Below are 60,948 nucleotides of genomic sequence, written 5' to 3' on the forward strand. Positions count from 1 at the left end.
AAACAAAGTCCAGGACTGGACTGCTTCACAGGGAATTCTACCAAACATATAAAGAAGAGATAATACCTATTCTTCTCAAACTATTCCACAAAATTGAAGAGGAGGGAACACTCCTAAATTCATTCTACAAGACCACCATTATCCTGATACCAAAACAAGACGAAGACACTAGAAAAAAAGAAAATTACAGGCCAATATCTCTGATGAATGTAGATGCAAAAATCTTAAACAAAAATATTAGCAAAACAAATTCAACAATGTATAAAAAGGATCAAACACCATGATCAAGTGAGATTTATTCCAGGGATGAAAGTAAGTTTCAGTACCTCCAAGTCAATGTGATACACCACGTTAACAAAAGGAAAGATAAAAATCACAGGATCATCTCAACAGAAAAAGCATTTGACAAAATTCAAAGTTGTAACCTTTTAAGACAGGAAATCAACACGACATTCTGCTTAATTTTCTCACTGAGGAGAGAAAAAGATGAGGGAAACCTCTGAGGATAGTCAGTCAAAGGAGCTATGAAAAGCCGCTTCATTGTACACTTAAAATGGGTGAATTTTATGGTATATAAATGATATCTCAATAAAGCTGCTTTTCAAAAAACCTATCCAGAAAGCCTTGGAGTGGAGGGCAGGGAGAAAGGAGCTATGAAGACAATGGTAGAGCTTAAGAAATATCTCTAGATTACCATTAAACTAACAATTTTAATGGAATTAAATTACATAATTTACTCTTTTTTTCAATTTTGAACTACTAAATAATAGTCATATTTTTTCCTTTCCTAGCAAACCTATTCACATTGGACAACTCCAAAACCCATTTTTCATAAATATCCAGTACCTGATTGAGTTGTCTCCTGATGATGTGCTGGAGCTGGCTCGTACCAGCTCACAAGAGGCAACTGGTAAATTTTCAGGAATTTTGGTAAGCAGTTGTTAAACACAGGCATTAAAAATTAAACTATCATTATATAAACTTCAAATTAAATAAAGTATATTAAAAACAAAAATGATAAATACTCCAAACTCACCCTGTCCTAATTATTTTACTACTTTCATTTTCTATGCTCTTAAGATTATTATTATTTTGTGGTTTTTTTGGCTGCATGTGGGATCTTAGTTCCCCATCCAGGGATCGAACCCATGACCCCTGCAGTGAAAGTGCAGAATCTTAACCACTGGACTGCCAGGGAAGTTCTATATTTCTATTAGACAGAAGAAAGCAGTCCTAAGATCAGGCACAAGACACGGATGTCCACTCTCACCACTATTATTCAACATAGTTTTGGAAGTCCTAGCCATGGCAATCAGAGAAGAAAAAGAAATAAAAGGAATACAAATTGGAAAGAACAAGTAAAACTGTCACTGTTTGCAGATGACATGATACTATACATAGAGAATCCTAAAGATGCCACCAGAAAACTACTAGAGCTAATCAATGAATTTGGTAAAGTTGCAGGATACAAAATTAATGCACAGAAATCTCTTGCATTCCTATACACTAATGATTAAAAATCTGAAAGAAATTAAGGAAACACTCCCATTTACCACTGCAATAAAAAGAATAAAATATCTAGGAATAAACCTACCTAGGGAGACAAAAGACCTGTCTGCAGAAAACTATAAGACACTGATGAAAGAAATTAAAGATGATACAAACAGATGCAGAGATATACCATGTTCTTGGATTGGAAGAATCAACATTGTGAAAATGACTCTACTACCCAAAGCAATCTACAGATTCAATGCAATCCCTATCAAATTACCAATGGCATTTTTTACAGAACTAGAACAAAAAATCTTAACATTTGTATGGAGACACAAAAGACCCCGAGTAGACAAAGCAGTCTTGAAGGAAATAAATGGAGCTGGAGGAATCAGACTCCGTGACTTCAGACTATAGTACAAAGCTACAGTAATCAAGACAATAAGGTACTGGCACAAAAACAGAAACATAGATCAATGCAACAAGATAGAAAGCCTAGAGATAAACCTACGCACCTATGGTCAACTAATCTATGACAAAGGAGGCAAGGATATACAATGGAGAAAAGACAGTCTCTTCAATAAGTAGTGCTGGGAAAACTGGACAGCTACATGGAGAAGAATGAAATTAGAACACTCCCTAACACCATACACAAAAATAAACTCAAAATGGATTCGAGACCTAAATGTAAGACCGGACACCATATAACTCTTAGAGGAAAACACAGGCAGAACACTCTGACATAAATCACAGCAAGATCGTTTTTGATCCACCTCATAGAGTAATGGAAATAAAAAACAAAAATAAACAAATGGGACCTAATGAAACTTCAAAGCTTTTGCACAGCAAAGGAAACCATAAACAAGACGAAAAGACGACCCTCAGAATGGGAGAAAATATTTGCAAATGAATCATTGGACAAAGGATTAATCTCCAAAATATATAAACAGCTCATGCAGCTCAATATTAAAAAACAAACAACCCAATCCAAAAATGGGCAGAAGACCTAAATAGACATTTTTCCAAAGAAGACATACAGATGGCCAAGAAGCACATGAAAGAATGCTCAACATCATTAATCATTAGAGAAATGCAAATCAAAACTACAATGAGATATCACCTCACACCAGTTAGAATGGGCATCATCAGAAAATCTACAAACAACAAATGTTGGAGAGGGTGTGGAGAAAAGGGAACCCTCTCGCACTGTTGGTGGGAATGTAAATTGATACAGCCACTATGGAGAACAGTATGGAGGTTCCTTAAAAAACTAAAAATAGGGCCTCCCTGGTGGCGCAGTGGTTGAGAGTCCGCCTGCCGATGCAGGGGATACGGGTTCGTGCCCCGGTCTGGGAGGATCCCATATGCCGCGGAGCGGCTGGGCCCGTGAGCCATGGCCGCTGGGCCTGCGCGTCCGGAGCCTGTGCTCCGCAACGGGAGAGGCCACAACAGTGAGAGGCCCGCATACCACAAAAAAAAGAAAAAAAAAAAAAAAAACTAAAAATAGAACTACCATACAACCCAGGAATCCCACTACTGGGCATATACCCAGAGAAAACCATAATCCAGAAAGACACATGCACCCCAATATTTATTGCAGCACTATTTACAATAGCCAGGTCATGGAAGCAACCTAAATGCCCATTGACAGACGAATGGATAAAGACGTGTTACATATATACAATGGAATATTACTCAGCCATAAAAAGGAACGAAATTGGGTCATTTGTAGAGATGTGGATGAATCTAGAGACTGTCATACAGAGTGAAGTAAGTCAGAAAGAGAAAAACAAATATCATATATTAACGCATAGATGTGGAACCTAGAAAAATGGTAGACATGAACCGGTTTGCAGGGCAGAAATTGAGACACAGATGTAGAGGACAAACGTATGGACACCAAGGGGGGAAAGCTGCGGGGTGGGTTGGGGGGGTGATGAATTGGGCAAAAAAAAAAAAAAAAAGAATGAGTTCATTTTGGTAACACAAACATTTGAAATATGGGTTTGAAGATCAGGTGATCAACAAATCATCATAAATTTGATGTTGTTTGTCATCAACACCAGGGCACTTTTTAATTTAATTAATTAGTTTATTTATTTTTTAAAAAAAGAAGAAAGCAGTCCTGTGAAAGAGTCAAAAGAGTCCCAAGAGAAACAGGAAGAAGGGAGAAGCTGTCTGCCACTGTTAGCTCCTCAGCTAGAGGTCCAGAGATACTGAAGTCCAGTTCCAGACCACTGCGATAAAGCTACTCACATGAATTTTTGGGTTTCTTAGTGAATATTAAAGTTATATTTTTACTATACTGTAGTCTATTAAGTGTGCAATAACATTATATCTAAAAAAAACAATGTGCATACCTTAGTTAAAAAATGCTTTACTGCTTAAAAAAATGCTAATCATCATCTAACAACGCAGGGTTGCCACAAACCTTGAATTTATTTAAAAAAAATACTCAACATCTGCAAGGTGCAATAAACAAGTGTGCCTGTAGTATTGCATCATTGTTGCTGTTATTGCTAATGGTGAACATATAGCCCCAGAGTCTGTATCACATAGGTTAAACACTGGGTGTTAGCAGTTGGCACCCTTCTAAGAGTTCACCTTAAAAATTCTTGAACACCATGACCCAAGAAAGCCCAGTCACAAAAGGCTCAGAACACCCAGAAGACATGTTTCTATTCTGTAGTTTTGGCCTTATTTTTCATTTCCCTTTCCAAAGATAGAAGGAGCGTTATGCAGCCCATAAGAATCTGCTGGACTCCTCCATTGGGGATAGCAATTGTTTATCCATCAGCTGTTCTCTTCTCTATGCTGAGAAAGATTGAGCTCCAGTATAATCTACCCAACTTCCACTTGTTTCTTTTACTAATCCAGTCATTCTAATGGATATAATAATGAATCACAGATTTGTGATATCATTGCTTAGCTATTTTTATTAGTTAACAATAAGTTTCTTTAAGTTTTCATCATATTGTAAATGTTCTGAAGTTTCCTTGAATTATAAATGTAATTATCGTACCAAACGGCCTCTTTCTCTAGGCTTCTCTTGAAACATCCTTTTGGTCTCTTCTGTATAACTTTCCCCTTTGGGGCCACTGGCCTTTGATCCCCTTTGTAAATCCCCAGGCTTTGAAGAATAGGCTGAGGTATATTCATTAATTTCTTCCCTTGTTTCTATCTATTTAACTCAACACTCAATTTCGTATCCAACTCCACCTGTTCCAGGAAGCCTCCCCTAATCACCCAGCTCTGCCTTAAGCTATTCTTGGGAAGCAAGTGATAAAGAGTTTTTTGGTCTTTGGTTGGTTTGGTTTGAGCTCGTAACCCAGAAATGGAGACTTTTCCTCTTTTGTAGCAGAGTTGCCTTTACTCTTGGTGGCTATGGAATTGAGTAGGCACCTACTTTTAAGGACAAATTCATTAATTTCCATAACTGATACGTGTCTAAGAAGATAAGAGAAGCAAAATTCCAGAATAGATAGATAAAATAGTTAATGAAATAAAAATGTTATAGATTGAATACAGCTTTCCATTAAGGCAGTCTATCATTAAGAAATTTTAATGCCCACATGTCTATATCTTTCCTATTTTCCTTTTTTATTTTTCCACTGAATGTCCATTGTGCAAGGCAGTTGGCAACATTGGCTATTTACTTTTCAAAGAAGGAGAAAGTGAGGCTAGAGAAGTGGGGGTAATTTCCCCAAAGTCAAAAAACTGATCAATAGCAGAGTTACGATTAGACTCTTGGTGTGTCTGATTCCAAAGCCCAGGTTCTTTGTAATATGAATAATTATATATATATATATATATATATATATATATATATATATATATATATATATATATTACAAATAAGATTATTTCTTCTAATAATTCCACCTGAATTTCCAAGATCTTCACATATTTTTTCTAGTGATACTACAAATAAGTAGGGAATATTAATTCTTTCAGACCTTGTTTCCTAGCTTATTATTTGAATTTTGGAATTTTACCACAGTATCTCTTTCTGGGTGTAATTTAGGGACTGTGACCCTTCACTGGGACCCCGAGCTTCTGTGCAGAGCCTGCCCTACCTGAAATGGACAGCAGAGGGCGCTGTTAGCTCTCCCTCACTGCAAGGCTGGTGGCTGCATGTTGCATGCTGCCCTTCCTTCCAGTTTCAAAAGCACATACATCAAAAAGAATATTTAAGGAGACAGGGAGGGAGAAGGAGGTGGAAGAGAATACTTGGACACTCCAGAGAGAAAGTGCTGTGATCACTGGGGCTTGGTGTGGGGAGCAGGGAAGCAGCATGTGTGAAAGCAAGTGTCTGCAAAGGCGGCAGTGGGATGTGCAGTGGGGATGGCTCCAGGCAGGATGCCTATTTTAGTCACATCTGCCTCTTACTCCCGAAGTTATTGTGGAAAAAGATGCTAAATCTATCTGAACCTCCGTTTTCTCATCTGTAAGACAGCAATAATATCTGCCCTGCCAATTTCATAGAATTGTAAGGATAAAATAAGATATTTAGTGGGTACAAAGGGCATGCAAAACCGGTAATGAAGGTAATATCTGGCATACATTGAGTGCTTATCCTGTGTCAGATAAGAGCTTTACATGTACGAACACACCTAAGATAATAACACGAGGTCCAGAGACATGGAGGATTTATGGACCGTCTGCTCTGCCAAGTCACCCAGACGAAAGCAGTGATGTACCATTTTTAGTAAAACAAAGAAGTAAAAATAACTGACTTTGGAGATGGCCCTGCCGTTAACTGCACGGATCTGTTACTTCCTATTTCTAAGTCTTACTTTCCTTTCAGTAAAACGGGAGTAACAATACCTACTGCAATTCACAGATTAGGAGAGGGAATCTAATTCCTTCCTCGTTTTTCCACATCTGCTTTTGGCTCCCAGTAGTTTCTTACACACTTATTGATAGAACTGAGAACACAACTCCAGTCTCTGGAGTGCAGCCTCAGGCACTACAGTCTCATCCTAGAGGGGACCACGGCCAGCCACTGATTCACAGTTCCTTGTGGGGTCTAACAGTTAGCACTAATTCCTCAGCATATTCGTTTCCCTGCTTACATGAATCCTCAAACATTGCACACACTCCAAACAAAAAACTTCTTTTTTTTTTTTTTTTTTTTTTTTTTGCGGTAGGCGGGCCTCTCACTGCTGTGGCCTCTCCCGTTGCGGAGCACAGGCTCTGGACGCGCGGGCTCAGCGGCCATGGCTCACGGGCCAAGCCGCTCCGCAGCATGTGGGATCTTCCCGGACCGGGGCACGAACCCGTGTCCCCTGCATTGGCAGGCGGACTCTCAACCACTGCGCCACCAGGGAAGCCCACAAAAAACTTCTTAACCAAGAAATTGTTTTAAAAGAAAAACTAATGATTAGGTTCAAAAAGTCTATATCCTTATACTGAGCATCATTCACAATTGTCTGAAAGTCTTGATTTCAAATAAGCTGCCTTACTGTTGATCCACTCTCATCTCCCAACTTGTCGTATTGGATGTTCTGATTTGGGGATTGAAAAATAAGGTCACACTTTTTTTTTTTTATAATTGGAAATCCCTCCCTTTGAAAAATTCTAAATTAATAAGTAGAAATCACTTTAAGATTAATTCGGTCTATGTCACTGTTAAGAAAAAAATAGCCAAAACTTGGAAATAAGGCAGAAGAACTGTGTGCCCTTTCAATGTCATACTGGAGCTTCATCTCATAGGCCTACTCAAAAAGTATCTAATTCTCTAGCAGACTTACCTTTGTTTGACTTGCTATTATTGATTGGGACCAAGGTTCTTTGAGGTTAGAAGATAACTTGCAGATTTTCATCAGGTAGAACTGTAAATAATTTCTCTACTATGGAAAAGTTAACCACAAAGCTGTGGTTTTATTGGCCAAAATGATACTAACCAGGTTTGCATCTAACCTGGTAGTCGACATTCTAAAAGTCATCATGTGCCTAAAAGTTCTTCAATTGCTCTTGACGCCAACTTTACTACTGATTCCCTTGTTAATGAGTTTAATAACTCTTTGATGTGTGTTCATTCCATATTTGTATAAAAATATAATTTTTAATTATTCCTAAATTATTCTTTGACATCCTCCTCCCTTCCCTACTCTCTACCGCTGCATCACTGAATGGTAAGATAAAATTCCTGATTGTATATCATGAGCCAGAAGTGGCTGCAAAATACAAATGGTCTTACTCTCTAACAACCGCCACACACACACACAAAAAAAAACAACTACTCTATACTGAAATGAAATGTATTATCCTTAGGACAAGCAATCTTCACAATCTAATAGATGTACAACAAGTAACTACTTTCTGAAGGTCAGCTTGTCCTGTTAGCTGAGGGTATATTCTTCAGATCTACATTCTAGTGTATATATTATGAGGCAGAGTTGCTTATGATGTCTTCGTCCATTCAACATTATTTGATTGAGTGCATACTACTTGCCAAATACTATTCTGGCTGCCAGCAATGCAGCAATTAGCAAAATAGACCAAGTCCATGCACCTATGGAACTTACATTCCAGTGGGAAAGCAGATGATAAATAAGTTACTATAAAGGAAGGATGTCAGATAAATATAATGAAGAAAATAAAGCAGACTACAAGAGATAGAAGATGTGGAATATGAGGAAGTAGCTGTTTTTTAAATGGTAGTCATGGGAGGTCTCACTTAGATGGTGACATTCAAATGGAAGCCTGAGGAGGTGAAAAAGAATTTTCCAGGGAAAAGGACAAGCAAGTGCCAAGATTCTGAAGGAGGAATGTGTACAGTGTGTTTGAGGAATGGCAAAGAGACCAATGTGGAGTGAATAGGAGGAAAGTAGTAGGAGATAAGATCAAAAATATGGCGGGAGCAAGGCTTCCCTGGTGGCACAGTGGTTAAGAATCTGCCTGCCAGTGCAAGGGACATGGGTTCGAGCCCTGGCCCGGGAAGATCCCACATGCCACGGAGTAACTAAGCCCACGAGCCACAACTACTGAGCCTGTGTGCCACAACTACTGAAGCCCACGCGCCTAGAGCCCGTGCTCCTCAGCAAGAGAAGCCACCGCAATGAGAAACCCGCGCACCACATCGAAGAAGGGTAGTCCCCGCTCATCGCAACTAGAGAAAGCCCGCGTGCAGCAACGCAGACCCAAGGCAGCCAAAAATTAAGTAAGTAAGTAATTAAAAAAATATATGGCAGGAACATAAAGACCTTAAAAGACACAGTAATGACTTTGGATTTTACAATGCTGATTGGAGGAGTTTGAGCAGAGGGGGAGCCTTGCCTTTTAAAAAATACTCTAGGTGCTGTGTTGAGAACAGACTGTAGAGGAGAAAAGTGGAAGCATGACGACCAGCTATGAGGTTATCAGCAACAACCTAGGTAACAGATGCTAGTTGTTTACTTCAGGTGGAGGAGGCACGACTAGGGATATATTTTGAAGGTACAGCCTACAGGATTTCCAAATGAATTAAAAGAAAAACACAGGAATCAAGAATAACTTGGCCAGAGAAACTGTTAGAACGGAACTGTTACTTGATAAGATGGGAACTATAGAAGAATAATTCGAGAGTAATATCAGGATTTAAAGTTTGGACTGATTTAGTTTAAGATGCCTATTAGACATACTAATAAGTATTTCTGGTAGACAGCTGAGTGTGAGTTTGTATTTATGTTCCAAGCTGGAACATAAATGTGAGTCTCATCTCAAATGTGGGAATTTAAAGCCAGGGGACCAGATTGAATAAGGAAATGAGTATAGATGGAGAAATCTAAGAAAGAGCTCTGAGGCATTCAAATGTTCAAAAGTGTGGCAGGTAAGAACGACAAAGAAATATGAGAAGAAGTAGTTAGTGAAATAAGAGAAAAAACATCCTGGAAGAAGGGGTTTTAAAAAGAAAGACATACAGGGATTCAAACAGATACTCGTGTACCAATCTTCATACCAGCATTTTCCACAATAACCAAGAGGTAAAGGCAACCCAAATGTCCATCAACTGATGAATGGATAACAAAATTTGGCATATACATAGAATGTAATATTATTTGCCTTAAAAACAAGGAAACTCTGATACATGCTACAACATGGGTGAAACTTGAAGACTTCATGCTAAGTGAAGTAAGCCAGGAACAAAAGGAAAAATATATGGTTCTACTTATATGAAGTACCTAAAATAGGCAAATTCATAGAAACAGAAAGTAAAATGATGGTTGTCAGGGAATAGGGGAGGGGGAAATGGGAAGTTATTATTTAATGGGTACGGAATTTTTGTTTGGGATGATGAAAAAGTTCTGGAAATGAATAGTGGTGATGGTTTTACATGTGAATGCTTTTAATGTAACTGAGTTATGCACATAAAATGTTTTTAAGATGGTAAGTTTTATGTTATGTATATTTTACCATAATTTGAAATATATATATACGTATATAAGCATGATCAACTTTGTCAAATGCTGCTAATTAGTTGAACATATCAGCTGTCTATTATGCATTAAAAACACCCCAAAACTTAGTGGCTTAATCATTTTCTGCTTATGATTCTGTAGGTCAATAATTTGGACTGGGCTCAGTAGGCAGTATTTTGGATTTTTTTCCTTTAGGTTTATTGAGAAATAATTAACATATAATACTGTGTAAGTTGAAAGCATACAATGTGTTGACTTGATGCACTTCTATATTGCAAAATGGTTACCACCATACTGTTAGCTAACATCTGCATCACGTCACATAATTACCATTTCTTTTTTGTAGTGAGAACATTTAAGATCTACTCTTTTAGCAACTTGCAAGCATATAATACAGTATTAACTATAATCATCATGTTGCACATTAGATTTCCAAAATTTATTCACCTTGGAAAGAAGTTTATACTCTTTGACCAGCATCTCCTCTTTTCCCCCATTCCTTAGTCCCTGGTAACCTTCACACCATCAGTTCAGTTTCTATTTCTTTAAGTTGGGCTTCTTCAAATTCCACATAAGTGATATTATGCAGTGTTTGTCTGATCCACCCATGTTGTTGCAAATGTCAGGATCTTCTTCTTTCTCATGGCTATATAAGATTCCATTATACGTATATCCATTCGTCCACTGATGGACAGTTAGGTTGTTTCCTTATCTGGGCTATTGTGAATAGTGCTACACTAAACATGGGTGTGCAGATATCTCTTCTAACTCCTGTTTTCATTTCCTTTGAATATATTCCTTTGAAGTGGGATTGCTGGGTCCTGTGGTAGTTCTATTTTAATTTTTTAAAGGAGCTTCCATACTGTTTTCCATAGAGGCCAAACCAACTTACATTCCTACCAACAGTGCACAAAGGTTCCCTTTTCTCCACATACTCACCAGCACTTGTTATTTTTTGTCTTTTTGATGATAGCCATTCTAATAGGTACGAGGGGATATCTCACTGTAGTTTTGATTTACATTTCCCTGATGATTAGTGACACTGAGCACTTTTTCAGGCACCTGTTGGCCATTTGTATGCCTTCTTTAGAAAAATGTCTGTCAGTTTCTCCACTTATCTTTAATCAGATTGTTTGGGGTTTTGTTGTTGTTGTTATTGAGTTGTATGAATTCTTTATATATCATGGATATTAACACCTTATTCGATATATGATTTGCAAATATTTTCTCCTGTTCTGCAGGTTGATTTTCATATTCTTTGTTTCTTTTGCCGTGCAGAAGCTTTTTTGTTTCATGTAGTCCCACTTGTTGATTTTTTTCTTTTATTACTTGTGGTTTTGGTGTCATATCAAAAAAAATTATTACCCAATCCAACATCAAGGAGTTTCTTCTTTAGATTTTCTTCTAGGAATTTTATAGTATCAGGTTTTATGTTTAAGTTTTTAATTCATTTTGAGTTAATTTTTGCGAGTGGTGCAAGATCGGGATCGAATTTCATTGCTCTGCATGTGGTTATCCAGTTTTTCCAGCATCATTTATTGAAGAGACTATACCTTCTCCATTAAGTATTCTTGGCTCCTTTGTCAAATATTAGTTGACCATATACATGAGGGTTTATTTCTGGGCTCTCTGTTGTGTTCCATTGGTCTATTTGTCTATTTTTATGCCAGTACAATATTTTGTAAATTACTATAGCTTTGTAATACAGTTTGAAATGAAGATGCGTGATGCCTCTGGCTTTGTTCTTCTTTCTCATGAATGCCTTGGCTAGTCTAGTTTCTGTGGTTCCATACAAACTTTAGGATTGTGTTTTCTATTTCTGTGAAAAATGCCATTGGAATTTTGAGAGGGATTGCATTAAATCTATAGATCACTTTAGGTAGTATGGACATTTTAACAATATTAATTCTTCTGATCCACGAACACGGGATATCTTTCCATCTGTTTGTGTCTTCTTCAATTTTTTTCATTAGGCCATGTAGTTTTCATTGTACAGATCTTTCAGCTCCTTTTTAAAATTATTCCTAAGTATTTTATTGTTGATTCAATCGTGAATGAGATCGTTTACTTCATTTTTTTTTCCAAATGTTTTGTTATTAGTGTATAGAAACGCAACGGATTTCTGGATGTTAATTTTATATCCTGCAACTTCCCTGAATTCATTCATTAGTTCCAACAGTTTTTTGGCTGAGTCTTTAGGATTTTCTTCATAGAAAATCATATCATCTGTAAACAAAGACAGTTTTACTTCTTACTTTCTTATTTGCATGTCTTTTATGTCTTTGTCTTGCCTAATTGCTCTAGCTAAGACTTCCAGTACTATGTTGAATAAGAGTGGTAAGAATGGGTACCCTTGTTCCTAATCTTAGAGGAGAAGCTTTCAACTTTTCAGCACTGAGTATAATGTTAGCTGTGAGTTTGTTATATAGAGCCTTTGTTGTGTTGAGGTATGTTCCCTCTTTACCTAATTTTTTGAAAGTTTTAATCATGTTGTATTTTTTCAAATGCTTTTTCCTCATCTATTGAGATAATCATAAGATTTTTATCTTTCGTTCTATTAACGTGGTCTATCACGTTATTAATTTGCCTATGTTGAACCATTCTTGCATCCCAGGGATAAATCCTACTTGCTTATGGTGTATAATCCTTTTAATGTGTTGTTGAATTCAGTTTGCTAATATTTTGTTGAGAATTTTTGCATCAGGTGTATTAGAGTAATTCTGGTCTCATAAAATGGGTTTGGAAGTGTTCCCTCCTCTTCAATCTTTTGGAAGAGTTTGAGAAGAATTGGTATTAATTTTTCTTTAAATGTTTGGTAGAATTCACTAATGAACCTAACTGGTACTGGGATTTTCTGTGTTGGGAGGGTTTTCATTACTTATTCAATGTCCTTATTCATTATCGGTTTATTAAGATTTTGTATTTCTTCCTGATTCAGTCTTGGTAGGTTATGTGTTTCTAGGAATTTATCCATTTCTTCTAGGTTATCCAGTGTGTTGGCATGTAATTATCCATAAGCGTCTCTTATGATGCTTTATATCTCTGTATTATTAGTTGCAATGTCTCCTCCTTCATTTCTGATTTTATGTATTTTGGGGTTTAATCTGTCTCTGTACCTGCTCCAGTCTTCTTGCTCCCTCTTGTGGCAGGATTCTTAAGCTGTTATGTCTTCTCTGGTTCCTACCAGTCACTAGGCTAGCTAGTGGAAACCTCTCTTTTGTTTTCCAGAAGATGGCGCTATAGCTCAAGTTTATGGTTTCTCCTTGCCCACAGATAATGGCTTGTTTTCTGAATGCTCCCAGTCTACCGGGGCTCTCTATCGATGCCTCGTGTGGAAGTGCACACCAGGTGTCTGTGCAGAGTTGGGGAAGGTGTGGGTTTAGCACTTGGGGCCTTGGAGGTGCCCACGGATCTGATAGATTCCTGGGTTCGGTACTCCCAGAGGCTTGTGGGCGGACTTCCTGCTGAGTGCCATCAGCAGGAATGAAGTCCCTTCTCTGCTTCTTTCCCAATATCCTCTCTCCCCCCTGTCATGGAGGTCCCACCTCGAGGGGTGGGGGACCTGGGAAAGTTTCTCTTACCCCCACCTCCACTGCAATCAAACTCTTTTTTTTTTTCTAGAATAGTGTGCTGGAATCTCTCCTTGGGAAAGCTGGACTTTTGCAAATTCTCCTTCATGCGTGGATATCTACCCAGGGCAGCACTCTCCAGGTTTTTTCTTGACTGTGCTGAGAGAGGTCTGGGCAGGTTTGCTGGCTCCCCGTTTCCACAGCCCATACCAAGGTCTGTCTGCCTATTACTGAATGCACCAGGGACAAGACTTCTCTCAGATTCCTTGGCATATGGTGCTAGATCCCACAACACCTACAGAGGCCCTTATGTTCATGGATGGATACCTATTTCATTGTTTAAAAGGGGGAGATACAAAGGAGAACTGTCTTACACTACCGTGATGCAGACACCACTCCTAGGCGGCACTTCTAATGGTCTTGCTTAGGGACACTTAAGCAGCTGCAGTCAGACAGCAGGTTGGCTGGGAGCTGACTCTTTCCCGAGGGCCTCATTGATAGATCTGGTGGTCAGTTTGGACTGCCACATCTCGATTCTCCTCCACATCACCTCTCCAGCAGGAGAGCACAGACTTGTTTCCTTGGCAACTGGGCTCCAAGAGAGCCAGTATCAATGCACAAATGCTTATCAAGCCTCTGCTTGCTTCAGACTTGCTGATGACTCATTGGTCGACACAAGCCCCATGGCCAAGTCCAGAGTTGATGTGGAAGGATACCACATGGGGGTGGAACCTGAGACACATGACCTTTTGGGGACAGTAATGTAACAAGGTACCATAGTCTAGTAAGACGCAGATTGAGAACTGGGGAGGGAAATACCAACTCCAGCCCTGTCTTCCTGTCTCACTTAAGGAAGAAGGAGGGGGAAGCTGAAAAGTACTTGTGAAGGTCAGAGCCCAGACACAGGCTCATTGGAAGACTGAGACTTAATCACAGCAGCATGGACTTAACTGATGACCTTGACCAGTTCTGTTGTAGAAGAGTACTGGGGAGGAGAGAAAACAAGGTTGGAGAGTGTTCAGGAGGAAGGTGGGAGGTAGACAAAGAAGATAGTGAGATTAGACAACTCAGAGGGGTTTAGGGTAAAAGAAAGCAAAAAAAAAAAAAGGTATATGGAGGGAGACATGAGGTAAAGAGAGGGTTTTTTCCTTTTAATGAGAAATATTGTAACATGCTTTTATGCTGATAGAAAAGACCAATAGATGATTCATGGGACTACTGTTTCTCCATAACCTCTGTAGGACAACTAGTAACATCTGCTTAAAAGTTTTTCAAGGCAAAAATTATTCAGTACTTTACCATGCTTGAGGTTTAGAAATTTAAGGATTCCACCCAGCATGGGCTGAAACGGATCTAAAATTATTTTCATAAAGAAAAGTCTGGCTTTGCCCGCAGGTACCTTCCTATCCAGGTCACTTAATTTTTGTAATTTTGTCACTGAATGTCAACTCTGCCCCACCCTGCCCTTCCCCGCTGTTGTGGACATGGAGTCTTCCTGTGGGCAATATAAAACACCAGCGTTTCGGTTTCTCATTTGCAAATTGTCTCTCTTCAAGCTTCTAGCAAAAGCTAGGCTGGTAGCAATGCTATTCAGACAAGACTGACCCAGAAATTAGCTTCCATCTACTCCTCCAAAATCTCTAAATTCACTCCTTACATCAAGAATTGGACACCTAAGGGATAAATAGTAAATGTCATCCATTTATCACCTTACTGACTCACCTTTACTGAGTTACATTTCTATGTTATTCCCTCAACTTTTCCTAAGAAGCAACCATATTCAGCACTTACGTGTGTCATGAGAATTCCAAACAATTTCTATTCTTTTCCATGAGAAAAAGTTTTCTTTTTTTCTAATAAGAAAAGCAGTTTCTCTCTTGACATGTAAAGGGCTTGGAAGTGGTCATTCCTGTCCTCCCAAGAAGAAAAGCTGAACAAACTGAAAATCAACAACCCTTCTTAGATCTGTGAGAAAATTGAGGTCATAAGGCAAGTCGCCACACTGAAAATTAGAGAGACAGGTGAATACAGAGAATCACAGCTTCTGGGAGCAGGAGTCCACCGCTGGAGCCAGTATGGGTAGAAACACTTGCTAGAGTCTAAGTGTGGACCAGCTATAAGTTAAAAATTCCAGGGGCTGAGTCTTAGTGGAGCCCTTAACATTCATAAGTTTTACCTTCAGGAGCCCCATCTGGTCCTCAGAGTAAAGATCAGAGAAAATTCCCCTCATGTTTCTGGCAAGGGAAGAGGACAAGTAGGTTTTTTGAAACAAGTCCATAGTGTCTGTTCTTTTTTGTTCTGTTTTCGTTTTTGTTTTTTTGATTTTTTTTAAATTTTATTTTATTTATTTATTTTATAAGCAGGTTCTTATTAGTTATCTATTTTATATGTATTAGTGTATATATGTCAGTCCCAATCTCCCAATTCATCACACTACCGCCCGCCCCACCCACCACTTTCCTCCTTTGGTGTTCATACGTTTGTTCTCTACATCTGTGTCTCTATTTCTGCCTTGCAAACCGGTTCATCTGTACCATTTTTCTAGATTCCACATATATGCGTTAATATGCAATATTTGTTTTTCTCTTTCTGACTTACTTCACTCTGTATGACATTCTCTAGGTCCATCCACTTCTCTACAAATGACCCAATTTCATTCCTTTTATGGCTGAGTAATATTCCATTGTATATATGTACCACATCTTCTTTATCCATTCATCTGTCAATGGGCATGTAGGTTGCTTCCATGACCTGGCTATTGTAAATAGTGGTGAAATGTAGTGGGGTGCATGTGTCTTTTTGAATTATAGTTTTCTCTGGGTATATGCCCAGTAGTGGGATTGCTGGGTCATATGTTAATTCTATTTTTAGTTTTTTAAGGAACCTCCATACTGTTCTCCACAGTGGCTGTATCAATTTACATTCCCACCAAGAGTGCAAGAGGGTTCCCTTTTCTCCACACCCTCTCCAGCATTTGTTGCTTGTAGATTTTTTGATGATGCACATTCTAACCGGTGTGAGGTGATACTTCATTGTAGTTTTGACTTGCATTTCTCTAATAATTAGTGATGTTGAGCATCTTTTCATGTGCCTCTTGGCAATCTGTATGTCTTCTTTGGAGACATGTCTATTTAGGTCTTCTGCCCATTTTTTGATTGGGTTGTTTGTTTTTTTAATATTGGGCTGCATGAACCGTTTATATATTTTGGAGATTACTCCTTTGTCCATTGATTCATTTGCAAATATTTTCTCCCATTCTGAGGGTTGTCTTTTGGTCTTGTTTATGGTTTCCTTCGCTGTGCAAAAGCTTTTAAGTTTCATTAGGTCCAATTTGTTTATTTTTGTTTTTATTTCCATTTGTCTAGGAGATGAGTCAAAAAGGATCTTGCTGTGCTTTATGTCAAAGAGTGTTCTTCCTATGTTTTCCTCTAAGTTTTATAGTGTCTGGTCTTACATTTAGGGCTCGAATCCATTTTGAGTTTATTTTTGTGTATAGTGTTAGGGAGTGTTCTAATTTCATTCTTTTACATGTAGCTGTCCAGTTTTCCCAGCACCACTTATTGAAGAGGCTGTCTTTTCTCCATTGTATCTCCTTGACTACTTTGTCATACATTAGTTGACCATATGTGTGTGGGTTTATCTCTGGGATTTCTATCCTGTTCCATTGATCTATGTTTCTGTTTTTGTGCCAGTACCATACTGTCTTGATTACTGTAGCTTTGTAGTATAGTTTGATATCGGGGACCCTGATTCCTCCAGCCCCGTTTTTCTTTCTCAAGATTGCTTTGGCTATTCAGGGTCTTTTGTGTTTACATACAAATTGTAAAAATTTTTGTTCTAATTCTGTAAAGAAAGCAATCTATAGATTCAATGCAATCCCTATTCTGTTCTTTTTAACAAAATCCTGCCCTCAAGGGAAACTATTTTACCAGAGGCTAAACAACTTGGGGTTTTACCAGAGCCCAACTGACCTGGGGGAAGGGAAATATCCAGCTCCATCCCCCTCTTCCCGTCTCACTTAAAGGTGAAGGGGTGGGAAGCAGAGAAGCACCTGAGAAAGTCAGAGCCCAGGAACTCGGTCTCATGAAAAGACTGAGACCTAATCAGAGGATTATGGAATGCTTCTCCTCCCTGCCATGTCTTTATACCACATCATTTGGGCTCCTAATAACAGGAAGTCAGAAGAAAAGCAAATAAAGATAGCAATTTGTACTAAATTATTATGCGTTATTGGTCCCAATTCTTTATACTCCTGTGGTATTTTACACCCACACCCTTTTTTTTTCTGGACATATTTTATTCTATTATACGATTGTTCTACAATTATTTCATACTCCTAAGATCCATAGGATTCTAATTAAAATTCTTATGAAATTTATATTATTATTTATAATATTTATATTTATATAAATATATAAATTTATATATATAAATAAATATATAAATTTATATTATTATTTATAATAATGTTAGAAAATTTTTTAAATTACATACAATTCCACTGTTCTATCATATGAATCATTTTCATTTCTCTATGCTTTCTTCCATTCTTTGTACATATGCAGACATAATTGCTATGGCCTCAAGGTAGGCAGGGCGTATGTTTCTCTGCCCCTTGACTTTGGGCTTGGCCACATGACTTGCTTTGGCCAACAGGATATGCGTAAATAAGCGAAGACTTGAAATGTGCTTTCTTACAGATGCTCTTGCCTTCCTGTGTGCCTGTAATCCACCATGAGAAGAGTTTTCTTCTAGTAGCTGCCGTCCCTTCAATCTGGAACCTAAAGCAAACACACGTGAGCACACCTGAGCCCAGCCCACAAGCTGGAAACATGTGCAGCCAACCCACTGCCTAAGCACAGCTACCCAGGTGAGTCCAGCTGAGATCAGCTAAACAATAGTTGACATGCAGGCCCATGAACATAAAAATAAATGCTTGTTTTTGTAAGACACTGAGTTTGGGAATATATGTAACACAGTAGAAGCTGACTAAAACAGAAAGTTTGTGAGTAGAAGTGAGCTGCTGCTATAATAAAAGTGTAAAAAAATTGGGCTGGGAAGCAGGTGGCCCAGAAACTTATAAACTGGAAAATGATGACATGTTTTATATAGTGGTAAAATATTTGATAAAACTGTCACCTGTAGTTACTTGAAAGGCAAGTAACTAATGAAATGAGGACAAAGTTTTAAGGCAGACTGTTGGCTGTGGAGTAGCTGTCACTAGTTACATTTGATAAAGTACTAGAGTAAAGACAGCTATGAAATGAGCTGAGAAAAAACTGGCCAGATTTCAAGCAGAGATTAGAGGGAATATAGAGATCACAGAAATTGCAGAGTAGGGAAAACGAAACTATTTCCCATCAAATCACAGGAGTGGCTATTAAAATACAGACTCGAGAAAAAGACCAAATCAAAAGTATGGCTCTTTTTAAGACCTTGGAAAGGACTAAAGTATCACAGAGCAGATCCTTCCAACTACACAAAAGGACCACTAGAAATATCAAAAAGCTTCGCCCAGAAGCCTGAAGTGCCCCACATTTCCTTAACTGTGTCTAGAGAGAGAGAGCTTATCCCCCAAAGAGTGGTAGGTGTGTCTTTGGACACATGATGCAGATTGTAATCAAATACTTAGAAAATTCACAAAGTTTTTAGGAGGACTGTGTTTGCAAAAGGCGCCTCACAAACCCAGAGTATAAAAAACAAAAAAACAACCCCAAGGGTGTTCACAATGAATAAGGATCTGTGAGCCTCTATATTTTACAGGCAGGGAGCAGGTTGAGAAGGCCACTCTGCCACCAAGATGGGCAGGTTCCCCTATGGCCTCTTCAGAAGAGGCTAAGGAGAATGATGGAAAGTGAAGGACCTCCCAGAGTGTGGAGCCATAGCGGTAAAGGACATGAACTTCGGAGTCGCTCCCAGAAGCAGACCCAGGGCCTAACCAAGAGACATTCCCAACGCCCCAGGACAGTGAAACCTGACAACACTTGCCTATTGGGCTTTCAGAATTGCTATAAATATGACTGCTCAGCCTCTTTCAAATCAAAGTGTTCATTGTGGTTATCCTGTCCCTGTGCTCTCATTCTATACAGGGTGTGCAGAGCTGGGGAGGAGGATAACTTGCCTTCTTAGATCACTGGTCTCCTGATCAAGCAGACCTGATGTAGTCATGAAAATCTGGACTTTGAGCCGATGCTGTGATTAGATGAGACCTGGGGGTGGGGACGGATCTTGGAATGGGTGTGAGTATATTTTGCACAAGGGAGGGTCATGAATAATTTTGCAGATTGAATTATTGTTTCCAATTATTTATCCCTTGTGGTAGTATTATACAGTGACATCTACTATGGACTGATTTGCCCCCTAAAAATTCACATATTGAAGCCTTGCCCCTCAACATGACTTTATTTGGACATGGGGTCTTTGGGAAGTAATTACGTTTAAATGAGTTTGTAAGAGTGGGTCCCTAATCCAATAGGACTGGTGGCCTTATAGGAAGAGGAAGAGAGAAAGAATTCTCACTCTCTTTCCACATGCAGCACTGAAGAAAGTGCATGGGAACACACAGTGAGATGGCTGTCTCCTACAAGCCAAGAGAAGAGGCCTCAGAACGAAACCTACCTTGCCAGCACCTTGATCTTGGACTTCCCAGACTCCAGAACTGTGAGGAATAAATGTCTGTTGTTTAAGCCACCCAATCTATGGCATTTTGTTAAGGTAGCCCGGGCAGACTGAGACAACACTCTTACCATGGCCTCATGGTGGGGAGAGAGTATTTCTCCAGCTCTTGACTTTGGGCCTAGCCATGTGACTTGCTTTGACCAACAGTATGTTAGTGGTTATAATATGAGCAGAGGATTGACATGTACTTACACAGTGGGGCTCGCCTCTTATGCTCAAGTGATCAGCCTGATCCCATCTCCCAAAACCTAGTGGTTTATATAAAAAAGTATTTATTTTCATGTTCACTGGTCTTTAGGCCAACTATGGATCAGATGATCTAGGCTGGGCTCCACTGGCAGCTCTGCTTCAAGCAGTGAATTGGTTGGGCTTGGTTCCAGGCTGTGGGTTGAGTTAAGGTCAGATCCACATGTGGTCCAGAGACCAGGCTCAAGGAGCAGCTCTACCCAGGGAAAACTCTTCATAGCCAACCATTGGAGTATCAGAGGCAAGCCCCACTGTGCAAGCACAGGTCATTTCTCTGCTCACATGTGTCCACTAACATCCCATTGTGCAGCAAAAGCTGACAGCTACATTATTTGAATTTTGAGACTACATTTTCTCAGTCAATGTTGTTGAGGACAGTATTATATCATTCAGTTTCCCTTATACAAGACACATGAGAAACTGACCTAGCATTCACTGCTAGGGAAGAATTTGTTTTCTGCCAAAGAAGTAGTTTGCTTTTTCCTTTCCAGTAAAAAGACGCTTCTGAATGTAGAAAGAAGAGAAAACTAAATACACACAAAAATATATGTGGGAAAATACTTTGAGGATTATGGTATTACTAAGATCTCAGGAAAATCCTGGACTACAGTAGATCATAAGTAATCTCAAAGGACAAGAAACTTGAAACCATGCCCTATGAGGAAATATTGAAGAAAACAGAAACATTTAGGGGAGATTTGAAGGAAGAAAACAGAAGTTTTTAAATATCGACAAGGCTGTTATGTTAGATTTGTTTTATGTCACCTCAGAGGCTGAGACTAGGAGCAATAAATGAATATTATAGAAGAGAATGAGAGAGGGTTGTAAACATAACATATAAACTGAGAGATAAGAAGAACCAGCATGAATGGGCTGTACTGAGCTCAGCTCCACTGGTGTAAAGGAAACTAGCTATTGAACTGTGTCATCTCTGAGGATAAAGGTAAAGTAGGAGATTTGCCATAGCCTTATCTGCAAGTTAAAGATAAGTAGCTTCCCTATTTAAAGAAGCCCTAGCCAGTCTGACATGTGAAGAGCTTGGAAGTCATCCCTCCTATCCTCACAAAAAGAAAAAAAAAAAAGCTGAACAAACTGAAAATCAACAAGTCTTAGATACATCAGGGAATTGAGGTTACAGGACAAACTGCCACCCCGAAAACTGGAGAGACAGACAAATATGGAGTATTATAGTTTATTAGGAGCAGAAGCTGCAGCTGGAGCCTTGCAGGAACATGTAAAGGGCAATTGACTAATTATTGGTGACTGGGCCTGGACTAGCTTAAGAGATAAACTTGCCTGGGGGCCCTCACACTTTCCTGAGTTTAATGTCCAGGAGCCTCACCAGGTTCTCAGGGTAAATATGGGAGAAAAATCCCTTCATACATCCAGAAGGGGAAGGGGAAAATTAACCATTTTAAAATAAGCCCAGCGTGCTCTGTTCTCCTTAACAAAAGCCTGCTTTTAAGGAAAACTTATTTTACCAGAACTTAACCAACTCGGGTTTTACCAGAGCCTAACTGACCTGGTGGAAGGGAAAAACCCAAGTCCAACTTCCTCATCGTGTCTCAGTTAATGGGGAAGGAGGAAAAAACTGAGAAGTACTTGTGAAGGTCATAGCTCAGGAACACAGTGAGCTATCCAAAGAGATGCATGTCACTTTAGGGCTTAAAAAAAAGGGGGGGTGTACATTCTCCATTTTCTCTTTCCTCTTCACTCTGATGGATGAAGAAAATCACAAGGCCTGAGGGTGTGGCAGAGCCACAAGATGGAAGGAACCTGGGTCTCTAAATCACAGCATGGAGGAGAGTCACCTGTGGACCAGGAACACCCACAGAGGACTGTTACATAAATGAAAGATAAATTTCTATTGTTTGAGCCTTTATACATTTGGGAGTCTGTTTGTAGTCTGTACAGTATGCTCCCCTTATCCATGGTTTCACTTTCCACAGTTTTAGTTACCCATAGTCTACCATGGTCTGAAAATATTAAATGGAAAATTCCAGAAATAACTCATAAGTTTTAAATTGTGCACTGAGTAGCATGATGAATTCTTGCACCATCCCCCTCCATCTTGCCCGGGACAGTGAATCATCCCTTTGTCCAGCATATCCTGCCCATTAGTCACTTAGCAGCCATTTCAGTGATCAGACTGATTGTCTCAGTATCTCAACGCTTGTGTCAAGTGGTACTTATTTTACTTAATAATGGCTCCAAAGTGCAAGAGTAGTGATGCTGGTAATTTGGATATGCCAAAGAGAAATCACAAAGTGCTTCGTTTAAGTGAAAAGGTGAAAGTTCTCAACTCAGTAAGGAAAGTGAAAAAATCATATGCTGAGGTTGCTAAGATATGGTAAGAATGAATCTTCTATTCATGAAATTGCAAAGAAGGACAAAACCCATGCTAGTTTTGCTGCTGCACCTCAAACTGCAAAAATTATGATCACAGCGTATGATAAGTGCTCAGTTAAGATGGAAAAGGTATTAAATTTGTGGGTGGAAGACATGAACAGAAAATGATTCAGTACTAACTGTGGTTTCAAGCAGCCACTGGGGGTCTTAGATCATGTCCCCTGCAAACAAGGGGGGACTACTGTACTACACTCAGTATTACAATTCTCTTTGCTTTTTTTCTAGAGAAACCTCTACCTGTTCCTTAATCCTCTGAGTTTCTCTAACAACACACTGCCTCTCCAGGAACCTTCTAACCCTTCCAAGAACTGTCCGGAGCAGGGTTTCCCTTACCATTTTATCAAGATCTCCCAGGAACAGTTTCAGGCTTTACTGGGAATATGAACGTAGAGGTCATATCTTGATCTTCCTCTGAAGTGCCAGAATCCCAGGGAAGAGAAAGATACAGCCAGCAGGTACATGCCCTCCCCGCATTTGGTTCTTTATTTCTCCACTCGCAATCTTGGATTCCCTTGTCCACATATCTGAGGATTTCCACCATGAAATGGCAACTCTCCTTTGCCCTGTCTCAGAGCATCCCCATGAGGGCCAGTGATGGGAGCTCTAAGTCCAAGGTTGCCTGTTGTCACGGTCTCAATTAGCTTTCACCACAAAAATGCTACCTAACCAGCCACCTGAGGACTCAATAGCTTAAAACAAAACAGTGACCTCTTCTCATGTTCACAGGATGGCTGTGCAGCACAGGTCTCATTCTGGAGCCCAGGCTGGAGGGGCAGTGACTAACTAGGCATGATTTTGTCATGGCAGAGGACAAAAGCTACCAGAGATATAAGTGAGAATATGTGAGACCTTCTATGACCCATGTTCAGGACTCACATGTAGTCACTTCCACCTACATTCAATCGGCCAAAGCATGTCACATGGCCATGCCAAGTGAAGGGGCATTGAAGTACATTCTGTACAACTGAGACCTCAGCAAGCTGTGCTATGTAACAGCAAGGTGTACTACCACAGAAACACAAAGAAGCAAGACCATTAATTCAATCTACCACAGTCCCTGAGAGATGGAGCAATGGGGGCCAGTAGCTATGCTGTCTGAGGGCCATGGAGCCTGTACGGAAGGTCAGAAATGTGTATTAACCAGCAGACATTACAGTTCAAGAGGTATTTTGTGGGACTTGGGCTCTTTGGAATCCCTATGGTTTGTGTATTGCAAAAATTCAACAGAAGGAAAGATGAAGTCAGACCAATCACATCATTAAAGAACTATCATGTTGATTCCATAGGTGTTCTGTTCATAATCATTAACCACTTACTAACAGATATCCATCCTACCAAAGCCATGCACCATTTCAAAGACTAGCTTCCGTCACTCCCCATTCAGACTAAGCCAAAGTCTTACGGAGAAAGGAATCACTGAATGATAGAGCTGAGGGGAAGCTCAGACAATAACTAGCTCAACCCCCTCTCTCTGAAGATGAGGAAACTCAGGCAGAGACAAGTGATGTGACTTAGCCACAAACATGAATGTCTGCAGTGTATTGTGCTGACCCCAGCACTTTGTTCCTATGAATAAGTCGTGTTAGCAGTTGTGGACTTCTACAGTAATTGAGATCATGGAGCAGTGGGTTCAAAGTCAAGAATTCAGGTGGGACACTGTTGGTTGGCCTCTTCCCAGGGAAAACCTAATCAAAGCTGCATGAGAACAGTGGGGCTCTCAGAGCCTAAAACCCTAGCATAATATTCCTCTTTGGTTATCTCACAACCTGTATCAAGACTTTTTTTGTAAGGTGAGCTCTCAGCAGTGCCCCTAGTACTCTTCTCCTTCCCGACTCCCTCCTCACCTTTCCATTGGAAGCAGCCATTTTCTCAGAAAAGATGGGAATGTCAATCAATTTGAGCTAAGATGTCACACTTGCTCTAAAAACGTTAACTTTATACACAAAAAGAATTGTGCGTAAAAATAAACAAAAAATCCTAATATCTACCTCTCTCCCAATATTTGAATCGACTGTTCTCCATCGATTAGACCTCTTTGGTCTTGGTCTTTGGTTGTCCACCATAATTACACGTCAAAGATGCGACTGTCATACTATATTTTATATATTGAGAGCTCCACAATTCCACTGTAGCCTCTCCATGGCAGAGAGAAATCAAAGTCACATATAAATATATACAGGAATGGCGACAAAAACTTGGAGAAATCTTTCCCTGCAGGCACTCAGGTCTCAGGGACAGTCTGAAAATTTTGACAAAATTCTCTCCTTGACCAAATTTTAGTCAGGCTCCTCTGAACCCTCTTTTCCACTAGGCCTCTACATGGGACACATACACACCGGCTCCAGTCCTCAGCCCTCCCAGCAGTTTTAGCAAGAATCCTGCTAAATCAGTTTAGAGAGAACCCTCCCACCCTGGCTATCCGATCAACCTGGCTTGCCATCAGCAAGCATCCCGTTAAATCGGTTTAGCAAGAGTCCCTCTACCCTTCTTGTCTCCTCTTAGAATTCCATCCACTGACCTCCTCACTCCGAGGCGGGTGATAATTCCCCGCCTCGTCTTTGCTGTATTCACAGTTGAGCCGGAGAGCTCAGCTCTATTGCAATAGTCTTGCCAGCTATCTCAATCATCCCGAATAAAGTCCTACTTTTCCGCTTTAACAATTGTCAGAATAATTTCTTCTTTAATGAGTTCCCAACAAAAAAACCAAACCCGGGATTTTTTCTGGAATGAGAAGAGATTCAGGGCTTCTCCGCTCACTTTTGTTGTATTTGTCCACAGAGCTGCACGCAAATTCTTTGAACATTTTGGAGAAGATCCTTCTATACAGTTACTTCCTCCATGGCATTACACACTTGGGATTTAACACGCAACAACTACAAAAATCAGGAAGTTCCTTCAACATGTATATTACGTACGAAGTTCTGAACATGTGCCTGCCAGAATATGCATATGCATGCTTCCCGAAAGATCCTAGACCCCTCCTCACTCCCCCAAAGCCCCCCGCTGCTCTACTCTTCATAACACATTCCTTGAAGCATGCCTTAGAGTGCCTCGAGCGCTCGTCCAAGCAAGTGCAAAGCAGTGGTTCGTGCAAATAAGCGCATGAACGTGTGCACCCAGGCTACATTCAGTTCAAACATAAATCCGGGCTCTTCCTGCCTCATCTATGCCGAGGTCGCACATGGTGCACAGGAAACTGCACCAGGGGGAGCCGAGAGGGCAGAGAGCACTACTACTCAGGCCAGCGAGGCGGAGCCGGGCGGAGGGTCGGGAGCTCAGCCAAGAGGAGCGCGCGGCGCGGACCGGCCGGAAGCCACGCCGGGAGGAGGGTCGGGAGCTGGCGCGGGCGCCGTCCCCCGGCGCCGCCGCGGCCCGCTGACATCAGCCGCGCTCCTCCCCTCGCCTCCCAACACCCTCAGCTCCCGGCCGGACCCTCCCTCCTCCCACCACGTGTCCTCCCCGCTCCCTCCCGAGGGGCCGCGCGCACGGGAAGCCGGAGAGACGGAAAGGATGGCGCTGTGACAGCCGGGCCGGAGCCCTCGGCGTCTCCACCGCGGCCCCGGCCCACGCCTCGGCTCTCGGCCCGGCGGTGAGTGCGCGCGGACGTGCGGGTCGGGGGCCGGGGGCGGCACGGCCCCTCCCTCGGGCCCCCGGCGGTTCGGCCGCGGCGGGGGCGGGGGGTCCCGAGGCTGCAGCTGCAACTGCCGCCGCCACTGCCTTTGTTGCGGGCCCGCCGGGGAAGGCAGGCGGCGCCGGCCCCGACCGCTCGGCAGGTGCGCTGGGGCCGGGAGCGGGCCAGGCGGGGAGATGGGCCGGGCCGGGCGCGGGCAGGGGGGCGGCAGGAGCGCTCCCGGCGCGGGGCCGCGGAGAAAGGGAAATGGGACAAGATGGCTGGAGAAACCGGAGCGCGCCCGGGGGCGCGGCAGCGGCGGCGGGCGGGGCGCCGGGCCGGTGGGCGGTGGCGGGGCAGAGGATACCTCTTCGCTTGCACCTTCACCGCGGGGCGGCGCCCCCATCCCCCCATCTCCCTCCCGGGAGCCGGCGGGGGAGGCCGCGGCCAAGTTCGGGCCCCAGCTCCAGGGATCTGAAGCCTGTTCCACCCGCCCCAGACCTATCCTGCCGCATTCGCCCGTCCTTTTTGAAAATATCGAAGAAGCAGACTTTGAACTCCGGAAGGATCTTTTCTTCGGAAGCCCGGGAGGATGCGGCCCACAAGATGCGCGCTCACTCCACACCTAGGAATTGCCCGCGCCCCTAGAGGGCAGGAGCGCGGCCCTTTGTACTGGCCTAGGAGCTGGGCGAGAGAATTTGCAGAAGAGAGAGAATTTGCGGCCCAGAGGCAGCGAGTCTTCCCGGTGGCGGTGGGCCCCAGAGCCTGGCCCCAGCTGATTTCTGCACCTTCTTGGGTGTCCAGGCATTACCCCTCACTAAGGATCACCGACTCCTGGGCTTGGAAAGTCGCGTAAGGCAGAAGACTCTTATTTTCTGACCTGGCTCATGGACAGAACCTTTGAGTCTGGAAAATCCAGGTACTCTGGGCCACCCAACCTCCTGATGCTGAACTGGCCCTGTAGGAACAACCCAGTTGAGCGAGTGCTCCGTCTGTGTTCAAATGCCTTCATTGAAAGGAAGCCAACACCGCTGTCTTGCTGCCAATTCCATGTTTGGGTGGCACTGGCTGTGAGAAAGTTCTGCCATTTGATGCACTCTTTGAAAACCTCTTCCCGGAATGTTTACTCAGCGGCCTGTTCTGCCTTTGGGTCTCTACAGAACCAGTCTGGTCTCTCTTACACAGATAGCTTTTTAAATATTTGAAGGCAGCCAGGTATGCTATCTGCCTGCAGCCCTCTTCTTATCATAATTAAATATGTCACCTTCCAGCTTCCTGGTGCTTTCCCTGAAACCCTTCCTCCCCAGGCCTGGCCCTGTCCCCTTCCATTGTTCCAGCTGAACTGTGCTTGGGGCTAAAAAGGTTTGTGTAGCTTGAGCTGCCCCCATCACAGGCTTTAAAGAGTTCACACTAGCACCTGATTTTTCTGAACTGAATCTTGCTTGCAGAGATGGAGTCCACAGCCTACCCTCTCAATTTGACCCTGAAAGAAGAGGAAGAAGAGGAAGAGATTCAGAGCCGGGAACTGGAGGATGGCCCCACAGATATGCAGAAAGTCCGAATCTGCTCCGAGGGCGGATGGGTAAGTAAGAAGGTGTGGGGTCCACACACAGCTGTGAGGGGCGGGCCTGGGAGCCAGACTTGTATTAAGTCTCTTCCTCAAGCAGACATAGGAAGTAAAAATAGCCTAGCCCAGCCCGGTGTGTTTGCATTCCTGAGAAAACAGTTCTGTGGCTTTAAAAGGCACAGTGAAGAATGGAACTGGTTATGGGAACGGTCCCTTCAGGCACGCAGCTTCAGGCACGCCATCAGGATCGGAAGTCCAAGAGGCCACGACTGTGTCTCTCCCCTGTACCCGTGGATTCCCTGTATCCTGCTCAGTGCCAGGCACCTTGTAGACACCAACTAAATCTCTGCCGGCCTGTGTGAAAGAAAAATTGTTCTGGCATTTGTTAAGATGATAAGGAAGACCATTCAGGACGATTGAGATAGGTTTCAAGACTGTCACCGTAGGGGAGAGAGATCGGGCTCAGCAAGTGGGGATTTATAGCCAAGGAGCGGAGCGGAGGGCTCAGTGGTTGGAAAATTACTAAGAGGAGACATTCACCGTGGGGGGCTCTTTCTAACCTGACTTAGCAGGATTCTTGCTAAAACGGGTCTGGGCAGACGGAGAACCAGAGGCGGGTGTGTATGTGTCCAAGAAGCCTAGTGAAGAAGAGGGCTCCGAGGAGCCTGACCAAAGTCTGGGTGAGGAGAGAGTATCACCTACTGCTGGTTGAAGGGAGCCGTTTAAACCATTTAAGTAAGTCTTGGGCACTGAACTGACGTGAGGAGAGCTTTATGAGACGAGGCCAGTGGACACAGGCGAGAGCTGCATTTCCAGGGTCCTGGATGGAGGGACTGGGATAGTAGGCAGCAGTGAATAGGGGGCGTATCCAAACAGCATAGTGTGATAGAATGAGAGTAAACTTACAGAAGGGTAAATGCAACAGATATTTATAGTCATTGTTACGTACATTACTCACAGTACTTACTGGACTTCACGATAATTGGGCATGAATGGTAAACATTTTAAAGAAGCAACAAAATGATATTCCTTTTCTCTGCTTAGTTTTCCACTGTGTATGAATGTCATCGGTATACATATCCTTTGTTTCCAGTGAGAGATCTGTATTCATAGAATCATGGTCCTTCCAAACTATCCAATCCCGCTCCGCTCCCACTGCATGGGGTGCAGCAAGATTATCTATTTTGCCCCTAGGATACACATGTATGCTGACATTTGTTCTTAAAAACACCTCTTGAGCTGGAACCTTAAAAGTAGTGCATTTTGTTGTATGTGTGTTATACTTCAATGAAAAAAATTTTAAGCAGTACAACACCAGGCTCTGGGTTTGCTCATCTAGCTATGGAGGCTGGATTGCATTTGTCTCTTCGGCCCACCCTGGCCTCCTCCCCAGTTCAGATCCATGAAGCTGGGGAGATTTGGGAGAGCAGGCATCAGTCCTGTCTAGCCCTGAGCAAGAACTCATGGCTTTGAGGCTGCATTGGCCAACCGAGAACACCTAGACAGAATGGAGAAGTGCGCAAATCAGGTGCAGTAGAAGCGCACATATGAGTGTCTTGGGACAACACAGAGAGGAGCGAGGTGAAGCCCATGCTTGGCTGGGAAAGAAGGAGGTAACCAGAGGAGCTGGAGGAGGGGGACTGGCATGAGTGGCCCCCAGGCAGTCTGCCATCCATCCGCAGCTACTGAGCACAGTGCTGGGTGTTATTAAGGCAAAATCCCGAGTCTCGCGGGGGTACTAGTCTTGTAAGGAAGATAGGGAAGTAAATCTAATTAACTGCACAGTATTTGGAGTTCTGTGGGGGAAGTCAGCTCAGGATGGGCCCTCCTGCAGGCTGGAGAACCAGAGAAGGCAGGCAGGGACCTGGTCTGGAGCAGTAGGCAATTTTGCCCCCAGTCCCATCCCTCCCAGGGACGTCTGGCTGGAGACGTTTTTAGTTGTCATGACTCGGGATGGGGCTTGGGGAGTGGGAGATCCTACAGGCGTCTCCTGGGTAGAGGCCAGGGATGCTGCTACCCATCGGTGATGCACAGGACAGCTCCCACAACGAAGAATTATCTGGCCAAAAATGTCAGCAGTGCTGAGGTGGGAAAAACCCTGCCCTAGAGCATTAAAACTAGGGGAAGAGGGCTTCCCTGGTGGCGCAGTGGTTGAGAGTCCGCCTGCCGATGCAGAGGACACATGTTCGTGCCCCGGTCTGGGAGGATCCCACATGCTGCGGAGCGGCTGGGCCCGTGAGCCATGGCTGCTGAGCCTGCGTGTCCGGAGCCTGTGCTCCGCAACGGGCGAGGCCTCAACAGTGAGAGGCCCGCGTACTGCAAAAAAAAAAAAAAAAAAAAAACTAGGGGAAGAAAAGAATCAAATATATATTTTGGTTGTTGGGGATTGTGCTAGAGTGATCAATAAAAGCTTTTCAAACCAAAGAATCATGCTGTATATTAGGGTAATATTTCATGGGAGAACTGGAGTAGCAATCCAATTTCAAGTAGAAAAAAAGGGAAAGTGTACTTTGAACCAAGGCTTGGCCATAGGTGGAACCAGCCAAGGGAAGGCAGGGTCTTGCCCTCCAGGCAGCCAGAAGCAAAAGCACTGGAGAGGAAAGCTTGTGTGTGCAGAGTCCGGAGCAGCTCCTGCAGCTGGAGCCTGCAGTGGAGTCAGGCAGTGGAGGGGATGGGCGAGAGAAGCGGAGGAGGCCAGGGGACCGAGCCAGCCCTGCGGGGGAGTGTGCTGCGCCCATGAGTCTGAGCTCTCTCCCTAGTAGCTCTAAGGAAGAAGTCCTCGGCTCGTCTTTCTAAGGGACCCTACGGTTTGCTGCCGCCACCAGGCAGAGGCCACTTGGCCTAAGTGGCCTGCCGAGAAAGCACGGGCTTGGGAGTCAGACTTGCTAACTCTGTGACCTTGGGCAAGATACTTATCAGCTCTGTTTCCTCACCCATAGAACTGGGGTGGTGATCCCCGTATCCCTGTACTATTTAAAGGATTCAATAAGATAACACATTTAACCACGTAGGAGGGAGTGCCCTACACAGTGCCTGGCATACAGCGGGCACTCTGTCAGTGCACCGGTCCCAGCCCTCTAAGTGCTGTCTTCGCTGGGTGGTCATGCAGCTTTGTCAGCGAGCCTGGGCAGCGTGTAAGTACTTTAGGACGGTTACCCTTGGAGATAAGCGTTGGAATGCCAGCTCGTGGGAGCGAGGGAGGCAGCGCACACAAGCTGAAGGAGGAACACCTGTCTGATGAGTCCTTGACCTTCTGAGGGAAGAGAGGAAGGCGGGATCGAGGGCCTCTACCTGTGAGGCCAAGCAAGGGTGTCCAGGGGTTGGATGCCGGCTGCTGATTTCTGAGTTTGGCCCAGGGCTGGCCCTGTTTACCTTCTGCTGTGCTTGGCTAGATAAAAGGCCTCTGTGGAGAGAGGGGAGGCCTGCACAGCAGGGCCTGGCTGAAGGCTTGCTCAATTCTCACAGAAGGTTGCTGTGAGGAGAATTCCTAAGCCACTGCACTGCGCGCCTCTGGAGCATAATGTGGGCTTGTCTGAGGATCCTCCGGGGCTCAGTCATAAATGGGAGGAGATGAATCCAGCCTCAGCCTCCAGCTGCCTTCTCACCACTCCAGGGCTGCTGATATTTTTACCAGGCCCAGGACGTGTTACCTTCTACAAGGATCGATAATGGGTAGCCCCTCTGAAATGACAGGCATAGCCAGTCCTGTGTCCTGTTTTATCAGCAAAGGGAAAGGGACTATAAATAGGTATGGCCTAGATCTGGAATTTCCTAGGGAGAGAAAAGGCCAAAGGGAGAGTTGTTTAAAAGCCTGGGAAGTGGGATGGGGTGGGATGGAAAATTCCTGGCTGCCTGGCTTTCCAGATTGATGAAGTCTGAGTGGAGCCTAGAGACCAATCTGTACCTCCTGGTATTTTACACTAGGGATTTTTGTCCATTCTTACTCCAAAGAGTAAGTTCAGTTCTGTGACAGATAAATTTTAACGATTATTTGAAACTATTCCAAGTGGAATAAGAGAAGGGAAGTCCAGAGGTTATTTGCTTAAATCTTTGACTCAAGAACACATTTTTAAGGGATTACTACCTGCAGGAAGTGTTCTAGGCTTAGGGAAACAAAACGGACTAAGCCCGGGTTCTGCCCTCAGTGAGCCAATATTCTAGGGGAAGAAGCAGACAGGTAAACCAAGAGGACTCTGCAGTGTGATAAGTGCCACCAGAGCCTTGAGCCCAGGGCGTCACAGGGCACACAGCCTGGGTTGGGACCAGTTTCCCGGGGAACAGGATGTCTGGGCTGAGTCTTGGAAGGTGGGTGGGTGTCAGCCAGGCCAAGAATGGGGAGGACCTCCGAGGCAGCGGAGCACCGTGTGCGGAGACACGGAGGGTGTGAGGATGGTTTGTTCAGGGAACTGCAGCAGCTGAGTACCGCCGAGCGTGTGCGGGGTGGGAGCGGAGGCCTGCCAGCTGGTTACCTGGGAGGCCCCCCTGCCCTCTGTGAGGGCGGGAGCCGTGAAGTCAGACAGTGCTGTGTCCCACTCTCAACCCTGCCGTTATTGGCTGTGTGACTTTGGGCCAGAAACGGGGCTGCTCTGCGCCCGTTTCCTCCTTAATTAAATGGGGCTGTGGGGGGAATAAGGGAAGCAGTGACGGGGCCTTTCCTAGGAGGTTCTCCCTGTGTGGAAGGGGCTGTGAGGGTGGGGGGGGATGGGGTGGGCTTCGTGAGTAAGGAAGAAGGGCCGGGAGATCTAGGTGATGGATGGCCGGGTGCCTGAAGAAGCTGCAGGCGATGCAGACGCTGAACTTTTCTAAGCAGATGGAAGACAGTACTCTGACCCCCCCAGGCCCTAGATTCAGCTATGGGGAGTAGCCGTGAAAGCAGCAGCCCAGATCCCTTACCATTGAATATGATGAACTTGGGAGTAGGATTTTTAATGACTGAAGGAAAACACATAGTAAAAAGAAAAGCAGAGAGTTGAACAAGAGGGGGTCGGTCTGGGTGGCTTGGCTGCGTTTGGCTGCTCAGGCACCCCCGTCCCACTGGCCCATGGGGGCGGGGAGGTAGGTGAGCCGGGAGCGGGCTGTAGAGCGCTCTTCTCTGGCCTTAGGGCTTCCTGCTGCGGGTCTAGGCATCGAAGCAAAGCAGTCTGCTCTGGTATCTCGTTACATAAATTGAAGCTCTAATGAGCCCTTCCGTCCTCCTCGTGCTCTTGTGGATCGGAAAAGACCGGCTGAGGCCCCTTCTCTCACTGGCCCCTGCCTGACAGCGTTGGGTTCTGAGTCAAAAACGGGGGCTAGTGCCCTGCAAATGGAGACTAGTGCCCAGGAGGCCCCCAGCACCCTCCTGGGCTGAGGATCTGTGCCCAAGGGAGAGAGCAGGGTTGTTCTGGCGGGGCAGCTGTCTCGGGGTGTTTCCTTGAGCGTGGTTGGTTCTGGCTCTGGATGGGGACTGAGCCGTGATCAGCTCTCCCTGCTGTATGTGAGGATCCAGTGTCTCCCAACCTGTACGGGTGACTTTTCTTCTCAAGGTGCTGCTCTCCTTATCTGTGGATGCCGGGGGAGGAAAGCACTCAGCAGGGCACGGGAGACCTTGTTTTTGTCTTGGTTTTGCTTCTCGGAGGAGCCGTGTGACTGAGGACAGACGTTTCCCTGGGCCCAAGCCCTTGCCTGTGAGGAGGGTGTGTGATCTGTGTCTGCACGTGCCTACTAGTCGTTGAGAAAGGCCTGTTCACTGTTGCAGGTGCCGGCCCTATTCGATGAGGTGGCCATATATTTTTCCGATGAGGAGTGGGAAGTTTTGACGGAGCAACAGAAGGCCCTCTACCGGGAGGTCATGAGGATGAATTACGAGACTGTCCTGTCCCTGGGTAAGGCTTTGTTTTCCTTTGTCTCCTAGGAGCTCTGAGCCCAGAGAATTGTTTCCACGTCTCTCTTCTCTGGTGTATCCAACATCCCTCTCTCCTGAACTTGGAGTCTGTCCCCACAATGCCTGTGCCCATTTAATTTCCTGTTTTTGATTTAGGCAGGATATAAATATTGTGTCCTTCTACGCAGCAGCTTGTGTCAGCGCTCAGAACCATCCTCATTCAATCCAGGCATTCTCATCAAACAAAGAAAAAACAAGACATAATCTAAGAAATGTCCCCATGGGTCTGGGCCTGTGCTTCATATGTTCCTTAGGAGGGAAGGCAGGGCCTCATTGTTACCCTGTCAGCCTTAGAAGCTTGGGGACATAGCCTCAAAAGAATCCTTTCTCCCTTCCCAGCATTGATATCCATATTATTGGAATGTAACCATATTATTAGAAGGTAACCCTTTGGAGGGATTTCCCCATTTGCTCCTGTGGGTACCAGAGTGCCCGTTAGATCCATGGCTGCACCCACCCACTTCCCTGCTAAATGCAGTTCCTTTTTGTGGTTGCTAGTACATGAGCAGAGATTCATAAATTCCCTTGGACAGACCTATTTCCCATCATATTTTTTCTTTAAGTATCCCTGAGCCCTTTCCCCCCACCTTTCATAAATCTGCATATTGAGAAGACTGGTGGGGTGGGAGTGGAGGGGAGGGTGCTTAAGTATTATAAAGTACTTATTGTGGCAGTGTTCCAAGACAGTAACACACAGCTCTTACCTGTTTTATTTCCTATAAACAGAATTCCCATTCCCTAAGCCTGACATGATCACTCGGTTGGAAAGGGAGGAGGAGTCTCAGAATTCTGACGAATGGCAGTTCCAGGGAGGAACCTTTGCAGGTACTATGATTAACCCAATTCCACATCCATCCAATGGGAGAATAATGAAGATGAATTTTAAATTTCCAGGTACATTCTGTGGGGTATTTAAGAGTAAGGCAAGGTTGTGAGGCAGAAAGATTATGGGCTTTGGAGTTTCAGAATCTCATTTCCTATGCTGTGTGACCTTAGGCGACTTCATCCACCTCTCTGAGCCTCCATTTCTTCACCCGTCGACTGTCAGTAATAAGTCTCAACATGCACCTTTGTATGCAGGTGAACCAAATTGAAGTTTGTATGGCTTTGGTCCAGCGCACATCCTGGGTGCCTGGGTGGCACACCACACACCTCTGAAAACTAAGGAAAATAGTGTGACGAAGCATGCATCCAGGGTTATTTACTTGGCTTTCTGTCTCCTTAATCTTGGATAGAAAAAGCAATAGTAGCTGTAGTACATACTTGAGCAAATATGTCTAAAGAAGCACTCGGTCTTTTATCAAGAAACACAGTTAGAGGGCAGGAGTTGGATAAATACAGCTTCCCAACAGCCAGAGTGGTTTGATTTGCCTTCTCTCTATAAGTAATAGTTTAAAATGCTGTATTTCATTGATTCCAAGACACGTTTTTCCCTCATCACTTTAACATCTCTGCAGTTGAGAATGCCTCTTAAAATTGATGGCATGTTAGTTTCACTAGTAACTTTTTTTTTTCTTAATGGCATATAATGGTGCATCTTGCAATTGATGGCATCTTAGTTTTGGTGAGATATGGTAATTTCCGTGAGTCTTCAATTTCCGTGAGTATTCAACTTCTGTGGCCACCTCCTAAACAAACGTACAGTGAAACCCAGTTCTGACATTGGTATGCAAGAACCATACTTCTGCCTTATAAGCTTAACTTTGCTAAGTGTGGTATTGCTATAGATTTTCTTGGTTTAAGGGATATGATTCAGCCCATGATGATACAAATTCTGTAATATCATGTGGTAATGTGGGTTATAATTGGCTTCTCGTCCAGGTAAAGATTATTTTGACCCAGGCATGGCCCACACAGTTAGTATGTGATCCAGGCTTGTTGCCTGTATTCAGTTTCCAGCTCTGCCACTTCCTAGCTCAGCTACCTTGATGCGTTACTTAATTTCTCTAGACTTACCTGCAAAGAAGAAATAAACAGTTATTGTGAGAATTAGATGTGGTAATCCATGGGAATTGGCACGGGGGTAACGACTTCGTAAGTGTTATCTGTTATTAGAGCTACTGCTTTTAGTGAATTTGAGATTAAGGTATTCTTGGTATTTCGACCAAAAAAAGAAAAAAAAAATCAGGGAATGAGCCAGAAATCATTTTACTTACGGGCACTATCTTTGCCCCTCCCTGTTTGTTTGCCAGAAAATGAAGACTCTGACGTGAAGCCCCCAGATTGGGTGGGCCCGATGAACACGCCCTCCCAGTTTCCGCAGCCTCAGCACCTGGACAGCTATGGCCTCCGTCTGCCTCGGGACATCACAGAATTGCCCGAGTGGGGTGAGGGGTACCCCTTTTACATGGCCGTGGGCTTCCCCGGGTACGACCTCTCGGCAGACGACCTGGCCGGGAAGTTTCAGTTCAGCCGGGGCATGCGCCGCAGTTACGACGCAGGGTTCAAGTTAATGGTGGTGGAGTACGCCGAGAGCACCAACAACTGCCAGGCGGCCAAGCAGTTCGGGGTGCTGGAAAAAAACGTCCGCGACTGGCGCAAGGTGAAGCCGCAGCTGCAGAACGCCCACGCCATGCGGCGCGCCTTCCGGGGCCCCAAAAACGGGCGCTTCGCCCTGGTGGACCAGCGCGTGGCCGAGTACGTTCGATACATGCAGGCTAAAGGGGACCCCATCACCAGGGAGGCCATGCAGCTGAAAGCTCTGGAGATTGCCCAGGAGATGAACATTCCGGAGAAAGGGTTCAAGGCCAGCTTGGGCTGGTGTCGAAGAATGATGCGAAGGTATGACTTGTCTCTGCGGCATAAGGTGCCAGTGCCCCAGCAGCTGCCGGAAGACCTGACCGAGAAGCTCGTCACCTACCAGCGGAGCGTCCTGGCTCTGCGCCGGGCACACGACTACCAGGTGGCTCAGATGGGAAATGCTGACGAGACGCCCATTTGCTTGGAGGTGCCCTCGAGGGTGACTGTGGACAACCAGGGTGAAAAGCCCGTCTTGGTCAAGACGCCAGGCAGGGAGAAACTGAAAATCACAGCCATGCTTGGTGTCTTGGCAGATGGGAGGAAGTTACCTCCGTACATCATTCTGAGGGGCACATACATCCCCCCCGGGAAGTTCCCCAGTGGCATGGAAATCCGTTGTCACCGGTACGGATGGATGACGGAGGACTTGATGCAGGACTGGTTGGAAGTGGTGTGGAGGCGGAGAACCGGTGCAGTGCCCAAGCAGCGAGGGATGCTGATCCTCAATGGCTTCCGGGGCCATGCCACTGATTCGGTGAAGAGCTCCATGGAAAGCATGCACACCGACATGGTCATCATCCCGGGGGGCCTGACCTCGCAGCTACAGGTGCTGGATGTGGTGGTCTACAAACCCCTGAATGACAGTGTCCGGGCCCAGTATTCCAACTGGCTCCTGGCGGGGAACCTGGCACTGAGCCCCACGGGGAACGCCAAGAAGCCACCCCTCGGCCTCTTTCTGGAGTGGGTCATGGTGGCATGGAATAGCATCTCAAGCGAATCCATCGTCCAGGGGTTCAAGAAGTGCCACATCTCCAGCAACTTGGAGGACGAGGATGACGTCCTGTGGGAAATCGAGAGCGAGCTGCCAGGAGGAGGGGAACCGCCCAAAGAGTGCGACACTGAGAGCCTGACAGAGAGCAACTGAGGGAAAGCCAAGGTAAGCAGTTGGGAGGAGCCGCCAGTGCCCACCCTGAGGGACGTGTTGGGTTCCACAGACACCTTGCCTCTTGCCATTATTTTCCTCTGTTTCCGAGAACTCTTCGAGCCCACAGCGCAGTGCTGTAGGTAACGGGCCATCCGCATTTTCTCCTTTATGTGAAACTTTGGTTGCTTGGCTTATTTCGTGGGTACTTTGTATAATGCATGAAGTGAACAAGGAGTGAGCTCCCAGAACATTTGATCTGAGGGCCGTAATTATCGCTGAAATTATTTGGGCCTGAAAGCGCGTAGTCTGACATGGCTCCGATAGGAACAAGTTTTGTCTGCAAAAGCAAAATTTTTCTTCCCCTTATAAATCGTGCTGAACATTTAGGGCCAGTGTGTGTACCTGATTCACTTGGAGCGGCCGTGCTCGCCTTGGCTAGCCTATAGGGCTGGGACGGAAGGACGCATGTGCCTTCGGACTGTGTCGCCTGGGCCTCGGGTCTCCGTCCTGGGGTGGTCTGTAGTAGCCCAGTGGGGAAGGAAAGAAATAGCTTATGCCTGCTTCTCCCTGGGAGTTCAAAAGTGTGTTTTAAACCACCATCTCATTCTCATGACATTCACATGGAGTGAACAATTATAATAATTTCACAGACGTTTGAAGGGTGATAATTTTTAAATTGAAACTGCACCAGAAAATAAAAAAAAAATAAAAATAAAAAAACAATGCTTATCTCGGACTACAGCGAGTAAAGTCTAAGGACTGAGGACGACAGGCCCGAGAATTCTCAGTTGAGTATAGGAGGGCAACAGCTTTAAAAGGAAGTGGGGGGCTTCCCTGGTGGCGCAGTGGTTGAGAGTCCGCCTGCCGATGCAGGGGACATGGGTTCGTGCCCCGGTCCAGGAAGATCCCACATGCCGCGGAGCAGCTGGGCCCATGAGCCACGGCCGCTGAGCCTGCGCGTCCGGAGCCTGTGCTCCGCAACGGGAGAGGCCACAGCAGTGAGAGACCCGCGTACCGCAAAAAAAAAAAAAAAAAGGAAGTGGGGAGTGGGGGCTACCAGATATCACTAGTGGAGTGAGCCTCCCCACCCGGACCCCTTGAGCGAGGGTGAACGACCACCTACAGTGGGCAACATACAGAGAGAACAGACATTTCATTTTACCTTCTTGTTCTCATTTCCCTAATTGTCAGTTCATTTGTGCCTCCAGACAGTGTTTAATATGAAGAGAGCACTCCTTTCACAGAGGACTTAAAAGTACCTTGACGGTTTCTTTTTCTTTCCTTTAAAGTATAATTAGGTATTTCCACCCTACTTGCTTCTTTCTCCAGATGAAATGCTAAGAGAAATCTTCTGTTACACCGCCCCCCTTCAGGCTGTGTAAGTTGAAGAGTGACTTATGTCTCCTTCCCTGCCCCCAAATCAAACTGTACACCTAACATTGAATCGCAGTGTTATTCTGAGACCCCTAGAGTTACAGAGCCAAGGAGAAGTTGTTACTGTTACAGTCGAAATCACCAAAATTGCTTTTTTCCCCTCATGTTCCCTTATTCTTTCACTCCGTGAATTCAGCCTCCCTTTTCTGCTAATCATTACACTGCCTCCACTGGATATCAGACTTTGAATTATAGTGACTTTTTACCCTTTTTACCTTCCCGCCCCCCACCTTGTTAGATAACATTTTTGTGCATTTTTAATTTTCTAAGCTATTTGCTACCCAAAGGACTGGATCAAAAAACCGCCAGAGGGCTTCCCTGGTGGCGCAGTGGTTTAGAGTCCACCTGCCGATGCAGGGGACACAGGTTCGTGCCCCGGTCTGGGAAGATCCCACATGCCACGGAGCAGCTGGGCCCGTGAGCCATGGCCGCTGAGCCTGCGCGTCCGGAGCCTGTGCTCCGCAACGGGAGAGGCCGCAACAGTGAGAGGCCCGCGTACCGCAAAAAACAAACAAAAACGCCAGAAGAGGAAAGGGAAAAAAACAATGCCGGGCTACAGCTATGTACGTAGGCATTTATGTCCGATCCCAACCATGAGCTTTGGCTCATCTTGCCAGCCACAGTTCTCTGTACAGCTGCCCTGTTTTTGAGCTCAGGAAGTGCCAGAAGTAGACAGGGATTCTCATCGAACAAGACATTTTGGAGGCGACATGGGCATAAAACGGCCTCTTCTCATCTGTTTGGAAATCTGACTAATGGAATAAATATGTTCTTGAAAAGTTATACAATGTCTAAAATCCAAGGGTTAACTCACACTTAGGTTCCCTCTGTTTTCCAGCAAATGAACTGTCTTTGGAGCAGTTGAGGAAAATCCTCAAGATTTCCTTGCAGCATGGATACACAGGGAGCAGCAGGAAAAGGCCACGGGGCTCAGACAGCCCAGGTCTGGACAGCAGCCTGAGCATCCCGTCTTGGGACACCGCCCACCCTCGCCCCATGTCCATGAGGTGTCAGAGAAGTCTAGGACCCTTCACTTCATCAGAGACATGATTAGAAAAGAAACTGCTTCTGCCTCATTTCTTGTTTTAGAGTTTACTCCATGTGTCCATCAAAAGAAACCTGTAGATAGGAATGAACAAAGGTATTTCCTGGAGAAGAGGCCATTTGTTCAGCACCAATAAGAGACTCATCCTACAGGCCCAACTCCACTGGTATTCTTTCTGTGGAGAAAACCTCAAGTCAATGTTTTTTCTTCTGCCTTTAAAAATGCTTCCATCAGTAGAACCTGTCCCCACACAGGTCAAGCCTGCAGAGAAGGCTTTGTAGAAATGGTCATTTATGTACACCTGCTACTTACACATTTCCTCTTTTGGAAAAATGAGATGCTAATAACAACAACAAAATTCAGACATACTGGCCTGGTGCCAGCAGATGGCTTTTCTGTAGACAAACTAGGTTAGTGTGGAAGATACAGATTAAAATAAACTATGCCGTTCCATTTATCTTCCCAATCTGGTTGGCAGCTAGACTTTTCTAGGGTCTCATTTAATGGCCCTGTTTTTCATTATTATTATATTTAATGATAGGGTAGCATTTAGTACACAAGCTCTTCTGTTTCTCAGGCTGCCTGCAGAAGTCACCATAAATTATCTGCTGTCTACATGGTACAAAGCCCATTGACTCATCTGATTCTTGTTTTGTTAATTCCTTTAATATTTTTATGGCAAGGGTGGTGAGAGGGCACCATGGGCCTTTAGCCACAGCTGTTTGAAGACTTCTTCTATCCTGCAGAAATAGGTGGGAGGTCTTTGAATTTTTACACTAAAGTAATTTGCATTCCCACATAAGTTGAGTGTTACGAAAACATTCCTTCAAAGCTACCTGTGCTACGAAAAATATGCCAGAACCTCATAGACAAAGCCATTGTTAGAAATGTCATTCCAATGTCAGATCTGGTTAACAGGCTACCATAACCACTTTTCCTTCCTGTAGACCCAGCTCGTTTGTATATTATACTGTTCTTGGCATTCTGAAACACCTATTTCTACTCAGGTACTCATTTTCCTATTAGTGATTCACCTTCCTCATTTTTTAAAACCAGTTTTCCTCCAAGAGGGGAAATTTCACTTAACTTCTGGTATCTGAATAACTTTCAGTGTTTGAATCATTTCCCCATTTGCTTTTACCTGTACTGTATTCTTTGTCATCTCAAACGGCATCTAAATCCAGCTACTCTTCATTCCAGAAGTTTTCATTCCCTCCAATTACACTTAATTTACCCTCCAGTGTCCTGGTTCCTGGCCCTTTCCTCTTTATGTCCTATTTTACTTGCTTTGGGAGCTTAAAGGATTTTATAAGACCTAATTTTTGGTTCCTGCATTGGAGCCATAGTTGTCTTGCAGGGAAGAGTAGAAAATGGGTTCAACTCCTGTTTCATTCCACCAACACCTCTTTGAGTCTCATCGTCAGCTGACAGATGATGCCTTACAGGTTGCTTAGCACTGGAACTTCCCTAGAGGAATGGCTCTACTATCAGGGTTTTTCTGGGCTCGTTCTTCCACTGACTTTATTATGATCTATGCCTAACAGAGCCCCAGTACAACTATTTTGCAGAATGGCTATTACCCTAGAGTTACTATAGCACATATTGAGACATAGTTGTACTCCCCAGTAGATAGGAACTGACTCCAACAATAAACTTTGATAATAAAGACAATAGGCTCTGGTGGTTTTATTATCTGCTAGCCTTGTGAAAAGTCACATTTCAAACTCTTCATTTACACTTTATTCTCCACTCATTATGGTACCAATATATTACACCCTTGAAATAAAGAAGTCCGTTTGTGGGATGGCAGCGTAAGTAATGTCGCTGTCTTTCTTTAAAGACAAATGTTACGTGTGGTTTTAAACTGGCTTTTAAAGGTGGGGGAAAGGGCCCTGGCAAAAATAGCTTTTTCCCTCAGTCATGTTTTGGATGCCCTCAGGAAAAATCACACGAAGGAAATTCATAAAGGGATATTAATTTTAAAAGGATGGAAACATGCTAGCAGCTTGATGAACAGAAAACTTGCGTCCTGTTTTCATAAATTCCTCTAAAAATGAAAGTATGATGAACCTATATGCCCTTTTATGGTGTGCTTTTAGTCTTGACAATTTACCATGCCCGTAGATTCAATTAAATATTAATCTACTCTCCAAGAATAATCTAGACATTTTTCCTTTTTTAAGCCGTGAGAATTAAATGCTGAACCAATCTGTTGGCCACAGCATCTAAGTCTGACCCCTAAAACCAAGCTTCCTTACCATTATTCAAACTGGAGGCATTCTGGTCTAAGTCAAAAGACATGATGCAACAGGTATTTATCTACGGTCAAAGTGAGCAATCATTTAGAAGACACTTCGTGAAATTCGATCAGGAACGTCGTGATCACTTCAGGCAATGGGAGAAGTGTTAGAGAAATTGTGTGCTTGGTTGATCCCAGCAACGGGTGACAAAGGGGATAAGAACGTGCGCTAAGCCAGCACCCTGGTACCTGGTAGAAAATAAGGCGGGCCTTATCAAACCTGGTTTTGCACAATGATATACCCACAGCTAAAAGACAATTACTGAAATCCCTACAGGAAAACTAAGCTCTATTCTAAGCCTGAAATTATCTGGTTTCTAGTAGCTTTTTTCCTCTTTGAAATAGTTATTTTTCTAAATGATGCTTGATAATAAGCACTCATGATTTCTTGAGAACCTAATTATAGAAGAGACTGCACTCAGGATCCCACAGTTGACCACGGTGCTACAGCTGGAGGCCACCTTTGGTGGAACAAGGCATTTGAACTCGGGCTCTCTTGAAAAATCCTAAGTATCACTCTAATCTACCTGCCTGCCTTGCCCTCAACCTAATCTCTCCACTGTACAAAATGATGCTTGAGGGAAACTGGCATGCAAAGTAGATCTTGGAGTGTAGGCCCCAAACTTGGGAGGCGAAAAGAGTCCTCTGGTGTCCTGTGGTCCCACCAGAGGAGGCAACTAGGGATTTAGGCCAGGTCCTATAGAGTAGTGAGGAATTTTTCTGTTTGGAGGTCCCTCTGCTATACAGATTTCTAGGGAACCTGCCACTGCAATGGGCAGCAGGGCATGTCTGAGGCTTCTAGCTGCCTCTCCGTCTATGGAACACATGAAATTTAACACATACTTAGCATTAAGGCTCAGATACATGGATAGGCCAAACCAAAACCACTATATGCAGTTAGATACCAGTTCAATTTCTTAGAAACCTTAAAAATTCTTGAGTTATCTAAAACTCTAAAGGACTTTCCAGACTTGTGCCAAGAACTGAAACTAGGCTGTTTATTTTTTCTTTTTAGTCTTAACCTACATATCCCAGGAGGAAGAAATGACATGCCTTAATTGGAACCTGCTTTTAATCTCTCTCATCTAGTACATTCTTTTGAAAAGTCTCTGCTAAGATCTCATAAAGCAAGGTTCTTCATATTTCTGTAGAAGGCAGTATTCCTTATGTTTACTTTAATAAACAAACAAAAAGTTTTCTCCCAAAAGGTTTATTTGTCGCATTTAAAGTACAAAACCAAATACACAGATCCAGATATTGAACCATATATACATACCTATACATATATTATTCAGACCTACTTAAACCGCTCTGTACATTCTAATGAATCCACCAATAACACCTCTTGAATAAAAAGCAAGATATCTCTAAAGAAACAAACAGTTATTAGTAACACTGCCATTTGAAAGTATAGAAAAAGATATTTCATAGGAATAGGAGAATTACCAAGTATAAATCCAATATGTTCACATGGACTTCTTAAAACAGTCTATAGGAATAATTAATAGATGAACCTGCCAATCGAAGTCTTTGGGCATAACAACTCTATAAAAGAGACTTGAGTTATGAGAAGATATTTTATAAGGTTAATTACACTCTAAGAGATTGTTTTGATTTGGTTTTTAATTTAAAGAAAGGACTTTATTTTGTCTAATAGCACAGCATTTCTAAGTCTTATTTTCTATGGAGTCGGAATGAATCTTTAGGCAACTACGTATACCTGTTAAAAATTAAACTGGTCACTATATATATATATATATATATATATATATATATAAACTGGTCACTAAAAATGATAACCGATTTTTAACACTGTGTTAAAAGCACAGTTCTTTCTTCAGGAGGAAAGCAGAAATTTTAGACTTGCCAGATACAGAATACGTGATGTCTCTAAACACACAGATGTCCTGCTGATCGTGGGGACTAAGTTATAACAGTTTCTTTGTTCTAGAATGTCACCTACCTCACATGCAGACCACAGGATACTAGGCCTCAGATGCCTGAACAGCACCATTCCAGGCACAGAACTTTCTCAGTGCCTATTCCCTTAACTGGGAACACACACACACACACACACATACATACAGAGATATGGGTCATTATTAAAATCAGATTTATTAATGGCTTCACAGTAGCAACACAAAATGTACTATCACATTTCCATGGGAAAGGTTATATTTACTCTACACACTTCAGTCTTGAAATGTGGACCCCAAAAACATTCAATTCCCAATGATCAATGAATTTGCTGACGGTCCCACACCCTCAAATCCTAATTCAGCAGAGCAAAAGCCCCTCCTTGGCTGCCAAGCGCTGGCAGTGGACTTTGTCTTGCTGCAGCTCTTCATGATTTGGATGCCACAGTTTCATAATGATCCTTTCAATGTTGAGAGCATATACAGTGTGTGTAGGAATGACTTCCCTGTGTACCTGGGATTGAAAAAATATCAGCACGTCTCCAATTATACTTCAGTATACTTATTTTTCCAACACAGAAAATGAAAGTAAGGTTTGCGTCAACAAAACACTCACACAAAAGACACAAAAACCTGTAAGTTTTAAGCCAGAACCCAATTAATCCCAAATCAGATAACAAGAAAACAAGGAAATAACAAGGCTCTGAAATAGAAATAAGGGGACAAGGAGATTTTTTTTCTTTCACTGGGGAGGTGACGGATGCGGGAGTTAAGTTAGGAAGGACTCTTGAGCCGGGGGTTTGAAAGATTAGGTTACTATTTATGGCTTTAATAACAATAAAAACTGAAAAACAAAAGCCAGGAAATGGAAAAGCTAGTGAATATCTTTGTAGACTTGAAGAAACTCTGAACCTATCCATAAATCTAGGTAAACCTTAAGGAGCCGAGGGTTACCTGCAAAGCTTCAAAAAGGTCGTACATGTTCACTGGAGGCAAAGACGTGGGCAGCGTATCCCCCGAGCACGCCAGCAGGAGTGCGGCCTGCTGCTCAGCGTCGTCAGGGGGCAGGTGAGATGCCGGATTCTGACCAGCACAAGGAGCAGAAGAGGCTGGAGGGCTGGAAACAAAATATTTCTGAAATATTCCCAGTAAGTAAGATGGAAACAACTGAACAAACAGAACAGGGATGGGCTGCTAGAATACTTATAAAATATATCTCAACGTGAATCAGAAATCCAGTTATTTTTCAGCCAGTGTATACATGAGTAGTCTATAATTTTAATTTTTAAAGGCAGCCCATCTGTTGGGCTGGAAATAAAATGCAGTGCAACTGCATTTACCCTTCTCCCTCCACAGTGCAAAAATACTAAGTCAGGATACTGAGTCAAAATTGTTCCCTGCCCTTAAAGAGCTTCCAGTTGGAAAAAAGTAACAGACCTTCATTAAAGGAAAATGAAATTGGAAACAACCAACCTGGAGAGGAAGGTAAATGATACTGGAGACAACAGGATCAAAAATAACAAGGAAGAAAAGAAAAGAAAGCACAAAAAAAGCAACAGGCAAAAATGGAGGGTGGAGAAAATTCATCCAGATCTTGCCAGTTTCCCAAAATAGAACCCAGATATAACATCAGCTGGGAAGTCAGACATAATTTTTGTATCGTAATACAGTAGGAGATAACCTATGCAGTTTTGGAAAACACGCAGGAGGTGAAACAACAGTGAGGAGGGAACTAGAACGAAAGCACAAGTGGAGCGTGAGCGTGGGCTCCGGCAGCAGACAAAGGCAGTGCTGATAGAGAAACAAGCGGCCGACGGTGAGACAGGAGCCTCACAGGGACAGGCTGGCAGGGGGAGAGGGCAGCTGGAGGCCCGGCAGGGTCACACACCACTCCAGCGCTCACCTGCTACGAGGGGCCACTCTTTTACTCTTTTTGGTTTGTTTTTCTCTAGAGAAGACTGACTCACAAATGAGAAAAAAAATACCAAACAGATATGCCTGAATGAGACTGAGAAAGTAAATCTTCACCTATGGCAATCTAAATAGTGAACCCAGTTTAAGCCAGTGATCTTCAAAATGAGCCCTGTGAGCCGTCTCAAGGTCTTCAGAGCCATGAAACAGGCACCAGCGCCATGCCCTCCCCATGGTGTCAGCACTATCTGCTCTGTTCAACTCCCTGCTCAGCTTTCCCACCCCACACCCCTCAGTGTCACTCCTCCTGCCTTCCCTGCCCATTACTTCTTCCCCAGTATCACTCCTGCCAGCCTTCCCAGTCACACTTTTTTCTCTGAAGTTTTATCTCCCTTGTCATCTCTTTACCTCTCTTCTCCCTGAAAAGAGACAACACAGGGATGAAGGTAATCCAGGTCATCTCAGAGGGATGACTCAGAACATCAGAGAGGTCCTGGGAGCCCACAGTGGAGGGCAGACAGAGAGGTTCCAGAGATCGGAGCTGAGAGACCAGATCTGCACAAGAGGATGCCAAGAGCAACCTGATGACACCCAGCACAGGCCGCTATCTTGAGCTACAGCTAAAAAAGCCAGAAAAGGATCTGGAGAGACACCTACTGCTCCTCCTCCCACCATCAAGAAACCCAACAAGCACAGGCCACGTTCCTGAGTGAGAGCCGGCGCACTCCCCCCACCAGTCAGGTGCTGACCCTCAGGAACCATCCAGACGCACTGCCCCAGGGAACTGCTCCACTGTACTTCGGAAAGTGGGGGGCACTCACTTTAAACCACATGCAGCGGCCAAGCTCTACAACTTCACTCCTAATATAAAGAGTACCATAAGAATTTACTAGTTATCACGCAAAGATGTAACTTAAGAAAATAAAACCATACTGCTCTCAGAGGTACCTTAGACACACAGAGCCCCAGTAACCAACTTTAACGGTGGTCTATTACAAAAGAGTAGTGTAACCAATTAGGAAGGATGGATGCAAAAATCACAAGAAACTTCACATACCTTTCTATTAAGTTGTTGTAAGCTACTACGCTGTTCTTCAGGTATGGTTGTGGAGTCACATTACTACCAAAGGCATATTTAAAATGACCATCACGTAATCGATAAGCTTTCCTTCTTGACACAACTGATGTCAATATATCTTTAAGGTGATTCTATAAAAACAAGAAAAAAAAAAAGAGAAAAATAGCATGAACTCCTCTTTAAAAGCAAACCATAAAACTTCCTTTGACCAAAAAATGTTTATTGGCATTTAGTGGATGGAGATGTGAGACAGGCAAACAAGTGCTGAAACCAGCTGAATGTTCACGAAAGAGCCACAGAGCCATACGTACCAGGGTAGGAGGGTATAGAAAAGAGCAAAGGGAGACACGCTATTTTTATTTCATTCTATTTAGGATGGGCTTGCTCTACTTTAAAATTTATTAAAGTTTTTATATCTCTGAATTGGCTCCTCTCCCTCAAAAATGATGTTCAGATAGCTTTAAATAAAAGTACAAAAATAAGTAATTTTTTTAAGCAGCAAACTACCTTGAAGCTTGGTTTAAAATGGTACAAAATGTTTCACCATCAGGAACATATTGGTTATAGTGCCCAATCTACTAAAATCCTTGCATAAAAAGAACCTTGGCTCTCTCAAAAGCCACATAAACAAAAGATATATAGGAGATAAACAGAAAGTTAGGTATTTAATATCTCTTTGTGAGAACCAAGTACCTAAGAGAGGGTTAGAGAATGTCTGTGAAAATAGAGAGAACCAGTCCCAGCCTACCCTTATTAACAGGGGTGCTGGGGTCAGGGATGATGTTTCAATTCTACCGATAAGATCAGCTCATGTCAGGACTTCATGGTACAACTTATGATTCAATGTTTACAACTTAAGGAGAAAGCTATTATAATCTCTGAGGTACCGGCAAGGAAACGGAGGCCCAGAGAATTGAAAGGAATGACCCAGCGTCACCGGTCAGTACCTGTGCACCCTAGACCCCAGTGTATGTTCTGTCGAGTAACTAAATGAGTAAAATGAATGAATGAAAGAGTGTGCTGAGACAAGAATCCCACAGTTCAGACACCAAGTCTAATAATGCTCTTCAAATGCTGTACCACAGCAACATCAAGTGATTTTAATCTTTAGGATTCTCAATCTCATTTTTTTTTTCTTAAAAACTGTCCCCTTGTTGAGAAATTAAACATCCAAAGTGTTATGCAAGTAACCTTTCTGAAAAGCTTAGTCTGTTAACTGAAGGCAATTGTTTGGATTATGATGTTTCTCCCCTCAAAAGAAAACAACTTTCAACGATGACAATTCTGAGATCAGAGTCACATTTTAGTTCTTTTCTTGCAGTACCAAGTTTGAATAACACACAAGCTTGTCACATTCAACCTGTAAGAGTGTTTCTGCCACCAGCAAACCAACCTCCACCGCATAGACCACAGCTGAGACAGCCTCCTCGGTGACGTTGTCCAGCCCATGCTCGTAAGCAGTCACTATCATTCTCCCTTCAAGCTGACCCCGAGTGGGAAGCATCATTGTGTGGGAACAAAGTTTCAAGTCATCATCATCTTGGGGATCCTTGGCCACAAACTGCTGGGCTCCCGAGAGAGGATTTTGAGGCTGGAATCTATGCTATGGGTAAGAAAACTTTTCAAAATTATTCATTATGTGGCAAGTAATAAGACACAAACAAAAGTAACCTATGAATTGGACCTGAGATCCCACAAATTAATGCCACCCACTATACCACAAGAGTTAAAAAAAAAAAAAAGTAACTCATGCACAACTAATCACAGATTCACACCCATTACATAGTAATAATGAAGACATGAGTTATGGGGAATAACAGTACTATGCATAGCAGTTTATTCTATTCAATTAATACCTCGGTAATCACAGAATATACGGCTCTGTGCTAAAAATAACAATTGGGGAGAAGGAGAAGATATAAAACTATTTTCAAACAAGTCAGAGTATTTTAAGTATACTTGTAAGTAAGCAGATTCTGAAAATAAAAATATATAATTAATGCTTAAGAAAAGCCCTAAAAAAACCTAGCTAACCAATATAACAGATCTAATAAATATTCCAAGATAATGTAGGGTAGTGTAACTCTTTACTTACTAGTATCTTCTACTAACAACTCTCAACACAGAATCTTTCTAAGACACAGTCATTAGTTTTTTTAAAAATAGTTTTTCCCAATCTTTTCCGCTCATAAAACCTCAGCCTTCCTCTGGGAGATGCTGATAGCCCAATTATATTCTCCATATCAGTGGGAGATATGCCTCAGTAGCTTTTGCTTAAGCCCAACTCACAAGATTTTGTAGCAAATATGGCTTGTCCTGTTTGAAGTTTGTACTATAAAAGCATACTTGTTGTTTTTCCATTTTCCAAGTAAGTATAAAACTGTATTTTATATCAAACTTGCTTTTTTAAACCAAGTATACCTCTCTGGAGATACTGATGCCCTCCAGATCAAATATTCTTGACTTAAAACATAGAGCCAAGGTAGAAATAAATAAATGTTTGTTGATGTTAATGAATAAAGCTATCAATACCCAGTCAAATCTATAAAAGGGATACTTTCGGGAAACTGTGTTCCCTGGATATAAACCAGGAAAAAAAAAGCAAGTTATTCTAAAACGTTTACAAATTTTATAGCCCAATGCCTTCAAGATTTCTCTGAGGATCCCCAGAAGGCTCAAGGCCTAGTGGGGCGTCAGCAGCATCCTGCCAGAGGCCTCTGGGCTTCCTGGGCCCTTGGAACAGAAGTCTTTAATCTGAGAAACATTATTCTTTCCACAAAGATATTTAAGAGGAAAAATAACACAGGCATAGTTGTTGAATTACTGAAAAATCATTAGGTACTAATGATAGCATATTAATAATTACACAATAACAAACTGGAATAAAAATTCAGACACAATCTTTGAAACCCTCTTCACCAAATTCAAATATAATAACACCGTTTTCTCCCCAAATCATGCCCCTTTTTTTCAACTTTACTACCAGAATTGTAATATTCATTAAAAAACTAAAGCCAGTTCCATCACATCAGTGCTTAAATCAGTCGTTACCAAGATCTACTAAACAACCTACATCAAATTTCTGACGAACAGAAGAAAGCTTTTTCTTTCCCTTTGGTTTTCCAGGTTTGGCTGCAGAACCCCCTGTCCAGGGTAAAGATCCAGCACCCTCTATAAGACAGAAAAATAACAATCGTAAGAGAAAAGAATGACAATTGATGACTGCTGTTTGTTTTCACTTTAGGCTAAAAAAGTATGAAATGCTCAAATGATGAAAATGAACAAATGCTTAAATTCAGATCTCTCATTCTCCTTCTCTAAACAAAACATTCTCCTTCTCTAAACACAACTTCTCTCAAATCACTTTTTTTTTTCTAGCTGTAACCAAAATTGTTCTTTTAGGAAGACAAATTTGTTTTTCACATTTTTCATTGTTTACCGGGTGTTTGTTTGCTTATTAGTAGCAGTAGTATTATAAAAACTGGACAGAATTTTCTAGTTCAAGATGGTGAAATAAGCACATGTATTTGTCTCCTCTCTCTTCCAAGACCCTACTAAAAATGATAGTAGAAAAAAGTAAATGGGGGCTTCCCTGGTGGCGCAGTGGTTGAGAGTCTGCCTGCCGATGCAGTGAGAGGAGTGAGAGGCCCGCGTACCACAAAAAAAAAAATAATAAAAAATAAAAAGTAAATGGCACACATCCAGAACACAGATAAAAAGCAAAACGAGTGGCAGACCAAGATGAGATCTCAACAAATTTCAAAGATGGGCTAAAAAGGAGCCAACTTACAAAGCAGACACTTGGAAGCTGTGACCTAAGTTGGCATGGTTGGTAAATAGGTGGAAGTAAATAAACCTGACTAGTAGATATCCACAAAGAATCTGGATTTGGAGAAGGTGAGTGCAGTGGGAACCAGAAGGGATAGTACAGCTCAAAACAAGATTAATGGAAGATCTATATTGAAAAGTCATCCATACAAACCCCTTCCCTCACCCCCAGGACTGAACTCAGTACAAAACAAAAATGCAAGGTCCCTTGCTCAAAAGTTAAGAATTTCAAGACAACCACAGTACAGCACTAAACCAAGTGCAGGCCCTTCCAAGTTCATGGACAGTTCCTGGCCCCATGAAACCAGCCCCACTCACTCCTGTATATAGTGCAGTATAAACAGGTGGCAGGGACAGGAGAATGGAGAACTCTTCTCTAGTTAAATAGAACAAAATTTCTGGGATTTACTGAGGTAGCTGGTATGAATGTTGGTACCCTAGAGCACAGTTCTCTGCAGCCGGCATTTGAGGAACCTCACTGTAATGGCTGGCCTCCCGTCAGCTCACTCTAAAGCACAATCTCCAGGTTTTATGCTTCATTCGTAAATGTGGATTCTCAGACATTTGATGATAAGCTGTAACATGGTAAGAAAGACCAAACTAAAAAAAAAAAAAAAATTGAGATCCTAGAGATAAAGAATTCAGGCAACACAAAGAACTTGAATAATTTCTAATTCATATCCTCAGAGAAGTTTGAGAAGATGGGTATCCATAAAACAAAAAGAAGACGCTACAAAAACTGCTGAATTAAACAATGCACTGGGGGCTTCCCTGGTGGCGCAGTGGTTGAGAGTCCGCCTGCCAATGCAGGAGACACGGGTTCGTGCCCCGGTCTGGGAAGATCCCACATGCCGCGGAGCGGCGGGGCCCGTGAGCCATGGCCGCTGAGCCTGCGCGTCCGGAGCCTGTGCTCCGCAATGGGAGAGGCCACAGCAGTGAGAGGCCCGTGTACCGCAAAAAAAAAAAAAAAAAAAAAAAGAATGCACTGGACAGAAGGGCTGAAAGAAAGAACTGAGGAAATCTCACAAAACACAGAGCAATAAGGCAAGACGGATGTTTAAAACCAGTCAATCCAGAAAGACATTTCAGCACACTATACGGAGCCACTGAGGTCCCATAAGAAGAACGAAAAGCAAAAGCAGTTGTCTTTGAGAACAAGCTGGTCTAGGAGGGGGAAGATTTTCATTCTAAGACCCTCTGTACTATTTTTTTTTAAACCATGAACATATATAGTTTAGTGTTAAAAAAAAAAATCAGAAGTTATACAAGCTCATTACAGTACACTTGAAAAAAATATCCCAAAGAATTTTTTTAGGAAAAGAAAAAAAAAATCATCCATCATTCTAGCAAAACATTATTTCATCTTGATGTTTTTGGAAGAATGAGTTCGTAAAGCTTTGAAAAAATATTCCTGGTTCCTCAGCTAAAAATGAACTGTTTGGAAAGTCAAGTTCCTCTTCTCCATCTCTTTAAGTGTCTTTGGCACACCTAGATCACACCTGGTGAGGCCGGTCAATCTTAGATGATTTCCCTGATGAATGGAACTCGATGTTAGGCGACGCTGCTGCTAAGTGGCCAAATACCTCGGGTGAGGAAGCAAAGCATGGCAAGGACTGACTCTGACCCCAAGGAAGGAGGGCTTCACAGCAGCAGTCAGATTTTGGTTTGGATCCAATACTTCTACTTACTAGCTGAAGAGGGCCTCAGGTAAGTTTTTATTTTGTTTTGTTTTCTCTCCTCTGAAGTTTGTTTCCTGGCATATAAAAAAGAGGCTAAGACCTCTTAAGAGTTGTTGTGAGGATTAATGATAATGCACATAAAGCGTCTAAGGCACCGCAGTTACAGTATTCAATAAATAACATTATTAAAATCATCTTTCCTGACAGAAAAACAGTAACCAACCTGACCACAATTATTAAAGTACAAAAAACTGTAATTCTATACTTTACTTTTAATAGAAATCACCTCTTTGTTGCCAGCAAATATTAATTTCATTTTAAGGGAAGACATTTTGGGTGTTTGAGAAATAATCTCTAAATTCCAATGTTTCTTCATTTATTTTTAACAAACAACAAACATTCAAGAATATCAAAGGCTTTATTTAATTAAAATCAGCCACCTATACTAATACCACTTTGTATTTGTTTGGCATTTTTTATTTTTAAGAGTACTTTTTGCATGTTCTTTCATCTGTTTTGTTTTTTTTTTTAAATAATCCTGCAGGGTAGATATTACTGTCTCTATTTTATAAATGTGGACGCTAAGAACACTCAATAATTAACTACATTATCTAAGCTAGTGGCAAAACCTAAGCTTGAACCCAAGCCCCCTGACTCCTATCAACCAAGGTTTTTTATTTTTTATTTATTTTTTTTTTTTATTTTTTTTTGCGGTACGCGGGCCTCTCACTGTTGTGGCCTCTCCCATTGCGGAGCACAGGCTCCGGACACGCAGGCTCAGTGGCCATGGCTCACGGGCCTAGCCGCTCCGTGGAATGTGGGATCTTCCTGGACCGGGGCACGAACCCGTGTCCCCTGCATCGGCAGGCGGATTCTCAACCACTGCGCCACCAGGGAAGCCCCAACCAAGGTTTTTATTTCTGATTGTCCCACTGAACCTTTTGGGTGGGTGGCACTTTAGAATATACCTACCTAAAAAGTAAGATCTAATCCTCACAATGCTGGCTTTTCTGATCAAATTAAACTTTATACAATGAAGTTGATTATCTTTATGATCTAACTGGCGAAAGTCCACTTCTATTTAAATTAAATAAAACATTAGAAACGTGACACCGTGTAGGATGTGCAGTGAGCGGTGTAGTGAGGGGTGGAAAACAGCCGTCCCTCTCTAACACCAACCTCCGTAAACAAACGCTCACTGTTTATTATTCTTCACACCAATGGCGACTTCTTTGAGTGTGGAGAACAGGCCTTTAGGAGATCTCATCTGAACTCTCTATCTTACAACAGAGCTTAGCAGAGGGGGATGATACAAAATACTAGTCACTTCTAGATAAACATGGGCTTTTAATAAATGATCATCAGAATCACCACAGGCCCTTTAAACAACAAAAAATTCAATTTAATCTACAGTAGGAGGTACCTGTAAAATCAAGTTTTTAACAAGAGCCCAGGATAAGCTTTATCATGAGGCAAAGTTTTAATGTGTTTAGGTATTTGTTTTTGACTGATTAAAATAAAATTGAAAGAGGGGACTTGTACCACTTAAGCTCCAAAAAATTAGGGACAAAGAAATCATTCTGTCTATACCTACTTATTTAGTTTAGGTCCAAGTGACAGACTTAGCATCCACAAACCTCCCCAACATTCACTACCTGTGTTCTTCACCAATAGTTTGCCAAACACATGCTGAAGCTCCAACCTTCCAGGTGCTAATATCTCACTTAATTAAGAATAGGACTGGGCTTCCCTGGTGGCGCAGTGGTTGAGAATCTGCCTGCCAATGCAGGGGACACGGGTTCGAGCCCTGGTCTGGGAAGATCCCACATGCCACGGAGCAACTAGCCCCGTGAGCCACAATTACTGAGCCTGCGCGTCTGGAGCCTGTGCTCCGCAACAAGAGAGGCCGCGATAGTGAGAGGCCCATGCACCGCGATGAGGAGTGGCCCCCACTTGCCACAACTAGAGAAAGCCCTCGCACAGAAACGAAGACCCACCACAGCCAAAAATAAATAAATAAATAAATAAATATTAAAAAAAAAAAAAAAAAAAAGAATAGGACAAAGTCCAGGTTCTCAACATACAGCTGTGGTTTCCCCTCCACGTACTTTACCTTCCCTATATCTACGGAAACACTCTCCTAACCACCAAATTCCCTCTCTTCACTCCTCAGCTTCTTCCTCCTGACCACCTACCCTCCTCCTCACCTCTCATTTATTTAAGTAATCTAAACCCAACGGAATGGGGGGTAAAGACCAAAAGTCAATGAAAGGACAGAGAAACCACCTGCTTTAAAAAGGTTCTATAGACCAATCTGTATTACACAATAACATGCTTCTTCTGAGCAGTTCAAAGAACATTTCATTTGCAAACAAGTCTGTTAAAGGAAGTGAAAGTCTAGTAAGCCCAGCATTCTGTGGTTTTGCTGACTGACATCCCTGGAGGTATTTCTACTCCCTTACCTGGTGTAGACACCAAAATCTGACAACGGGTGAGAATAGCCAGGAGGAAATCGTTGTGAGAATGGACTGAAAAAGGGAAGATTGTCACAAGTCAAATACAGAATATTTACAACATAAGGAACCCACTGTTTCAGTCTAGCTTTTAAGGACTTTGGATATCCCTACTCTGCCATTCTTTACATTTAATTTTAAATATCCACATTATTTAAATGACCTTACATACCACTAAACCCAAAACTTTTTTTAAAATTTTAAATAAACTTTTAATTTATTGCAAATCTGGGAAAACTTCAGAACAGTAAAATAACTCCCCAGATAATCATTTTACCATTATCCTGTGTGAGAAGTCTATGAGCTTCAAGGTCAAATTCTTCTTTGCTGATCTTCTGCTTGAACCACAACTTTAAGTTAGCCCAGTATCTGCAGAGGCAGAAACAATATTAAGAACCTCAGGTTTTGCTTCTTCCCCAAGTTCACCTTATCTGCCTCAACTCCCAGGGAAGGAAAGAAATTTTGCATTCCCTAGTGTTATGGACTGAGTGGTGTTCCCCCCAAATTCATTTGTTGGCGCCCTAACGCCCAGTACCTCAGAATGTGACTGTACTCGGAAGTAGGGCCTTTAAACAGGTAATTAAGTAAAAATGGAGTCGTCAGGGTGGGCCCTAACCCAGTGTGACTGGTGTCCTTCTAAGAAGAGATGAGAACACAGAGAGAGAGACGGCAGGCAAAAGCCAAGGGAGAGGCCTCAGAAGACAACAACCCTGCTCGCACCTTGATGTCAGACTTCTAGACTCCACAACTGTGAGAAAGTAAATCTCTGTTGTTTAAGCTACTTAGGAGTCAGAATACCATCAGAAGAAGGAAAGTCCTCCCTAAAAGGGACTGAGCAGCAGTCACAGAATCAGACTCATAAGGCAACCAGCCAAAACCCACTGCTGTACCTTTCCTTTCTCACTGCTGCCCTGCTCACCAGAAACCTACACTTAAGATTTATATTTTAAAGTATTATTAAAATTATCAAATATTGCATACTTGAAAATTGCTGAGATCTTAAAAGTTCTCATCACAAGAAAAAAAATTTTTAAACTATGTGTGGTGAGAGACGTGAACTAGAATTACTGTGTTGACCATTTTGCAATATATACAAATACTGAATCATTATGTTGTACCCCTGAGACTAATATAAAGGTATATGTCAATTATACCTCAATTTTAAAAAGATTTATATTTTAAAATGTGTATGTGTTTTATGGGTATTAATACCAATTCTGGGCGACCTCTTTCCTTTCAAATGAACTCAAGTTTTAATCTATCCTGGCTGAATGGGATTCTAAAACAGCTCGCCACAAAGAAAAATACCTAAGCATATGAGAAATTTAGTGGTTTTTAAAGTGAAAACCAACCACTAATCATAAAAATTACTAGTTAACTAGTAGGAAAAAAGGATCCAATCTTTTATACCTTAACAACATTATTAGAAATAGGAGTAAAATACTTTACTTTTCACATCCACACCCCTTGTTGCGGTGCTGCAGAAAGCTACTCCACCTTCAAGAAACAGGGCTAAAAATTACTTAGTATGTTTCACAATCACTTTCAATTCACTATTATCTACTTTCTAGTTTCTAACAGAAAAGAACAAAAAAAAAAAAAGCAGCGATTCTTAAACGAGATGGTTTAATGCTCTCACTGCCCTATTATACCCATGGCAGGGTTTCTCCTGTTCTCCCATATGTAGGTTAGCTTAAGTCTGGCTAAGTATATATGTAATTGCCTGGGTTCCTGTGCTTTGCCCTCATCCCCCACTTCCCCCCACACCGGAGAAAACCCGTAGCTTTAGTGGCGTCTTAAAGCTTCCCAAGACCCATTTCACTCAACAGCAAAACATGTTAGTTCTAGAGCCTGGCACCATGTTTCACCTGACTAGTCACACCCAGCAGTCAATAATAACTTCCCAACATCAAACACTTAAATGCCCCACCCCTGCTTTTTTTTTAAAGAACAACTAAAAAATGAAATAAAGCTCCACAGAAAAACAGAAGTCTTTTCCTATCCCATTTTATACAACAAAAGAAGATAGTAACATGAGAAAAACTTCATTATTTTAAAAGCCCTGTGTTCCTATTTTATAAGAAAGAGGCAAATATATTTATATTTGGAGTGTACGAACTTGCTCCAGAGCTAAGGCAAGGCTCTGCCAACATGATGTTGTCTATCTTTTCCAGTGGCAAACTTTCTAGCCCAAATAGCCAACACTGGCTATCAAGTTGAAGACTCGCTCCCCAATCCTGGTCCCTGTATTAACTTGCTGTAGAGCCATGGACAAATGACTGTTTTCCTCAAAAATACCAAAAACAAAGTTAGTCAACCTCTATGTAGGTGAGGATGATGGGTGATGAGTATAAATGGGTCAGACTAGGAAGCACTTGAGATACCTGGAGAAAATTAAATAACATATGGCTAAACCATCCGAAAAACTAGGCACCCATTTGAACCCAGAACTCTACTGGGTACTATACAAAGTGAGTTAGCCAGCAGAGCTCTTTTCTTTCTACAAGCTGACATGGGCACACAACCTGACATAAAGAACATTAGGACCACTGCATAAATAGAAAGCAACTCATATCTGAGTTCCTTATACACCTTATTATATATTTTACCTACGAACAAGGACCACATTTAAATGGTCACGTTGTACAAACCAAAGCTAACTACTCATGGAGGAAATGTGAGAAAGTACTGTATAGCAATATCACAGACTGTTCAACCAAGAAGCGCTTTTCAAGGAGCAGAAGGGGGGAAAGACAATGAGAGAATGGAAAAAACTAATAACTAATAAAGAATGGAAAAACTAAAAAAACTGTACCATTAACTGCTCCTGGCACAAAAGCGTATTTTGATTGCATTGTTAGTGGAGATTCAAATTTAGCTTTCGCAGCTCTATGTGACCAACGTTTGATAGCCAGTGTTGACCTTTAAAGACCAAACAGGAAATGCTAACTTCAACATTTCTGGCGACCCCAAGCTTGTGTGAGGAGTGTGGGATCACAGAGTTCACCATCGCATCTAATCAATCAATTATACACACAAGCCAGGTTTATTATAACATGGAAACATTCACTTTCAAATATTTGTAAGCATCTCAGATGTAACTGAGTGAAAAATCTTTTGTGCTTAAAAAGTGTAAATTTTAGCTGTATTACAAAAATAAACTATAGTAATTAATGAAGGTAAAAGCTATCAATTTTACTCATTAAAATAATTAAGAATTTTTAATTAAGTAAGCAAGGAAAGAGACAAAGTCAACATGAATATTAAAATATAACTTTAGGTAGAACATTTTATCTTTGGGAATCAATGTTTACAAAAATTAAATAATTATGCCAAAATAACAGATGAGATGATAAAATTTTAATTCTAGTGTTTGTAGTTTGATTTATTAACGTTCCTAATATTAAAATAATCTTTAAAAATTATATTTTGTTCTTAGTTATTCCATTTAGGCCATGAGTGTTCCAAGAAGTCTTACATAGGAATTCTGCATATCTATCTTGTTAGGACGAAAAGTAGACTGCCACCCCAAAATTTCACAAGAAGGAAAAACTCCAAAAATCACATATGACATCCAAGTTAAGTAACTTCAATCTCCAGTCATAATGAAAAGTAGAAAGATGAGAAGAAGAAAGTGTTGGAGAAAAAGAAAGATCCCCCAAACACCTTGCTCCTACAGAAACATCATTTCAAAGTGAGTGTCTGTTGAGTAATGAAAACGTGTAGAATATCACAGAAACCATCTAGCAACAACAACACAAGACTTATACTTTTAAACGTTTAAAATTTGCTTCTTATATTTTAGAAAAATAAAATTGTAATAACAATGTTTTGAAATTTTCCAAACTCGACCTTGTACCTCGGAGGGTTCCTTCTATGACTTCAGCCTTGTATTGAGTTATTGATTTTACACTCGGCCATTTCAGCATCTGACCCCACTGTGTACTCGGTCCCCTCCTATAACCTGGGTGAAAGTCTGAGAGCCTCTGGGGTCCTTTGCAACCCTCTGTAAGGTATCAGAGCCAGAAATCAGATGCGAGCGCCCCAATCCTGCCATGACTTTGAAGAGTTACTTAACCTCTCAAAATCTCAGTCTTCTCATCTATCAAACGGGAATGATAATTGCACCTACCTCACATCTCTGATGTGAGGATTAGATGAGATAGTACATTTAGAGCCCTTAAAAGGTGTTCAGTAAATGTCTGCTACTGCTATCATCACTGTAATTGCAGTATTGTTCGGTGACTATTTCACCGGAGGGTCTGTCTGCCTTCCGAAATCGCTGTCCACGCTCTTACCGACAGTGCCTCCACAACACCCGCGCTCAATAAGCCTCCGCCTCCAGGAAGCCCTCCGGGAGCGGGCCGCCTGCGCGGTGCCGGCTCAGACCAGGCCGCTAGTCGGCCACACGCGTCCCGCACCCTCGCACGGGCCGCAGTCGCCCAACAGGCCCTTGGGCGTGAAGGCGTGGAGTTAGCTTTTCCCGCCCCACCCAGGGCACAGCCTCGAGTGAAGGCGCCCGCGAGGTTCCGGAGGGAACCAGGGAGGCCCGGCCCCTCCAGCCGGGTGAGTCGGGGTTGCCCGCCGGCCCCTTCCCGGGCCCGAGAAACCGAGAGGCCCCGCCACCCGCTACGCGAGGGCTGCACAGGCCTCGCGGCCGCGGGGGACAACTCCATAGTGGGTCGGCAGCCCGAAGCTGGGGGAGCACCCGCGCGGAAACCCGGAGGCTGCGTCCGGAGAGTTCTTACTGTTTCACGTTGTCCCCCAGGGCCTCGCTCAAGTTCTTCTTGGCCGCCTCCAGCTCGCTCACAAAGGTCGCCATTGCTCCCCACGTCTCAGCCCGACCTCAGACCCCTCGGCCACAACGACCAGCAACCGAAAAACCAACTCCGCGAAGGCTTAGGCTCTGGAGGCTCCGTCTTCTCCCGCCTGCCCCGCCCCCAAGCTCTGAGAAGACGTTTGTTTGGTTTTCGGCTCCGCCCGCCTTTCTGGAGAGAAAGTGCTGAGCCAAACTCGGTGTTTTCGTGGTCCTCCTGCTCCCGCCCCCTCACATCACGTGACCCGCTTCACCTAGCGCTCCCGCGCCCCACCTAAACCCGCCCTGCCCGGCCCGGGCTGCAGCGTCACCTGCAGGGCTGGCGTATCCCGGGCTCTCAGTCTTACCGCTGCGCAAGTTCAGAATTCGATCCTTTTACCTGGATGAGTATCTTCCCCCTCCAGGTCAAAAAGTAAATGTAGTATTGACTTTATTCTCTTTCTTTGCCTTATTTTTTTTGCCGATCACTCATCATCTAACATGCCACTTAATTGACTTATCTTGTTAATTTTCTGCCTTCTCCAAGTAAAATGTGTAAGTTCCGTGAGGACAGGATTTGTGTTTTGTTCACTGATGTTTCCCCAAGTTCCTAGAGCAGTGCCTGGCACATAGTGGGCTCTCAGTAAATATTTGCTGAGTGAATGAAGTAATTTTGAAAAACAGGAAAATACACAGAAGGATAAGAGGAAAAGAAAGAAAACAAAATGTTACCACCCCGGGAAAAACTCTTTTAACTGAGAGAGATTCCCCCTTCCCATAATTTATAATCATACTCTATCTTCAATTGTGCATCTTGGTAGAGTTTTGCTAGATTTATACTTAATAATATAAATGTTTTCCTCTGGTATTACATTGTCGTTATAATCGTAATTT

At 43.0% G+C, this 60,948-nt stretch overlaps 2 protein-coding genes across 2 annotated transcripts; one reads left to right on the forward strand and one right to left on the reverse strand.

Moving 5' to 3' along the window:
• Positions 1 to 25,897: 25,897 nt before the first annotated feature.
• POGK (pogo transposable element derived with KRAB domain) lies at positions 25,898 to 41,706 on the forward strand (the record flags this gene model as incomplete). Its single annotated transcript, XM_081257346.1, has 7 exons — positions 25,898 to 26,220; positions 26,270 to 26,568; positions 27,854 to 27,987; positions 33,707 to 33,833; positions 34,619 to 34,717; positions 36,085 to 37,568; positions 39,829 to 41,706. 6 exons carry the CDS (start codon positions 25,898 to 25,900, stop codon positions 37,554 to 37,556), a joined length of 2,454 nt encoding a protein of 817 aa, XP_081113472.1. The 3' UTR covers positions 37,557 to 37,568; positions 39,829 to 41,706.
• Positions 41,707 to 41,801: 95 nt separating this feature from the next.
• Positions 41,802 to 60,117, reverse strand: TADA1 (transcriptional adaptor 1). Its single transcript, XM_081224263.1, has 8 exons — positions 60,008 to 60,117; positions 55,537 to 55,628; positions 55,209 to 55,274; positions 50,313 to 50,410; positions 48,633 to 48,842; positions 47,219 to 47,370; positions 45,205 to 45,367; positions 41,802 to 44,764 (listed from the first exon to the last, which is right to left on the reverse strand). The coding sequence occupies exons 1-8, from the start codon at positions 60,079 to 60,081 to the stop codon at positions 44,612 to 44,614; spliced, it is 1,008 nt and encodes a 335-aa protein (XP_081080389.1). The 5' UTR covers positions 60,082 to 60,117; the 3' UTR covers positions 41,802 to 44,611.
• Positions 60,118 to 60,948: the final 831 nt, after the last annotated feature.

This window comes from Mesoplodon bidens (genome assembly GCF_964165515.1).
Source record: "Mesoplodon bidens genome assembly, chromosome: 2".
In the NCBI taxonomy this organism is placed as follows: domain Eukaryota; kingdom Metazoa; phylum Chordata; class Mammalia; order Artiodactyla; family Ziphiidae; genus Mesoplodon; species Mesoplodon bidens.

What these genes read in the sequence shown, in the direction of transcription:
- TADA1 (XM_081224263.1), bottom strand. Translation starts at nt 60,081, where the DNA reads ATGGCGACCTTTGTGAGCGAGCTGGAGGCGGCCAAGAAGAACTTGAGC. An exon ending in CTGTTCGTCAGAAATTTGAT is followed by an intron (nt 48,843 to 50,312) that starts GTAGGTTGTTTA and finishes TCTTACCCATAG; the next exon opens with CATAGATTCCAGCCTCAAAA. An exon ending in CTGTGGTCTATGCGGTGGAG is followed by an intron (nt 47,371 to 48,632) that starts GTTGGTTTGCTG and finishes TTGTTTTTATAG; the next exon opens with AATCACCTTAAAGATATATT.